At 45.7% G+C, this 69,967-nt stretch overlaps 5 protein-coding genes across 5 annotated transcripts; 3 read left to right on the top strand and 2 right to left on the bottom strand.

Annotated features, from left to right (window-relative positions):
* Positions 1–32,624: 32,624 nt before the first annotated feature.
* LOC114445867 (microfibrillar-associated protein 3-like) lies at positions 32,625–41,065 on the bottom strand. The gene is made up of 4 exons (XM_028421145.1): positions 41,047–41,065; positions 35,728–35,821; positions 34,980–35,258; positions 32,625–34,904 (listed from the first exon to the last, which is right to left on the bottom strand). The coding sequence occupies exons 3-4, from the start codon at positions 35,212–35,214 to the stop codon at positions 34,258–34,260; spliced, it is 882 nt and encodes a 293-aa protein (XP_028276946.1). The 5' UTR covers positions 35,215–35,258; positions 35,728–35,821; positions 41,047–41,065; the 3' UTR covers positions 32,625–34,257.
* On the top strand, positions 36,265–39,937 carry fam114a2 (family with sequence similarity 114 member A2). The gene is made up of 14 exons (XM_028421144.1): positions 36,265–36,524; positions 36,859–37,095; positions 37,419–37,518; positions 37,605–37,706; positions 37,810–37,928; positions 38,011–38,145; positions 38,234–38,398; positions 38,483–38,606; positions 38,679–38,764; positions 38,844–38,948; positions 39,043–39,167; positions 39,248–39,320; positions 39,395–39,448; positions 39,641–39,937. The coding sequence occupies exons 2-14, from the start codon at positions 36,883–36,885 to the stop codon at positions 39,740–39,742; spliced, it is 1,503 nt and encodes a 500-aa protein (XP_028276945.1). The 5' UTR covers positions 36,265–36,524; positions 36,859–36,882; the 3' UTR covers positions 39,743–39,937.
* cnot8 (CCR4-NOT transcription complex, subunit 8) lies at positions 40,654–43,811 on the top strand. The gene is made up of 7 exons (XM_028421146.1): positions 40,654–40,739; positions 41,644–41,857; positions 41,953–42,146; positions 42,224–42,385; positions 42,483–42,627; positions 42,709–42,819; positions 43,052–43,811. The coding sequence occupies exons 2-7, from the start codon at positions 41,741–41,743 to the stop codon at positions 43,178–43,180; spliced, it is 858 nt and encodes a 285-aa protein (XP_028276947.1). The 5' UTR covers positions 40,654–40,739; positions 41,644–41,740; the 3' UTR covers positions 43,181–43,811.
* Positions 43,812–44,649: 838 nt separating this feature from the next.
* On the bottom strand, positions 44,650–53,465 carry gemin5 (gem (nuclear organelle) associated protein 5). Its single transcript, XM_028421744.1, has 28 exons — positions 53,211–53,465; positions 52,793–52,947; positions 52,541–52,722; positions 52,313–52,464; positions 52,139–52,237; positions 51,848–51,980; positions 51,614–51,779; positions 51,245–51,457; positions 50,953–51,038; positions 50,429–50,511; positions 49,712–49,848; positions 49,207–49,280; positions 48,856–49,037; positions 48,518–48,657; positions 48,275–48,446; positions 47,973–48,197; positions 47,850–47,906; positions 47,658–47,777; positions 47,199–47,294; positions 46,990–47,127; positions 46,755–46,902; positions 46,558–46,677; positions 46,269–46,479; positions 45,935–46,198; positions 45,698–45,860; positions 45,107–45,500; positions 44,949–45,036; positions 44,650–44,880 (listed from the first exon to the last, which is right to left on the bottom strand). Exons 1-28 carry the CDS (start codon positions 53,350–53,352, stop codon positions 44,716–44,718), a joined length of 4,305 nt encoding a protein of 1,434 aa, XP_028277545.1. The 5' UTR covers positions 53,353–53,465; the 3' UTR covers positions 44,650–44,715.
* Positions 53,466–53,643: 178 nt separating this feature from the next.
* On the top strand, positions 53,644–55,353 carry mrpl22 (mitochondrial ribosomal protein L22). Its single transcript, XM_028421745.1, has 7 exons — positions 53,644–53,733; positions 53,821–53,863; positions 54,200–54,335; positions 54,421–54,486; positions 54,764–54,841; positions 54,925–54,994; positions 55,082–55,353. The coding sequence occupies exons 1-7, from the start codon at positions 53,709–53,711 to the stop codon at positions 55,288–55,290; spliced, it is 627 nt and encodes a 208-aa protein (XP_028277546.1). The 5' UTR covers positions 53,644–53,708; the 3' UTR covers positions 55,291–55,353.
* The last annotated feature ends 14,614 nt before the right edge of the window (positions 55,354–69,967 follow it).

Genomic DNA, 69,967 nt, shown 5'->3' with positions numbered 1-69,967 from the left:
TAAAGCTGTTTATATGCTGCTTTATTTAACTATGTGTCACATTTTACCTCCTTTTAGCCATTTGTTTTGGTTGTTTTTCTGGTCTTTATCACATCGTATCATTGCAGCACAACCCCAGTCTGATATCCTGCCAGTGTTTACAGCGTGCCCCAAAGTGGCCAAAAACAATTAAGCAGCTTAAACTGATTTCTATTAAGTGTCATTACCTTTAAGCATAAATCCAGAACACCGTTATAAATGAGGCCCTTATGGACTAATGCTCTTCTCTCACGCTCTCTCCCCATTCATTACACAGCACAGCAGGAAAGATTTGTCTCAAGCCAGTCAGCAATCAACTTATTGATAATACAGTAGATTATTGGACTTGATTAATGAGCTACCCTTACACAGTGTGGCCTCTGTCCCGAATTGTGCCCATTTAGCCTCTAGCTGAGCTGAGCCTGTATCGACAGGCCAGACAGTGCAGCTTTCACTGTCAGCCCACACTGTATCAATGCATCTGACCAAGACCGGGCAGAAATCAAGTAATTGGTAATAAATTAGACTGCTGGATGATTCAGTTTTGGCCCCATCCATTACACAGAGCAGCCAATGTGTCAAGACCGGAGCGCGGCGAGATTCACGAGCAGATTGATTGCAAATAGGAGCCAACGCCTGGAAGGAAATCTGTTACAAGAGGGGACGTGGATATGAGAGCAGCTCAGTGGAGACGTCCTTTAACACGCTGTCAAAAACGTACACAACAAAAGAGCATTGTTTCAATATTATCTGCAGCACACACTAAATTGACATTATTGCAAACAAACTGGATATCATTTATGTAAATAAATACATTTAAACGTGTGGTACACCCATATATCTGGTTTGTGAGGGCAGTGTATTGTTTACCTAGCTAACACTGGCACAAACACTGGAAGCTAGCTCGCCTGCCCACGTGCAAAGATTTAAATAATTAGTAACTTCCTAGACTCAGTAATAAGTAATCTTTAGTGACCTTAGCATCTCTGCTTCTGAGCAGAGCTGACTTTTAACAACTTAACGCCCACACATACAGTAAAATACAGTAAAAAGTAAGTAAAATTAACAAAAACATCCTAAACAGCAACTACACACTTTCGTGTGGCTCAACAAATACTGAGATTCAAGAAGGGGAAGCAATTAAAATCACCTCAACACTTGTGTCCGTGCTAGTAGAAGAAAAGTGTCTTCCTGCATTGCTTGCTGAACAAAACACACGCCCCTGAACCATGACACGTGTACAGAACGGTTCGGATTGTCACGTCCCATGCCTAGCTGACATGGAAACACATGGAAGCACGCTTGAAATCTGTTTCCAATTTGACTACTGGGCCTGTGACGATGGCACAAAAGGAGAAAGTGATATCTAGTCGATCAGTTACAGTTGGAGCGTAGCAAGGTTAATATTAACAAACATATAGATGCAGGGATAGGTCACAAAATATACTGTCTATGTGTGTGTGTGTGTGTGAGACAGATGTTATGGGGAGCAAGCAAAAGCATGGTGGACACCGCAGTGTGGGATTTTCCAATTTTCCTAATGTCCGTGACAAAGGCTGCGACTTCACATGAAGAGCTCTGCATCACTTTGAACGAACAATGTGGAGCTGCTCAAAGTGACAGATGGGACAAGCACTTAAACATCCAGAGCTGCAGCCTCCTCAGTGCAATGCAGAAAGGAAACTTTGTTCGAGGACAAAAGCAATGAGACGGCAGATTCTGAGCAGATGTTTGTAGCTCACATCGACTTGGAACTGGATTTCAGTTGGATCTGTTTGGTACTCTGTTTACAGATTTGTCAATAACTAATAACATACGTAGCAAAATCTGTCACCAAACAGTGCGCGCACCTCAGCCTGGACAGTGTTTACTAATTCCTTGTTGTGTACGCGGGGTGTTTGTGCCAGTTTTCTGACAGTCTGTCATGTTTGCCCTGTTCATCCTGTGTTTTTTCCTCCACGGCATGTTCGCCCTCATGTACATTTTACACTGCCTGTGTTTGCCGCACAGTGTGTAATCTGGCATGCAGGAGTACAGGTGCTGCTGCTGTCTGTACTGTATCTTTGTGTGTTATTGTGTAACCTGGCTTGGTTCTGTGCTGTGATAAAAGGCCAGCTGCCACCTCAACTCTCTGCCATATGGAGCCAGACCAAGGCTGCTCCTGGACGGAGAGATTAGAGAATAAATGACTGAAACCAAAAAAGGGACTCTGAGAGAAGAGACACAGATCACAGCCTACCACCATCGAAGACACGAGAAGTAAAAGTAATGGACAGACAGCGATTGGGTGGGTATTGCATCAGCCAAACGGCATTGTGACTAATTATGCATGGATATGGAAGCTGTAGCTAACAAGCTTCCCACCAGAGTCCTGATTTATGCAAATGTTTATTTGATATATTTAAGGTTGCAACATGCACAACAGTCAACACAATACCATCAAATGAATTTTGATAGCACACATTAAACACTGCCAAGATAATTCCAGAGTGTAGGCTGTGCATCGAATGTACGGGTTAAGTACAGTAGCAGGTTTGTAGCATGGACAGCTCACTTTGTATAGAAAGACAAATTTGTATCATTGAGTAAGTTAGAATTCAGCTCAGATTGGGTCCATTGAATTCAGCCTATTACCTATTATTATGAGCCTGACCCCAATTTGTTTTTAACAGTGCGCCATTAACTGACGCTTTGAGCTAGAGTTGTCTGAATGACCGAATTCTGTTCAGAATGATCTCAATGAATAGTGCAATCGAAAGAAATCAGCATGTTTATTCAGAAAAATGCCAACAATGCATTAAAAATAGTGAACATCAACAAGAGGGGCTTGATGAACTATCAAAACAAAAAATAATAGTGCAAATGCTCAGGTTATATAGTTGAAAAAGTTCAAAAACAATAGCAAAAAAAACATGACTGACTCCCGTCTGAGCCCGGCCTGTCTGAGTCCAAGGATAGATGGGAAATTCTGGTCCGACGCTAGAATAAATATAAAGAAGTAACTGCTACCCTGCTGCGAGAAGACAATATACTGTGCAGAAATAAATGACAAACCTAGCATGCTAGCAAGCTAGCCACAACGCTTTCTTCCTGCAACACCCCTCTGTGCCACTTGTATATAAGTGAGCTGAGGTCTAGCATCTAGTCTGCTCTCAGTTCAACCAGAGAGGGATTTTGTGTTTTGTGTCTAGTGTATAAATCCTCCAACAACCATCTGCTGATCTGCTGCGTGTGTCCATAGTATCTGTAAAACTGGTGATAAACAGGCTGAACAAATTAAAACAAGACTGCACAATATAAAATGGGATTTACTTACACAAGCACCAGTACCATAAAAGTTACTACTACTATTTTAATGTTGGCCATGATGGTTGTAATTGGAGATCCCATGATATTTCCTGAGGTGGTACTGGCTATCCTATACAGAAACCCTGCCATTGAACCACAGGTATGATCATCTCTGCAGCACTTATCATGATAGAACACTGATGTTCGGCAGAGTGAGGAATACGTTCAGACACCGATACAAATAAAAACATTACTGACAACGTGCAGTTATTTCATCACTGAAAACGGTGCACGAAAACAAGAGGAGGGCGTGACGGGTGAGGGAACAGATCAGTCCAAATGAATACAGATTGAATGTTTACGTTTTAACATTACTTTTATTTATCTTCCCACACACACAGAGGCAGAGGTACCGGGCTTACACATAATGAGTAGGACCTGCTGCAGCTTGTTTGGAGCTATTCTTGTATATGAAGGTATTTTCCTTTTAAGTCAAGAATATTGTATCTAGTTGTAATTTTAATTTAAAGGCAGCATAGGTCAAGTTTCTTTCCCCTGACAGGCCTCTGATGCCTTCAACGTGCTTCAGGAAACACAGTTTCTCAGTTATTGTTGTTCTTATAACACACAGAAGTTGGATGTAGTGGTGCACTACAAAGGGTCAACACAGTCATCTAGACTCTTGTCATATTTAGGTATCTGCGCCCTTCACTTTAATTAGCTCTCTGCAGCGTTTCTAGTTTAGCTTTCTAAGCCTTCTTCCATGATGAAGTGACTTTCCTCTTTCAGGCTTTTATCCTGCATGTTCCCAACAGATAGAAGCTGGTATAGATAGGTTATTAGTGCCCCGTTGATGGGGGATGTGATGACTCTTGTTGCTATGGATACTGCTCCCTCTTACAATCACATGTCCCCATGCAGGCCTTTGTGGCATTTCTCTTCATGCGGTGCAGGTAAAAAAAAAGATGAGGGGCCGACCGCAGGCGCATTTTGTACACTTTACATTTGATCTGTCACGTGTTGTCTGTACATCGAGCCAAAAGCTGCAAGGACGTGCATGACGCATGCATCACAGGTGTATTGATTGAAGGAGAGAGCAGGGGTGGATGGATGGATCTCTATGATTTATCTCATCATTGGCTGAGTGCACTCTCTGAGCCCATTTTTATGACATTATAAATTGGTTCTGCCTTATTTTCTGCTGCAATTATAAGAAGGATCCTTGTAATACTGTGCTGCACAAAAGCTTATGTTATTATTTGTAATTTCTTTTTTTTTTTTTAGCTAAGTAGACTTGAGTTTGAAAGTCCATCTGCTAGCTTGTCTCCTACTGTCTTCCAGTAAACACTTCAACATGTCGACACTTGCTCGTCTCTCATAATTTGAGGCTCAAGTGTTTGCTTTTACCGAGAACAAGTAAACCAAAGCGTGAGCTGTGTCTTAGCAACGGATTTTCAATTATAAAACACATCTAATTAGTTCAGGTAAAACTGGAGGGGACAATGAACGCTGGTGATCAACAAAGAAGACAAAAAAAAAAACATGATGAGGCGATGACCCAACCCTGCCCAATTAACTCTCAAAACGCCATGCTTTTCTTGTAAATTTAAATGTTTTTCCTTAACCCTTTCACTGCTAGAATTCTAACAGTTCATCTGCTTTTTTTAAATGTTCTTTGTATTTTTCCTGTTTTTCTTGACAGATGACATATAACTTTCAGAAGCTGCCACATATTTGTTATGTTCTAAATGCTCAGAACAGTGTGTAATAACAAGAAAAGTAAAAAAACAGATCTGAATTTTCATCAAATTTCTCTTTATAAACATCTATAAATGTGCAGCAACAAGACAACAAGAGATCACAAAGATTAAACTCAAACTATTTCACATCAACTCTCCTACGCTCCACAAAACTCCCGCCCCTGGCACACACACTGTGGTCATTACCGTAATGAATGTAATAGCGATCGAAAGAGCCGTTTCTCAGCTTTCAGAATCCGTTGAGATTTTTTCAATAGTGCGAACACAACCAGAGCTACGGTAGTTTGAACAGCGCATGTCCATTTCTGTCGCCAGAGACAGCTCCGTTTAAAGAAGGTTAAATATAATGTAAGACGACCTAAGTTTAGAGAATATGAACATTTTCTAGGACTCTCAGAGAATATTATTTTATCTTTGATCAAATTTCACAACAATAATAAGAGAATAGCCCATTTTTTCGAGTTTTCTCTTGTTCAATTTTAGAGACTTTACTACTTTAATTTAAAAGAATAATCTATTATTTTCTGGTACGTTTTAGAGCAGACTTGAATCTGAGAGAATATCAAAGCTATATTTTTGTCTAATAAATGTAAAACCTCTTCAATTTAATCTCACAAAACATTCACTTTTTTCATTTTTTACTACTTTACTAATCTGAGAATTATCAGTTTTTTACTCCCACCAGCAAAGCTCTGTGTTTTTTATCAAATCAAGTGAAAGAGGTCTGAAAAAGGTTCAATCCCGTCGGTGAGCTATAAGCACACGTTTAGCTTCAGTCCAGCATGCTTGCAGAGAAAAAGCTACATCTGTCTAATAATTTATTGTGCATTCATTATTTCTGGAGCCAGCAGACGGGCCTGTTAATGGTACAAGCCGGTGGGTCTGAGCGCTTCATGTTCGATGTTTACACTGGCCTTCAAGCTTCAGACTCACTGGCAGTCAACACGTACTGTACTTGGCTGAGCAGAGCCGCTTCAGAGCCAAACAAAAGATTTTGTCAGACACACACAAAAAAATAAAACATTACTTGTGTTTTATCGTTTCATTTTGTAATATAGCCATGGCAGCACGTTAGGGCAGAAAGCCTTACTTTAACTGGCCCATCATAGAGAGATGCATGAGTGGGTGTGTGTGCGTCTGCTGGTCATCGCTGTAATGGAATGGACACATCTTTTTACAGTCATCAGATTGCAGCGTTTAAGTGGCTGCAATTTTCTGGCTGCTGTTAGCCGCCATGTAAAAAGGCTTCATTTAACTGATGGACACAAAAGCAATACACTGCTGAGTATTCTGCTTCCTCATTTCCTCCAGTGCTTTGCCTCCGATTGGTCGATCCATAACAAGCTGCCAGAGTGTAGCTGTTGTTTCAGTGTGTTCTCCATGAACTGATTTTTTTTTAATATAAATTGAATTTCAGCTGTTATCACAGTAAAAAATCAGTTCTCCTGTGCTTCAGATGTCTTTTACAAACAAGTCTTCCTGATCCACCCCTCCATCCATTAGTTTATCCTATTAGAGGGTCCCCGGGAGGCCTGGAGCCCATCCAAGCTCTGAGAGGCAGGATACATGCTGGACAGGTTGCCAGCCAATTACTAATGTAATTAATCTGTCTAACTAATTAAATAACAAAATTTAGAATAGAACGCGAACGCTAAGCACTTTCTGATGTGTTTTATTTATTCAGAAAATATTGTTAAAGGTTAAAATGACTACACGGACATGATTAAGAGGCCTGGATGCCGTGCGTACAATAATAAACACTAAAAAAAAACAAACCTGAACAAAACAAATCAGGAGAAGCCAACAGTTCTTAGAAGAGGGTAATAGCTATGTCACTTCACAATAGAGTGCACAAGGGTTGACCTATTTTTATTATTTATTTAATTATTTAGGCTACTCAGAAGGTCAGAATGTTATAGTCAGTCTTTGCACATTATTTATTTTCAGTTATTTTATTTATTGTATCATGTACTGTTCTGTAAATTTGTACTTAAGTAAAAATAATCATGCATACTTTAAGGCCGGTATACACTGTGCAGCTTTGTGCAACGGATGAAAGACGACAGTCGCAGCAGAAACGTGGAGACGTCTTTGGTCGTGGATCTAAAACAGTGGTCTCAGGTTCTCAGGTTCAATACTGATGTACGTCATAACCTGCGATCGCCTGTGAATCAGTTAAATGGTCATCGTACAATCTGCACTAGGGATGTAAACAGTTCATCTCAGCGGACAGAGAGCGGACAGAGAGCGGACAGAGTGCTGTCTGTTGGACAGTTCTCAGCAGCCTAGCCATGCTGGTCTGTTGACGGTGTTTGTTTTCAGGTGCTGCGTGATCTCTGTGCGCATGTAGCAGTGCTGCGTCAGAATATAGTCCCAAAATAGATCAAACCAGGAGACTGCCGCGTGATAATCATTTTCATTTGTGCTCGCTGTGAATACGCAGCTCACATGAAGTACTTTTTCCTTTTAATCAGGATGCTATTTGAAGAGAACCCGTGTCCTCAGTAGCTGCCCTCACTGTAAACAAGCTGCACACACGCCTGACTCCTGGACATCAGTATGAGGACCGACAACACATCAGACATAAGTAATGTTTTTGTTTCAGGAGAGGTGACTGTTCTAAAGGAGGCCCTGTAAGTTTACTGCCACCTTTCTCAGATTAGAGGAGATTATACGCACTGCTAATATTTTTACTTGTAAACAACCCACTAGGTTAATAAAGCATAATATTTTGTTTAGCTTTCTATTCAGGATTTAATTTATGTCCTTTATGTGTAACATGCAACAGCCGAGCCAGTGAACAACTTATTTTCATGTCAAAACAGCTTGACATGTATTTAATTTCTATTCACATTGGTTTTCTTATTCTAGCCTACATAAATTGACATGCAGTTTATTTAGTAAACAATGTTTAGCTTTTAATCTTAGTGAAACCAAATTAATCGATAATTTGCATCCCTAATATGCACGCATCAAGTTTATTAGAGCCGTCACATAGTGCGTCATGCAATGGTCTTATAAGAGTGCTGAAAACCGCACAGTGTATACCGGCCATTCGATTTTTACCCCATTACATTTTGCAGCTATTATCTGTACTTTCTACTCCACAAAGAGGAAACACAAAAAGCTGCTGAGGGTCTTGGAAAGCTAGCAAATAGCAGTTAGCATGCTGACAAGCAATTCTTGCTCAACAACAGCAATTCAGCTCTGCGTCCTGTTTGTCAAAGGGAGAGAACATGTCCCGTTTAACACCTTTAAGTGTCATAAATGAACACCTGCACAGCATGTGGTTTCCAGCGTTTTTCAGTCTTGACAGCATCAGAATTCTGATGTAAAGCTCCGCTCTGCCCTGAGTCTACTTTCTGCGAGCTGCTGACATTAGCACAGCATATGGAACAATTCAGATTGAATTCAAATTGAAATAATCAAAGGAATGGATTCAATTCAGCCGCCAAACAGACCCAGGTCCTTGGATAAAGCACTCAATTCATTCTAACATTACAGCACATTATTATGGACCCACAGGGTGACCTTAATTCCACAGTCACTCCCATTTGCAATTCCAAGATAAAGCTCCACATCTTTTCACAGAGAAGATACCAAATGACCTTCATTACTCAGCAAACCTATTTAGAAACCACAAAATAACCTCCCGTCCACAGTAACAACCCATCAGGGCTGTGCTGATGGAACTTCATTCTTTTAAAACAGTCCAAGGCTCAGGTTTGGACCAGAGAGACGACCTTCTCTTCACATTAAAACTCTGCAAGGGGAGCTGTGCTTTAAAAAGAGCAACTAACCAATCCGAACAGAAGTCATTTCATGTGTGGGTCGTCAGCTCGTTCCAAAATGTCGTGCATGCATCTTTCATGGCGCGTTACAAAGAACAGTATGTGGCAGAGATTAGGTCTGCTGCTCTGTGTAGCTGCAGGTGGTGAATATGTATGAGAGTAAGGCACAGAGAGCATGTGTGCAACAGCACTTTAACCTCCACCTAATGACTACGCTTTTTATTAATTCTTTTTTTTTCTTTTTACAATAAATTTGGGGCTGCAAGTTACCATGGTAACTGAGTTTGTGAACATGGGTCACAGGTTTTCTTTAGTGAACCCAGAGGTTCTCTCTGTCTCCTTCCATTGTAGGGCTGTTTGAGTCCTGTTTGAGGGGGCTAGCCACACCTAGATAACTAGATAACATCACATCCACCTCTAGTCTGATTAAAACATGTGTGAAAACTGCGCGTTGTAGGAATAAAACTGCTGTACACTGAAGTTTTGTAGAACTGGACCAGAGAGATAAGGCAGCGTGATGCCAGACACAGTCTCTTTAGGTATTATCTATTTGCCGCTACTGTTAATAGAGAGATCTGTGCTGGCTCTATGTTGATGTTTGAAATCTAATATTTTGATCATGTTCATTTTTAAGCTGCTGTTCCTGGAGTAAATCATCAGAAGCTATGACAGAAACTTGTGGGGTTAGGGTTAGGGTTCATCAACAAACACTCTGTTCAGTGAAATCATTCTCACCTCTGAGTTTCTCCACCTGATGTCTTCGTCCTTCTCTCCGCCTCCTCCTCCGTGTGCTGTCACCAAGACACAAACCCAACAACCAAACTGAGAATTCAACATGTAAACAAACCGATTGATCCATATTTACATTGATTTTACTAAATTCTGGTTTACTGTGGGGACAGTAACTCCATCTTTACATTAAAAATAAGCACATATATCTATAATGACTGACTGTGTGTTTGCTCCAATAGATAATATAATGTACCTGCCACAAACAAGCGGCAAACACTGTGAATTAAAACATAAACACAGCTTTCAGCTCATTAGCCGACAGGTGACGTTAGCCGATGCTAGCTTGTTTTCTAGCAGACTACGCTAGCTAACTTTCTGTATTTACACAGGAAACAAAACAAACAAACATTAGCGACCAATTTACCCAAAACACCGTTGCCTCATTATCCAACATATATTTACTCACCAACGTTTTGCTTTACTTCTGTTTTAAATCTGCACCGTAGGGTTATCGCTTCTTCTTCTTCTTCTGTTGATCTTTTAAGGGCCGCCGCTCGGCCGCCGCGGACAACCAGCGCCACCTGCTGTACGGAGTGTGTGCAACGCGTTTACTTAATACCTGCAAAGGCCGAGGGACGGACAGGAACCCACACACAGATCTTCAAGTTAAAACAGAACAGAACCAGTTACAGCAAGTATCCAGGATGCTACTCTTTCAAACTAAATCCTACTATGTGCTAAAACATCAAATAAAACACACACACAAGTCAAGAGCAACTAATAAAGTGAGTTTAAAAAAGAAAAGCTGCATGGTCCTCACAGAAAGGATCAGGATGCTGATTTGCTTGCGAAAAAGGAGAATTTATTTTGTTTACATAATCTTTTTAGGGGCTCTGAGATTAAATTTGTAAAACTAATATTTCAGCTCCGAGTGACCTTCACTCCACCTTTGCTGTTACTTTTGATTTCCTGTCTGATTGAGGAGTCCTTGATGGTTCAGAGGACTTTTACACACGTGAATACAGTTCTTTATTTAAACACCTTTTCTGCCCTGTAAAAAAGTCATTATCTAGAGAGAAGGATCTTTTCTATAGCTTCCCACAAGGAGATATTCTTGGCTCGATTCCGATGAGAAGGTGAAGATGGGGCCATTTTTTTTGTAGGCCAGGTCTATTTTGGGTTATGGAAATGGTGAGAACAATGTTTCTCCAATTTGTCATCTGACTAACAGATGGAGAAGGGGGACATGGGGGCAGAGAGAGGGGCAGAGTGAAAGAAGAGAAATAGAGGGCACTGGAGCATATCCAGCATGTATCATACTCAACAGCAAAGGCTTGGATAACAGAGAGTCAGGACTGGACAGGGGAAGGAGTCCACTGTGTGTCCTCTCTCCTCTCACACATACACACCTACAGTGTGGAGGAGAGGTGAGAGGGAGGCGAGTCGTCCAAATACAGAGCGACCTTCACTGACGCCAGAGTCCTGAAAGAGTTAATGAAAGGAAACAATTTATTTCAGCACATTTTACTGTAAGAAAAATTATACCAGAAAAAAGTCAGAAAAGTAGTACAAAAGTGGAAAATGGATGGCGTCCTCCAAGTCATAAATATTTCAATGCGGTGATTTATTATACTGAGAGCTCCAGAGGGTATGGTGTGTGTGTCTGTGTGTGTGTGTGTTGTTTCCGTGTGTTATAAATGTGAACTCCTCAGCCAGGACTTTGGGTTTGCCTTTACACAAGTTCCTTCTATGTTTGTAATGTATTTACTGGTTTTAATTGTATCTGCACCTCAGTTCTTTATTTTTATTTATTGATTTTGATCAATCACAGATTTATGTAGTTTAATATCTGTTTTTAGCATTAATTGCTTTTTTGTGTAATTTCTCATCCATTTTGTCAAAATATGTTTCTGCCTAAATTTATGTGATTTCTGTGTGTGTTTTTCTAGGTTTGTATTTTGGTTCATTTTTACAGTTTGTTTTATTTTTATTTCATGTCACTTGTTCTTTGTCATTATGTGTCAGGCTGGATCTCCGAGCAGACACAATCAGGCACACAGTTCGTAAGCAGGGTCGTAGTCCACGAGGCAACAGTACAAACAGCGTGACCAAGGCGGTGTCGTAGTCCAGGGGTAAGGGTTCAGTTCACAAAGGAGTCAGTCCGCAGGGGCAAAGGCACAGGACAGGGCGAGGCGAGAGAGCACAGTCACAGGGAGACAACCAGGGATCAGACCAAACACCAGGAGAACAATCCACGGGGCTGAGGTACCGACAGGAAGAAGGTCAGCGATCCAAAAATAGGTCCAAACAGGGGGTAAGTAATCTGAGAAGAACGAAGGGAAACTCCGCAAGGCGATCTGGCAAAGGTGAGTGGTCCACGGGGTGCTTAGGAAGTCCTGGATTCATGAAGGATCAATGGAAAAGGAGCGGTGGCGGGAATCGCCCCGCAACGGAAACGAAACTGTGAGTCGTCCATACTTCATGTGATCAAAGTCCGGGGCGAGTCCTAACAATTGTGGGCCTGGTTTTGGCCCGTTTAGTGTGGACACATTGATGCAGTATGTGAGAGCTGGTTCTACAGCCCAGAGAGGACACAATGCCGTTTCATCATGATTTCAATATTGATCTTCCAGGCGGTGTCACATGGTTTAGTCTCAGAGCATATCTGAAGTTTAAAAGAATTCTTCTGGGTCAATGGGTAAGATGCGAGGATGAGGAGGAGAAAGTCTAAAGAAAGCCGGGAAGTGTTTGAAGAGGACAGATGGGAAGTTTGGAATGAAGCCGAGGAGGAAGGGAGGATTTCTAAAAGCATTAAAGCGAGAAACATCTGCTGAGCCGCAGCATCTGATCTGTCACATTCCTGCTTGTGTTGCTGTGAATCCATTTTTAGCCCTCGTGCTGTTTTTGGTGGAGCTCTCATCTTCTCTCAACCTGGAATCAGAGGCCAGAGAAAAGCTGGGTTCTGTGTGCAGTTCAGGTTTGTTGTCATTGGTCTTTTTTGCCCTCCACCACCTGCAATCAAATGGAATTTGATCACTTACTGTCAAAATGTAGACCAGCGGATAACTGTGCTCTAATGAGAGGGGGAAATGCCATCATTTGTCTTCTAAGGCCGCTCAGAGGATCGTTCCTCTGTCACTGTGGCTCCGTGATAAACAGCTCTGTAACCTTTTCAGCTATTCTGTGTGAAGAGCGTCAGCAGCTGGGGCACCTGCTGCACCGTCTCTGTTTCATGACATTATTCTCTGCCTGAAACAATCGACACTGACTCTTACTGCAGATACAGTATGTGTTTATTCATATAGCATATTTAACACATTTCATGTGATTAATATAGATAAATATGATATATTTGTTTTTATGTATTGTCCTTATCACATCTTTTATTTGTAATTTATCGATACTTTTTATATTTTAATACATTTTTATTGAACTTTTATTTTACCTTTTAAAGTACTATTTTAAGCCTTACTATGGTCCTCATTGGATCTGTTTCATGATTGATCTGTGAAACCCAAAAAAGTGCAATACAAATCACAAGTCTGATCGATTAAAGGATTGACATGAAGATGTTTGAGGATGAGAGGACTCAGGCGCAGGCAGAGAGTACTGTTTCCAGACACGGTGGTCCATCCAGGCAAATGAACTGAAACAGGCACAAAAAGGAAAAAAACACTAAACATAGAAAACTCAACATGAACCACAAAAAACAGCAGAAACAAACTGAGGAGCACAAGCAGAGACACAAAGAACTCACAGGTATGAACAAGACTCTCCGGCCAAGAGACAAAGGAAGACACACCTGAGGGAGAGACAATCAGACACAGGTGCGACACATGAGGGCGGGGCAGAGGAAGACACAGGAGGAAGCAAAACTCACACAGGAACACATCCTCCAAGACCCTGTTTCCACAGGTATCTGTAAAAACAAATATTTCCTTCCCTCCGCTTTCCAAAATAACATCGTGCACACATCGTTTTCAAAAAAGTTTCTGTTTACATTAACCCGCATAAATATGCTCCCAAGAGCCGTCATGACTACGCCAGACCTGTGGGTGGCAGTGTAGGCCATGCAAGCCAATCAGAAGCCGTGGTCTCAAACAGGAACATACAAAACCTGGGATCATGACAGATTTTAATACACATTTTATCTGGTCATACATTTTATATATAGACTTTTAATATATGTGCACATTTTCCATTTGTTTATGGGATATGAGTGAGAGAAGAGTTGTGAAAACTTATATAGGTCACTAATTAGCTGAGACAGAAAAGTGTGTATCATCAGCATAGTAATGACAGCCTGCTGAATGACAGATCAACTTTTGCTGAACATTTGTCTGGAGCTGAGAAGCTCTGCAGTCGTTTGATGAAACGTCACACAGACACTTTTCCTGCATTAAAACCTCTCACACATAAAAAGAAATCACACACACACACACACACACACACACACACACACTGTGTGTGTGTGTGTGTGTCTGTTTTCACTGCTATTCAGGTGATTGACAGGTTAAATTTCCCACCCACAACTAAAAGAAGGAGAAAGTATTAACAAGTTTGGTGGAATTGATCTAAAGACAGACTGCAGAATGAAAAGACAACCTGAGACTCTCTGGGGTTTAATACAGGCGCAGAGATGCTAATTGGTCCCTCTCTGTCTCCCTCACTCTGCCTCCATTAGTGAGTGGGGGAAGATAAAGTGCTCCTTCACAATGGATTTGGAGGAAGACAGTGTGATGGGGTGATGAAGATGCTGCTGCTGCTTTCAGGCCAACAGACGGATGGTTCATGAGTGAAGGAAGAAACGGGCTGAGATATGAGCAGCGTGCGGCGGTCTGTGAGTGCAGATGCTAAATATGGGACATTGTATCGGATTTTTGTGGGTGAGTAAAGATTCTTCTGAAGCTGCAGAGACACACTGCAGAGCTGGATCGATGTGTGCGACTCTTCCTGTCCATCACATCACGGAGGCTCATTTATCTGTTCCCTGTTTGCACTCAGTCTCTCTTCTTGAAGTTTCAACTTCCTGTTGGAGCCGTTCAAACTTCCCAAAGAGTGCACCTATGAAACACCTACGAAGTTCTTGTGCAAGGTGTAGCCCCGCCTCCTGCCCACAATGGGCTTTATCATAGACTGTATATGAAAATAGATGACATGGCATCTCCCCAAAAAATCGAGGCAAAAAACATCTGGATCGCCCCCTGGTGGGGGGCTGCAGTATAGTCCCAGAGATGGTTTATGGCTTGTGAAACTGATCTGTGTTCAGATGCAGTCGGTGACCTGTGGAGCAGCCAAGCAATGCAACGAGTTGAGGGAGGGGTGCCTGACGTGGAAGTGGGTGGGTGTTTGGGCAGAACCGCAATCGTGTGGTTTCACCTGTCGACCTCTGCTGCACAGACTTTGGCCCCAAGGTGGCATCTTCAACATGGCGGGGGCCATAAGGGGGATAATTTGGCCTCAGTATGTAAAAGGTTTGGAGGTGGAACCATGGCGTCCATCTTTACATACAGTCAGTGGGTTCAGTGATTCTCACAGTAAGGCTCACCTGTGTTACAGCTGAGATCACTGGCACCCTGTTAGCTGCACAGATCAGGACTGATGTTGACAGGAGATCCTCAGATATCTATAAGGGCTCAGCTGCTGCTGGTTGGATGCTGTAAAGTGGCTCGTGGTGACGTCCCTGGAGGTTATAAAATGTATATATTTTAAAGCCATAAAAGATCTAAATGGACCTATATCTACTGTATCTATTACCAAAAGAACAACAACATCTGCAAAGCAGAAGCCTCCTGTCCCCCTCTGGCCAAGTTTCTCCTCCACCCCCTCCTAGAATCCATCTGTCTCTGTGTCCTCTCATCCTCCATCTTGATGCTCTGCAGGTCATGCGAGGACGTCTTCCAACCCATTACACTCATTTCCTCGTCTCGCCTGTGGCCGTGTTTGTGTCATGGCTGCGAGTCCACCAGATCAAAGCACATCTGCATGCAGATCACTGATTGATGTGCATGTCCCAGCTTTGTGTTTCAGCAACGCCACCACCGCTAGGCAAATCTAATCAATTTCCACGCCCCTGTGAGCAAGAGGCTCTGTGAAAGTAGCAGCTCCACGCATCACGTGACCACATGTTGATTTCGCTTCCTTTCATCTTCTACATATTGCAATCAAAGTGGTTTCACAGAGCGTCTAATGAAACACAGATGGCAGACTGATCATTTAGACAGAAAGGCAGCGAAAGCAGCGACATGTTATTGATTCTGTGTGATATGAAACCAGCTTTAATCTCAGCAAAGTGAGAAATGATGCTGTTTATTGGGGCTGTGTGTTATTCCATTAGCCTTGAATAAGCATATTGTGTAAACAGCCTCCTCAGCCGTGCAGACAGAGGGGATCCATTTATATTAAAGTAAACCTTAAACCATGAGTCTCATGCTGCTGTCACCCCCCCCATCCTTCACTCTGCACTCTAATATATATATTAGATATGTATATATGTATATGTATGTATGTATATGTATGTATGTATATATATATATATATATATATATATATATATATATATATATGGGGATAATAGATAGATTACATGGCATGCAGCTGCTGGATATAGACCTAAGTTAATAACAAAAAAGACGCCATCTTGGAGCAATAAAGGTTGTTACAAAATGAACATTTGAACACAGATAACAAGCCATAAACCATCTCTCTTATACTTTTTACTTGGTCTGTGCTCCATCCTCTAACACGGAGGGGTTTATGACCCATACTGCAGCCAGCCCTATAAATGGACCTTTAATATATTCTCTAAAGTAACACACAGACTAACCCGTCTTTACACTAGTGCTAACTCTTTGTGTAGAAACTGAGTAGAGTAGAGCTTTCAGTGCTTCTGAGCAACAAAGGGCAAAAACATACAAAAATATGTTCCTAATTCACAAAGTCAGGGACAAAGCTGCTGCACACATGGTCACATGTGAACCTAAACATTCACAGTCACACAAACATCTTCACATTCTTGCAGGAAAATGATGATAATGATGCTCACGACACCATTACTCCCCCTCTGATAAAAACAAACTGTGTTTAAAACCTGCAGTCTGACGATCAGGTAGTTACAGACTTGTTTATGCTTTCTTATCTCTCTTGTTTATCTTTGTATTAGCATCAAACACCGTCTAAATCTTTCTGCAGATACGCCGCCTTGCTGTTGCTCCCGTTGAGTTCCAGCCCAGCCTGAGGCCCTCCAGTAGCACAGGGGTGATCTCTTAATCTACACAGGTACCTAAAAGCCTTCAACAGAAGGTCAAACGGGACTAAGAAGGCTTTCAGAGGAAAATCTGAGCTAATTTGCTGTGAGACGTCCGCGCTAATGTTTCATGTCTCTCTTTATTCAAATGGCGTTTGAATGACTCTCTCATGACTTCCTGAGATTCAGGCACTAATCAGTGCTGAAAACAAATTGTAATGTCAACCACTTAATATGCTGATATATTCCCAGAATGCCTTGGGATGATAGACGGAGCCTTGTGTGTGTGTTCTTGCCAAAGATTGGTTGAAGAGTCGCATTAATTAGCGAGCAGTAAATCTGCCTCGTACCTTTGATGATGACCTTGCTCGCTGTCTTTGTCTCGCAGGGATCAGTGATCTCAGTGTGTTTTCCTGATTTTCTGCTCAGGTATTTCAACAGCAGCATAATGCTAATGGCAGAGCGATGTGGCTGAGAATGTCTGATTCATTCTGTCAAAAAGGTGAGAGACAGATGAGACACATATCAACTTTATGGACAAGAGGGTGAAGTTAAGACATCCTTAAAACACCCCAGCTTGTTACAGCTGGGTCTGATGGCCGGTTTACACTGTGTGATTTTGGGCTGTCGCAGATGAAAGACGACGATCGTAGGAGAATCGTGGAGATATCTTTGGTTGTGGCTCTAAATCAGTGGTCTTACATCGCACTGTGAGGCAGGTTCCACGACGGCCGTTGTCAGCGTCTTGCGACCAAAGATAAGCTGAGATAAAATTCTAGTGGTGTCAGAAATTTAGGATGACTCACAGTGTGACAGCTGCTGCGACCTGTCACTCCACATCCTCCTCCTCGCATATTGACGCACGTCATAACCTGTGATCGCCTGCGATTCAGTGAATGGTCATCGTACGATCTGCACACATCAAACTTGACGTCGTAGCAAAGTTTCACGTCGCATAGTGTGCGACCATCATGCAATGGTCTTATAAGATGGATAAAAATCACACAGTGTAGAGAGGCCATAAGAAAGGCAGCATAAAGGGAAGTGTCAAAACTGCAGTTCCTCAGGTCGCCACTTGAGGGCTTGATCTAAAATTGAGTCAATCCCATCAGAAATCCTTATAAAACTAATGTCCAGCTTTACAGCACAAAAAAACATGCTTGAGTCCACCTTTCTCTAAAGGGGGTTGACTCACTTTTCAAGCCACCCTCAAGTGAACAGTTCTGCCAAAATCTCACACTTTGAAGTGATTAGCTGGAGCCCCGCAGCTCCACTTGAGGAACTGCACTTTGTCACACTTCTATCTTATACTGTAACCACATAATGATGTTGTGTGTGTCAATCAAAGTGGTCACACTCATAATTATGCAGAACTATAAGCTTTAAATGAGAACCAGCATGTTTGCTTCTGCAGTAAAGTTGGACATTTTAACAGGGAGGGCTGTGGGGATGGCTTGTTCTGCTAAATGTTAACTGGTCTGTACTTCACACACCAGTGGTGCAACCACTAGGAGCAATTTAGGATTAAGTGCCAAGACATGTTGGCCTGGAGCCGAGCCGGGGGATCGAACCACTGACCTTACGGTCAGTAGGCACCCAAGCCACAGCCACCCACTGCTGCCTCTATAGAACCAAACACAATAATAATTTAACTCATACAATGTTTTAAAATCAGAACAAAATTACATCATTCGCCTTATTACATCAAAGCAAAAGATTATTTTCTCTCTTGATTACCTGCTGGGCTCCAGCTAATCACTTCAAAGTGTGAGATTTTGGCAGAACTGTTCATTTGGAACACGTGTTCTCTTCCCCCCTCAGCAGGTTTCATCAGAATAATATTTCTGCTGCGAGGCTTCAGCGCTGAGCTGAACACTGAGGCTGTTCTTTTGTCCTCCGTAAGCTCAGGAATGATGTGTTTTCACACAAATAATAATAATGTTGGCACTCTGTGCAACACAATGACCTCCGTGATGGCTCAACTACGAATCAAACCACCGAGGAAGCAGAGGATTTCTGTCATTGTTTCCCTCAGGGTTCATCCTGCTTCACATATGTATGGAGTAAGCAGATTATCCTTCAGGCGTGCAGCCGTTTAAGCACCGAACACATGACACGAGGAGGCACTCTATGAAAGGTGCTCAGGCGAACCAAGATAAAAAGCACATATAAAACCAATAAAACAAAGATAGCAAAGGATGCATGAACATTACTTTAATTCCTCTGTGTGTGAAGGAACAGAGAATACAGGTGTTGTTGTGTTGTTTACAGAATCTCTCTGATTGCCAAGTGCCTCTGACAAGAGAACATTAAATCACTGCTCCATTCATCACTAATGCATAGCTGAGCTGGTTGAGGTGCCCAGAATCAATCATCTAAATGGGGCCATGAAAGCATAGAGTGTGCTATTAAATGAGTTGTATCCGCAGCTCGGCTCGCGGCTCACCTCGGAGTGTAATCAGCGTCGCTGCTGGAAGGAAGGAGAGCGCTTTAACACACAACATCTGTCTAATCACGGAACTCCAAACTAGTTTCAAACTACAAGGTGTCACGATCAATCTCTCTCTCTCTGCTTGGTTTTTATAATGATTATCAGTCGATATGAGCGCTGCTGCCAGGAGCCTCGTCTTCCGTCAGATCACTACATTAATAATCAGAACAATGGGCCAATTAAAATAATGAAGCTCGTGTGAGAAGTGCAATCAGAGCGCGACATTTTAGAATGCATGAAGGTGTGTTTGGAAACCAGGTGGTGGTGAATGAATCTGCCAACAAGGAAAGAGAGAATGGATGTATGTGGATACACTGGCTGGAGTTCTTTAACATTGGACTTTTTAATGTAAATTGTCCTCTTACAGCTTTTGTGTCAGCTGCTTAAGTCTGAGTTGTTCTTCTGTGCTGACATGACCTTGGCTAATTATTCTGAACATACTGGGCCAGTGGTGGAGGAAGTACTGAAGCTCGGTACTTAAGTAAAAGTACAACTACCCACCAAAATATATACTTGAGTAAAAGTAGAAGTGCTAGTACAGTGCTAGTGCTAGTGCTAAGTACAAATACTTAGTTACTTTCCACCACTGCACTGGGCACACGGTACATTCTGATCCAGTTTTCTCTCCTGACAAAGAGCTTTTATTGTGAAATGATTTCAAACAATGTGTCCGAGCTTCTTCTCCAGGAATGTATTTATGAATACATGGAACAGCACCACAGCAGGTCAGGTCAGGCAGTAACATGATGAGCTGCATCTACAAGATGGCTGTTCAGAAACAGCACGGTCCTATTACAAGGAGAGAGCTCATCCAACATACCAGCAGACGGTGGTGTGTGTGTGTGTGAGGCCTTCATAAAAAAGTCCTAAATGGGTGATTACACACTGTTGAATGGGACATTTATGCTGCTGCTGTGTGTGATATTCTGACAATTTTACAGTCATAAAACCCTCTTTGTGCAACACCCTGACCAAAGTGTGATTCAGTTTTTCCTCCAGATCAGCGAGGCGGCTGCAGCTTACAAGCCCCACCTCCTGTGTTAATCAATAGGCTGCTGTCAGAGTGTGATTCAGCTTTAGATCTGACTTAACAAGTTCATCAGGACCAGGTCAAACCCACCTGGCTCCTCACATGATGATCCGTTCCAGCAGTAGACGTCTCTGGTTGTCGGAAGTCTTTTTTTTTTATGATTTTTTTTAATGATATTTGGATCTAATGCTACCTCATCCCTGGGTGGATTTTTTTTTATTTACACTTGGAAGCAGTCGCTCAGGTGTCAGTATTAATGCTTCTAATTTTTGCTATTTACACCCACCTGTAAAGCACTTACACACACTAATCTGGACATATGTAGCCGCTGATGCTATTCTCACTCTGTAGACATCACCCTGGTGTGATTCACAGATAATACACAGCTCCTGCAGCATTAGGTTTGAGTGGCTGTGGTTGAGTGGTTGAGTTCTCACCTGGGTGTAAAAATGTCTGTTTATTCTGTGGTAGCTGCGGCTTTGACCCTTTATCTGTCAGGGGTTGGACACAAATGCAGACTAAAGTCGGTTAAGATGGCAAAAACAAAGTCCTTTAATGCAATCCAAGGTTGGGTACACGGGTAGTCAGTCAGGGTAGCAAAGGTAAAAAAGGACGAGGCAAAAAAACACAGGTCATTGTTACGTCCACTGGGGGGTCTGTTTTTGGTTTGTTCTCCTCTTTTGTTTCAGACACCCAATCAACGGTGACCTTATCCTGATCAGCTGCACCTGGTCATCCGCTGAGGGTATAAGGGAGCCCTTCCTCCACTCTTCTCTCTCTCAGCCAGCAGGAGCAGAGCCACACCACCTCGTTCATTTTGTTGGTTCTGTTGTAAATAAATGTTAAACTTGTTTAAAACCACTTGCTCATGCTGTCATGTTGCTACCCCTTGAGCCAAGGTCGTAACAGTCATACACTGGAATTCAAACAACAAGGCTCAAGCTTAAAAGCTACTCAACAAAATACTCAACAGGCTGTCTGGAAGGCTGGAAGGCACCGAGTGGAGGGGAGACACACATGATATACAGAGGGAAGGGAGAGACAGTGAGACACAGGTGAGACACATTAGGGCGGAGCAGGTAATCACCGGGAGGAGGAGGAGGAGGAGGAGGAGGAGGAGGGAGAACACGAGGAAGGGGAAGAGAAGACACCTGAAACAAGAGGGAGAGCAGTGACAACAAAATAAAACAGGAAATAACACAATCAAGCTAGAACTAATACAAACAACAAAACTACAAAATAAAAGAAACCCTGACATCATCCGTTTCCACATTATTGGGCCCTAACAGAGTTCAAGCTGCAGGTTTCTGTGCCAACACATTCATTCTCCAGCAATTAGACCTTAAAAGCTTAAAGGTAGCTGCTTCTTTTAACGTCCTCACACAGCTTCCACTCGTTCCTTTAATTCCTCTGTACACTCATGCTTTTACAGCCATCAATGTATTGAATAGAGATGTGTTCCCACCGTGCACTGTGATGAGGTCTGGATGAAAGCAGCACCACAACAAACATCACAGAGCATTTCATGTGTGAATCCTGGGCCACACTGTGATTGATTGCTCTTTATGTGATCGCATTTTTATCTTAAACGCCTTCAGTGAAAAAGAAGCTTTAAATGCCTGAAAACAATGCGCCCCTTATTCTGCAGGAAGTAAATCTCACTCTTATGGCTGTTGTTGGATGATAAACGGTCTCTGAGTCTATACATCCTGAACTTTATCAGACAGAAAATCTTCAACTTTTCTCTGGTGCTGTGACACGTTGCTCTGGCATCTGCCATAGGAAACTTCTGAGACTTCCTGTGTGATGCAGCTGACACGATGAATGTTTAATTAATGAGGAACGGCTCCTCTGTATACGGCAGGAGCTGTCTGTCATGGAGCATCTGGAGGAAAACAAACAGTGATGGAGGAACCTGCAGCCGCCTCGTGGTGCTCATCTCTGGAGTGTCTCTGCCTCTGTGCACATCCATCACTGCTCTTAGCGCCGTGTGTTCGCCCGGCTTTGTTTTCCTCTCCTGTTTATGTGGCTGATGAAAACATAACAGTCCCTTCTTTGCTAATGTGGTGAAGCCTGTGTGCTGATGCATGTGATCGTGTCGGAGTGAATGTGTGTGCATCGGGGGGAGAGGTTGAGAATGATTAAAGCATTTCTCCACATATGGAGCCGAAGCGTACAGAAGCTAAGCAGGCCCTGCGACATCCTGCAGGTGGAGCTCGGCCTGAGATCCTCCAGATCAGGTCAGCACAGGTCTGCAGATATTCATCCTTGAAGGTGAAAATGAAAATGAAGGTAAGCACACCACACAGAAGAACTAAAGAACCTGTCAGAGTGAAGCATGCTCACCCGTGCGAACAGCAGAGAGCATTAATCCAGCCGGACAGAGCAGTTCCTGCCCTCCTGCTGCTCGCACTTTTATTTTCCACATGACGGAACCACATGGACTCTCAGAATTAATTTAGTAAAAAACTGTATTATTTTAGAATATATGTAATAATAATAATAATAATAATAATAATAATAATAATAATAATAATAATAATAATAATAATAATAATAATAATAATTTAAAGATGCTATTTACACCCAGGTGTCAGCAGCTAGATATATTCCTGGAATAACTTGCTTCCAGAATGACATGTGTCTAGTCCGCATACCTGTATGTGTGGCATAGCAGAGACAATTTTAACAGTGCTATTTACACCCAGGTGTAAATAGCACACTAAAAGCAGCCAGACACAGGAGCTTTCTGTCAGTCTGTTTTAAACCAAAACTGATTTTTGGGTGACTGTTACATTCATTGTCGCTCCAAATCTTACTACTACTGGGGCAGATGCTATTTACACCCAGATGTAAGCAGCCACCAATGCTATTTGCTGCTGGAACGGCATAAGCAACATGGCTATCTACACCCAGATAGGTGTGTATAGATGTTCAGACCGCAGGTCTTAATGCCCAATTCAGATTTTTTTGGTCACATTACAAAATAATATGCGACTGCTACCACTCTCCTGTGTGACCCGACTGCTGCCCTGCAGTGACCCACATGCACAGAAGAGGACACGACATCCACGTCCGCTTTGTTTGTTGGCATCTTTAGCCTCCTTACATTTAGCTTTTAGACTTTTTATCTTCCTTTGACATTCACAGCCAGGAGTGTCTACACCCTCGCTCCATTTCTCTTGACTAGAATTGTCCCCCCAAATATTTATTAATTCTAAAACCTTGCTTTCTTTCCACTGACTGCCATGGTTGGTGTTTGTCTTCCCGCTCCTGTGGGAATCAAAAAATTGGAATTGAGCTGTTCAGACTGTCATGAAAGTATCTGATACAGGTCACATATGGGCAAAAAAACAATAGATTTGGGTCACTTTGGTCTGCAGTCTGAACATAGCCTAATATAGCATGTCATCTAAGTTCCTATAGCCAGCGATGCAACTTGTTTTTTTCAGTCACCACAATACATGGAGCTTAGTTTTACAGATCTCTTTGTTTTTTTAAATCACAGGGCTCCATTTAAACCATTACACACCCACTTCCTGTCTGTCTGCGAGGCGTCTGCGGCTCATGTACAACAAATCACTCGTGTGTGAGGATAATGGCTGCATTGAGAACACCTTTTAAAGAAGAGGCACAACCTGTCAGAGGGCCCGTCAGAGGGAATTTTCCCCGTGTTGACCGTGAACAAAGCAAAACGCCACATCAAAAAGACGCCGTCGCCGTTCAGGGCGCGCCTCTGTTCACCGCTGTTTAAACTGACACATCCGGCGCGGATCTGAGAGGAAACGCCACATGCTCAGATCAAAGGAGAACCAGATCTCTTTGATTAAGTCATGGCAGACCGGCGGTGCTTTCATCAGCCTTCTGAAGCACGAGCTCTGCTGGGGACTTCATTCAGTTTACACATCTGCAATTAAGAAAAACCCACGAAGGGCACAGAGCACGTTTAATCGACCTGACGTCGAAGCAACAGCAAACATGTTAAAGGTTTTAAGAAACATGATCGTGGATTGATCCACTTTCATGAAGAGGGAATCTTCTTATGATTATTCAAACAGAAACATCAGACTGTGTGATGGAACAAACGGACAATATTGTGTCTTTCTGCAAGTCTGAAACAAAGTATTGAGCTGATATCCAAATTTTGGGTCAACTTCAAAATGACATGTTGTCACTCATGAAGAGTACAGTGTCGTTGCCATGGTAGCACCTAAAACCTGGATAATCCACATACGGGCAAAGAAGTCTGGCTTTCCTGAAGCTGAGGTGATTCCTGGACAGACAGTGAGGCACAGGCCACGCCCCTTATTCTGACATCATTTTAATCTGTTAAAGTGAAAGAGGTGTTGTTTTTAAACATGGGGGTCACATGGAGGACTCACTTTTGGAACCAGCCCTCAAGTGGCCACTAGAGGAACTGCATCATTTGGAGGCATCTGTCTTCTTGTTCTTGTCTTGTTTTGTCACCACACTACTCAAAGAAAGGAAACCTTTAGACGTTGTTCATTGCTGCACAATCTTTAAACTATAGCGTCCGGACAGCGGCTGTAAACATGTGCAGCCAAACTTGCCAGATCTAGCAGGATCTGCACGAGCACAGCATGTTTAAAGTGATCCTAATACAGCAACCCCCCCCCCCCTCAGTCAGTCTTACTGACTCACATACTGATGCGTCTCATATTGATTTCCTGACCGTCCGGGTTTCCTTCCCTTTGCGCTCTGCGAGCATCCTGAGGAGTCAGTTAATGGTGCGTTTCTAACTCCAGCCCAGTCATCCTTTACATGCTGCTCTCACAAGAACCCCTTCACCCTGAATATCCATCACTGCCAGGGCTGTACGGTAGCGGTGGGCTGCTGCTCATAACATATTTATGAATGCGGCCTGAGGGAGTCGTGTGCTCTGAATACTGAAACCATCAGCTCAGATGTCACAGTTTTATCAGTTTATCACTCCTTTCCTGTTTTTTTAGCAGTGATATGTGGGATTCAGATATAACCATAAAGATCATGTGGACAGGTGCAAACACATGATTCGCTGTGGTGACCGCTGACAGGAACAGCTGGAAGATGAAGCATGGTGGTGGAAGTATCATGGTATGTGGATCTGGACCAGGACCAGCTTGATACCAGTGAAGTTTAAAGGAAGCATGTTGTTCATGTGTTGGACCTTAATCCACCTGAACTGTTGTGAAAGGACCTGAACCAAGCAGAGCATGTGAGGAAACCCACCAACATGTCAGAACTTACTGGAACATGTTGATGAAGATTCTCAGTCATCCAGGTCATCATATGTAGAAAAGATTGAAGCTGCTTGGATGAGCAGCGAAACGTCTTCAAGAAAACTCTACAAGTCCAGACGCCTTGCTTCAAGAAAACTTCAAGAAAACTCTACAATGTCTTCAAGAAAACTCTACAAGTCCAGACGCCTTGCTTCAATCTTCTCAACTTACTGGAAATGTTTAGTTCAGACTTCACAGGTTCTAAGGGCCACTGCACCATGCCCCACATCAGGGATTTTAGCCCACAACATATGATGTAACAGAAGCCATTAGCTCGCCTTGGAGCATGTTTAAGATGATTTCCTGAGTTAAACACAGAGTCACACGGAGTATGATGAGGGCGTGTGGCAGACTGGCTGGAGGATCCGCGGAGACAGAGGTAGGTTCCTGGAGACAAGAGACACAGGTAAGTCCAAAACATGGACATGGTCATGGTCAACAAGTCCAACATGAAACAGCGGCAAGAATGTACCACATGGGGAGATGATCCAGCGTCAAAGGTAAGACATGCTGCCGCCTAAGAAGGGCAGCCCCCAGGAGGGTGGTGCAGGTGAATCTGCCTCCTGCCAGTCCAGACCACGCCTCCACCCTGAAAACACAAAGACATCCTCCTCCAAGGAGGACAGTAAAACACAACATCTGATCCACAAACATTTGTTTTGTTTGTTTGTTGTCACACGCCTGCTGTTCATGAATTACCCAACACAAACATGACAGTAAGTACAGTGTAGCTGGCGAAGCTTAGTTTGCTGGACATTACCCTGACATCTTACTTTGCTAGCTAACATGATCCATGCTACAAACTGCCTACAACTGGAGGGCCTTTAGCCATCAATACCTGATGTAAAGTAGTTTGCCAGCTAGTTTCTTAATGAATGAATGACTGCATCTAGGCTAATCAATCAAATCTAAACTGCCAATCAGGCCAATACATTGACTAGCTTGCTGTATGAGAATGAACCGACTTCAATAGATCCATGCAGTTAATCCCTCTGACCTACCCAGCCACTCTGAGGGCTAGCTTAGCATGCTTTCTTGTCAGTATTAGCAGAGTTAGCAGTGATTTAAGTACTTTATGTGGTGTTATAATGTCAATATAACAGGTGGCTGTGACAGACCTCCGCGGCCTGACCCGCCTCCCGTCCTTATTGGTTGATTATCTCTCAGCCCTCTGATTGGTTGCATTATCTCTGTGGCTCAGCTGTGGTGTGAAGACAGCAGAGCTCTGCTGGCAGAGGTCTATCTAATGAAGAGAAGTGCTTTTCTTCTGAGGCAGCACACAGGAGGTGCAGGGCAGAGGAATCATGTTTTGAGAAGTGTGTGTGGTGTGGAAGAGTGTGTGTGTGTGTGTGAGGCTGTTTACGGGTGGGTGGTTTTACTTAAGATTTTGTTTACACAAGCTGTTGCTCCCATGTGGCGTTTCTTCTTCTATAAAAGCTTCTTCCTGAAAAACTGTGTTAAAAGTGCTGCCAAATGAGCGAACACACACACACACACACACACACACAGCGTTTGTCTGTGGGGCCGTAAAATAAAGCCATTACCACAGACAAGGATGGTCGCTTCATCCTCGCCAAGATCCATCAGAGTTTTGAGTCACCAGAGCTCAGACGAAAACCTGGAATAACAGTAACGTCCTCACAGACAGACGTGTGGGAGAAGAACGGACCGATGTTTTTCCGCCCTGCCGAACACTTCGGGTCTTTTACAACATGACTCCTGTAAATGGGTTCAAGCCTAATTGACACTAACAGCGAGAAGCCTCCCAGGTTCTCCGTGCAGTTTGACATGAAATAAGACATTACATAAATTGTCAATGTCATACAAGAGCAGCCACTCAGGGGAGCTTAATGAGAACATCAGAGAAATGGATCCAGGCCTGTAGATGGTGGAGAAATGAGGCATTAAAATGATCGGACGTCTGGCGGGTGTGAAGAGACAGCGTTCCTCCAGCTCTCTGAGTAACACAAGGACGCTCCTTTAATCCAAAAACTCAGCCTTCACACACACTTTTCATCTGCAGCCATCGTCTCTGTGTGAGTCCACTTGAATAAGAACAGCCGCGTTGTAAAAAGCATCCTTTTAGAAGCTTAGCCTGTCCTCGCCGGGGGAATGTTAACTAGGGTCAACGTGTTGTTTGGGTTACCATGGTAACTGGAGAATCTAATTCCTAATTCAGCCAAATTCCAGGACTAATCCGGCTGGTTATTGATGGTATCAGCCCACCAGTCTTTAGGTAAACAATGCACCTGCTAGCTGGCTAAGATTAGTTTGCTTCTTTATTTAATGTTATCACTAACAAAATACCCTTGATGTGGGACCAGTTGACAGATCCATGAAAGAAACGTCCAACAGTGGAGCTTTATCTGACAATAAATAATGTAACAGTAGCAATTAGCTTACTCAGAGCTGCCAACTCACACGCGATTTCGCCTGTCTTCACACGCACTCACGCCGCACATCCATTTTCTTTTTCCTTTGCAAAGTCCGCGACGGTAGATGGCGCTGAGAAGCGCCACTGTAACCCACTCTAGTATTCACTGCATATCCAATCAATCTCATTGGATCAGTCCCGAGACAGAGAAGAAGAAGAGCTACCAGGAGATACAGCGGCGGAAAGTTTCCTCCATGAAGGCCACGGGCCACGGGCCAGCACAACATCGCACACAAATCTGAAGATCTGTCATGTTTAGTTCTGTTGTTCATGTGTTTATGATCCACTGTAAAGGCTGATGTTTAAGCTCTGAAATATTAAGTATAGAGTTTAGCTAAAATAAAGGAAATATCGATTACTATCGATTACTATTAGCCAGGTAGCTGTTCTGCTAGGTCACATGTTTAGAAGCAGTGTTAAACCTCAGAGAATGAGCTTATTTGCAAAGAGACAAAAATACATTATTTACTGCTCCTTCCCTGAACACAGTTTAACTTGTATATGAATGTAATGCCAACACACAATAATTCATAATAAACATGTCTGCAGTGCGTAGTGTGTGTGAAGATTGAGTGCAGCCTGTGTAATTGACTTGCCAGTTACCATGACCTAAATATGACAGCAGGGTGTTTCCATGCATCCAGCCTGGGACCGACTGCAGCACACAGCCCTTCACGGTGAAGTCCTCCAGCAGTCCTATTTCACGATCCCACCTGTCTGAGGACAAGATGGAGGCAGGAGATAGTCAATAAATATTTCATATGTTTCATTATTGCATATTTATAGTGTGTCTGCCACTCAGTAAATCTGTCTGGGAAACAGTCTTTAACCCAGCAGCCGCACAGAGAGGAGGCGTGCCGCGCGGGAGCTCATCTAATTTAACTGTCCTGCCAAGTGGAGCCCGCGCGGCCGTTATACTGCCGCCGTAATGACTGCAAGGGCAGAGCGCCGGCATGAAGCTCAGTCACAACACAAAGGAGGCGAAGAGTCCAAATCAGGTTTGGAAGTGGCCGGGAGCGTGGTGGTTATTTTCATGTAGTAATTAGCTGGGAAACAAGACATGATCGTGGAATCTGTAGCAGTAAACTGGGCTCAAAGACTGCAGACGGCCCAGATGCAGGAAGACAGGTCCAGGTCCTGGTTGGAACATGCTGAATCCAATAAGACAGCATGGCCAGAGCTCTTCAGAGCAGAACCATTCTGCATCGTGTTGTCATCTCATCAGTACCTCCCACGTCCAGCCGATCTGCACAGTTGGGGCTTGGCCGAGACCTCCAGCATGTCAACTGGGCCTGAAGAGGGGCACCTTGGAGCTCATCCTCCCTGAGGTGCTAGGGAAGGCAGACCAGAATCCACAATCTGCACAGCAATCAAAGGCACCAGGAACCAGAAACCCCCAAATAACTCCATCACTTTGGTCAAAGCTGGGGAGAAGATTCAACCACAACCTCCGCAGGAGGACCTCCTACCACGGCACAGGACTGGCAGCTCATGGTTGACCTCAGAAATGTGGTGAGAAGTTCAGAATCAACAAAGCAAGTGGCTCTACTGGAACTTATTGTCCCTTGGGAAGACCAGACTGAAGAGGCCAACAAGCGCAACAGGGCAAGACGTGCAGAGCTGGTTCCCGAACGCCAGAGCAGGGGCTGGAGAGCCTGCTGTGAACCAGTAGAGTGTCAGAGTCAGTCACTGCTGTGAGCAGCAGCTGCAAAGAGCCTCCAAGGACATCCTACAGGCCGCTGAGAAGGCCTCACAGAGGTGGATCAGAGGAGGGGATTCATGGTGCAGTGGGCCACCTGGTTCCTCAGCTGGACCTCAGGTCGTCTCTTCCTGGTCGACCTGCAGGAGAACAGTAGTTTCTATCAGAAGAGTCTGGATCTCCACTGCTGCCTCTTTTTAAATTATAATAACCACAGAAACAGGAAGAAATGTGAATCATTCTTACAATAACTCTGACGTCAGGAGGCAGGAAGTGAGCTCGACGTGAAGCCTGTGGATTTTCAAACCGGATGATTGATGGGCAGGAACTCAGCCTTTAAACCTTTAAACTGCAGCGTGCAGACAGCTCAGAAATCATTACACCTGCCTCTGCTGATCTGAAGAATGGTAACAGAAGAGAGAGGGCCGCAGTGGGGCCTCATTTCTCCACAGACCAGAACCTTCATTTGAGCTCCGTAAGTACTGTTTCACATAATGCAGCAGATTACAGCACTCGACAGGCGACAGGCTCTGTTTTTAGGAATCAAACCGCTGGATGAATGGAGGAAACTTCCTGCTCCGGCTCTGCAGTTTCTTTGTGTTCCTCTTTTAAAAAGAAAAGATGGGTTTTAATAAGACCTTAAAGTCCTGACGGTGACTCCAGCAAAACATGTTCAGGTCTGTGTGAGTAATGAGGAAGGAAGAACTGACCTACAGCTCCCTGAGCTACATCATCAGCACTGACTTCCCCTCACTGCGACCTTCTCAGTGTGGTCTGCATCTGTCAGAAGGATGTGAGGAGCTGACCCCCGCGACACCTTCACACCCCCAGAGAGCCGTTATTTCCCATTAGTCCTTGACAGCGGGGTCGTCTGTAACGGCGGGACCCTGCAGAGAAGCAGGTCGGGCGCAGCGTCCTGTCACAGTGTTAGCACATGCTCCACAGGGTCATCTGAAGATAAGCACAGACCTGCTGCAACGAGGTGAAGCTCTCTAAGGCATCTCTCAGAGAGTCATCAGTTTACTGCCTCCACTAGAGACACAGTGAGCATTAGCCTAGCATTAGTATTAGCATATTTTATGCCCAGTATCAGCCAATAGAGATGCCTTAGAGATAATACTGTCCATCAGTTTTATGAGCAAACGCTCACTATCTGCCTCCACCACAGGAGGGCGCCAGATATCCACTCTCTGCATCTGTAGCTCGGTAGCTAAAGGCTAGCTTTGTCTGCAGAATATGAGGCTCATGTGATAAACTGAAGAAGTCTCTGTTTGTCCTTCGGTGGAGCTCGGTCTCCCGTCTTAACGAGCAGATCCGAAGTCCGATCCATCATCCGGCCTCCTCGGCCAGTTTTCTGTCTGATTGGAAATAAAACAACAGGAGTAACCTGGTTTTTATGAGCAATTTAAATTCACAACAGCCAAATCCGCAGCACACACGGGCTTCATTCATTATGTCATAATCAGTGTGTGGATGGTTTACCTCCTACACACACACACACACACACACACACGTACACACACACACACACACACACACACACACACACACACGTACACACACACACACACACACACACACACACACACACACACACACACACAGAGCGTTCCTCCTTTTTAACCCAATCAATTCATGCAGTTCACCCTGCTGGAAACATCCTATCCTTAAACCCCCCCCCCCCCTCCTTAAACGTCTGCTCTGACTCGGCATGATGAATGATCGCTCGGCCCAATCAATTCTATTTAGATAAGCTCGCCTCCAGAGAGGACGGGAAGAGGAAGAGGGATGGATTTTTTCGAGTTGTTCAACACAAAGGCCCAAGGTTATTGTTATGTGGGACGCTCGCCAAACTGATGCTTCACAGGTAGCTGCATTCCAGCAGAGCAGCCTCAAGGAAAGATGGAAAATTACACTGTTACATAAAAACAAAGTCACGGTTTAAACAACAACAGCAGCAGTTCTGTGAAAAACAAACATATTTAGCAGCACAGGATGCAGCGTGCTGTTAACCTGCAGTGTTTCCTCTCTCCTGCTGGATTAGGGCATCACTGGCTCTGACTCTTGAGGTCCAGGTCTCAGAACTCATCGTCCAGGAGGCAACAAAGAAATCCAAAAACTTTTTCTGCCACTTTTTTTGTGTTACTTTAATAAAACAGTTGTTAGAGTGACCTGCAGTTTCTTCATCAGACGTCCCAGTCTTGCTGGAAATGTGCAGCTGTGGTTCAGTCCTAAAAAAAACCCTCAGATATGGAACCACACAAATGTCGTACATACTGTCAAAAATATGGACAATATCTATATCCTGATAAATCTTGTCACGGGGTGCCCCAGGGCTCCATCATGGGTCCCCCTCTCATTGCCATATACACCACCTGACTGCGTGTCATGACATCATATCTAAAGCAGTCCTAGTTTCCTTCTGCCCCTCTGACGCAGCCTGTACTCCACATGTGTACTCATATTTCACAGCTACATGTGTAATCCATATTTTTAATTTTAATTCTTTGGAATTAAACGTCTTGTAAAGTGAAACTGTGGCCGTGTGACTGTGAGTGAGCATCACGCTAAATAAACATCAATAATTCTGCACATTCATTTTTAATTCTATCCCACAAGTTATGAATATTTCAAACTAAGGTTGAACTAAGCGCCGCATCTGAAATGTAAAGGAAACTTTACACTTTAAGGACTAAAGCTGAGCAGCAGCAGCTTCCTGAGCTGCTGACAGATGAGCCTCACTGTGGGCCTGAGGTGTGACGCCAGCGTCTCTCTGCCGGGTTTCACACTGACTGCAGACATGTTTAAGCCAACAGCGCCTCTGTGTGGCGGCGGGAGCAGAGTCAGACCCACATGTTTGTGTTCTATTAGATTTATTTTCATTTCAAACTCATCAGAAGGAGAATAATCCTAAAACATTTCAAGTACAGGTTCACAGTTTACATCAGGACACAGGAAGACTTTTCCTCCGGACCTCAGAACATTTCATTCCTCAGCATCCTGAGTAGGTTTTTCTTGTCTTTTTAATCCCAGGAGCTCCACTCACCCTAATCTCACTTTGACCACCACATTTGACTCAATGTCAGTATCTACTGCACCAAAATATGAAAATCTGTGCTTCTCTTCTGCAGAAACTGTCAAACATGCTTCAGTTTTTATCAAAATATCACAAAAATATGAGTGTTTAGTAACTGTAAACAATAAACACCAGACGTCCTTCACTGCTGTGTTTACCTTCCATGATTCATCTAATTAACAGTGACACGTGTGACAATGCTGAGCCTGATAAATACACAGAGCCACTCATCATACAGAGTCCCTGACTGGATCACATCTGCATATTCAGGAGCACTAACTCCATCGCTTTGTCACGTTCTGTTTCTTCAGTCGAACTTTTTCAAACTTCCCTTTGATATTTCCCTGTTTGTGCATTTTTCATGAAAACATGTTTACTCCCTGTGACGAATCAGTCACTTCAAAGCGAAACCTAACCTGTAATTAGCTGCTGGCAGGACTCAGAGACCTGTGTGAGACGCGTGAGATGCTAATCACAGGTGTTATTCCCGCTGTTTGTACCGTGACTGACAGCTAAACAATCCACACAATGAAGTCCCGGCGCATCATTTTTGCTCTGTGGAAGCTGACGAAAGTGAAAAAAATGACATCTGAGGGAGGATAATGAGCTCTGAGACATGCTGCATGCAGGGAATATAAGCCGAGCTCACGGTGGCTCATTTGTGCTTTGAAATAATGAAGTTATAGCAGAAAACACCTGAAATCAAACATGTCCAAGATGGACAGGAACTCAGGGGCTGCATGCTTCTAAGGTTTCTGCCTTCATAGGCACGGCCTGTGGAGACCACAGATGTTTAAGCTACCAGAAAAGTCCTGAAAAGTGTGATGACCTCATTGTGCCGCTGTGGCACAATCAGGCCTTCAAAGGATCTGGCCTCTGTGCAGGACTTTCCTACTGTCACAATGCACCTCTGCTGTGTCCTCGACTTTACGTTTTCATAGTGTTCTGTGTCGTTTGTTGTCAGGAAAACAAAGGCTGCCTTCGAAGGAGCCTTCAGAATTGGACGAGGTTGTGGCCCTGATGCAACCACTGAAGGACACGGTGGTCGTAAGGATGGTGTTTGTAGACTGTGCAGCGGTCCCTGTGAGGAGGCCTACGTGGGTCTCGTGTAAATTTGAACTCAAATCAAATCTTTTTGAAACAAGAGGGTGTGGCCTACGCATCATTTTCTACTTTCATCAGTCGCTGTCATGATGCTGTGCCCCTCTGTTGCCTAGCAACCTAGCAGCAGCTAACCTAGCTCTTACATGTGTATTTTGTGATCAAGTTGAAGGTCTATTGAATCCTTTTAACAGATGCCGTCGGCCTTTGAAGGCACAGACCCTGAATTGAGAGACGACTCTGGTCATATTTACTCAAAAAAATTAAACACGCTATTTGAAATAAAGATCATCAGAGACAGGTTATCACAGGTTAAATGTTACTGACTCTCTCAGAACCTGTGTGGACTGAAACTGTGACGCTGCCTCCATCGTTCCCTCGACTCTTACTTGACACCAGCTTCTGACACACCTCCACCTCCTCCTCCTCTCTGCTGGAGCATGGCGGGCCTATCGCCTGCAGGCTACCTGGGTCTGCAGCCTCAGGGTTCGCAGCTTCCTCCGCGACCGTGCGACAGTTCAGGATGAGCGGCGGTAAAGGGATGCTGCGCGCAAGCTCCTCGATATGACGGGCGAACTCCATGGTCTTGAACTGCGTCACCTTTGCAAACTCCAGCGTTTTAGCCGACGTGACGATGGGGATGTGCTTGGCAACCTCAAACGCCTTCTGCAGTTTCTCGGCGCCCTCCATTCGGAAGAACTCGTTGATGGCCCTCTCCGTCTTCTTCAGGTGGCTGCTGACCATGCACAGCCGCGCCACGTTCAGGATCATGGTGATGGTGAAGGCCACCAGGCACACGATGACATAGTATATCCCCAGGCCGCTGTCTGTGTGAGCCACACGCAGGGTCACAGTGTAGTTTGTAGCACTGCTGGAGGCGACGCAGGTGTAGCGACCACGATCCTGGAAGGAGACCACGGTGATGTTCAGGACGCCATCTTGAATCTGATACTTCCCACCTGCAGTGAAAAACACATATTATCTTCTAAAGTTGCGTCAGAACATGTTGGTCATTCACTTTCTGGAGCACTAACCTTCGTTTACACCCAGCAGGGGCCCAGCAGAGTTGAACCACTTCACGTCATCACGGCTGCCAGTCACGTTGCACTCAATGAGCACGCTGGACCCCTCCTTCGCCACGATGTCCCTGCTGGAGGAGGGGCCGCTGGCTGCTTCTGACCTGCTGTGAGCGCCATCTGCTGCCCGGCTGCCGAGCAGCAGGGCCGTGACGAGCAGGTGTGACAGGAGGTGATTCTGAGGCAATGACATGCTGACAGGACTCAGAGCCTCAGACCAGACCAGACCAGACTAACCTGCAAAACAGGAAGAGAGACGACAGCTACAGCTCAGACAGTTTATACACTGTTCCATACTTTTCAATTAATAATTCGGTTTGTTTTGCAATACTGTTCAGGAGTACTATTTGGAGTTTGATGATGAGGAAGTCAGCAACACCACTCAGCTGATGTTATGAGTTATTTTAAAAGTAATGGAAGTAGTGGAAGTGTTTGTCTTATGACGTCATGTCCACACAACAGTGTACATATTGTTACATTACACTTTTAAAGCGACATTAACCCACAAATTCCCCCCATCAGTCCTCATTCTGCCGCTCCACCATGACACACTGTAATAATCACGGTAAGGGTTAAATCAAATTTAGCGCTTTGTGGCAAACAAACGCTTTATTCAACTTCTTCCGACAGTTAACGATACAAGTCCTCGACAGATGTAAACATGAAGCACTTTTTACAATAATAAAGTAAAGTTTTAGTTATTTACCCTCAAGAGTTTCAGAAAGAGCGAAATCCGTGCGATCCATTCACTTCCTGGTTCAGGTAGGAATGAGTGGGCGTGGCCTCATGTCAGCTCTGCACTACAGGTGAAAGGAAACAACAACAATAATATAAAGAGCAGAAGAAGAAACAGTTTATATCTAAACGTGTTATTTTATCTAATTTATTAATATTTATTTAATTAGGGATCTTTTTAAATATAACTTTTTAAATATTCATGAAAAGTAAAAATTTAGTAAAAAAACCTTTTTATTTTATTTTATTCGTACAAATCAGAAAGTTTCCTTCCGAGACAAACCGGAAGAGGGGCCGCCACATTTCAAAATAAAACCACAAGATCTGAAATGCAGTGTAAATTATGATCATATAAAACTTTATCCTTGCTTTTGGTTTTTTTTTATAACTATTATGCAGAATAAATCATTTTTTGTCCTTTCCACATATCGCTGCATCAGTTTGTGAGTGTCGTGTTTGAGCTCTGTGTTTATTTTGAAGGCAGCCACCGGAAACACTTCTGAGCTTGGCTAGCTGTTGGAGCTGCTGCTCTTTGAAAACAAACTGTGACGTGGCTGAACCCTGCTGGACCCAAAAACACAGCAAGAAAGCCCGAATGAGTCAATAATTTACTGTAAAACTAAGAAACCTTTAAAGTGTGAATGCTGACGGGCAAACGTTAGTAAAACACACAGACCTGTTTTAGTATCTTTTGTGAAAGAACCTGCTAGCATACAGAGACACCGTTAACTGCTAGCATCAAGACTGACAGCTGGAGAGGACGAAAAGGTGAGTTTAGAAGAATGGAGGTAGATTTATATGTTTATATATCAATAAATAATGTGTTAATAGTGTGCAAAACATCGGTCAGTACAAGAACAATGTTACATTAAACGTTACGGACAAGTTTCAGAACATTGCAGTCGCTAGCACCCTCTTATAAAACCTATTTAACATATCAAGCTCTGTTGAATTCTATTATATAATTATTTATCCCGATATAGATAATATTTTGTATATCACTGATATCTAATGTGTAGCTAAACCCTTAAACATCCAGCTTTCTCCGTATTAAAAGTTTAAAAAGCTAACTGTGGTGTGTTCTGCTCCTCTCATCTCACAGGCATGCACTGAGGCATCTGACAGGATGTCCGACAGCGAGGCTTCTCATACGGCGGCTGATGGGTCACCTGAGGCGCTGCCAGAGACCCACGATGCCTCTCCGGCTGAGTCTGACAGCTCGTCGCCAACCACGCCTGACAACTCAACCGATGTGGCCCCGACGAGGAAAGCTAGGAGGAGGCCGGAAGCCAAACCTGAAGCTGAAGAGACGCCAAAAGCTGAGGAGCAGCCAGCAAAGGTAGATGTTCTCCTCTTTAAGTGTTGCCAACAACTCCTCAGAGGACACCTCACAGAGCCTGGGTTTCATCCTGGCTTTGGCCAGAACACTTTGGTATTTTCTGCTGCATTTGATCAACCAAACATTCCTCCTCTCAGCTCATCAAAGGAAATCACAGTTCAGCCACTTCAAAGAGCCACAATAACCCAAAGTACAGCAAAGACATGAAGAATTATTTCTGATTTCTCACCCTGAACAAGCTGCGGTTTCTTCTAATACTAAATGTCTTATTTGTCATCCATTCATGTTTTCTGCTCTGTCTCGTCTGTCCTCTTTTCTCACAGACTTCCAGTGAGACGACCGTGTCTCAGGGCAGTTGGGGATACTGGGGCAGCTGGGGCAAGTCCATCCTATCCACAGCCTCAGCTACTGTGGCCACTGTGGGTGAGTATCCGTCACATTCATTCTGTCTTCTTGCCAGAGGGGTCAGTTCTGTGTCTAAGCTGTCTTTTTCTGTCCCCTCTGTCCAGGTCAAGGGCTCACCCAGGTGATAGAGAAGGCTGAGACATCGCTGGGAATCCCCAGTCCGACCGAACTGTCAGCTCAGGTGGAGGAAGAGCAGCAGCAGCAAGGTGAGACGCTCTATGATGTGCTGTGTGTGTAGGTTTGATGAACATGAACCATGAACAGGTGTCAGGAGGAAAATAAATCACATTTTCCGGTGTCTGTGTTTAGACTCGTCTCCTGTACATGATGGCGGCAGTGAGACAGACAAAGCGGCGGCAGACGGGCCGTCAGCGGTTGGAAGTGCGATGGGAATGTTGTCGTCGCTTACGAGCGTTGTTCAGAGCACGGTGAGTGGACGTTAAAGACACCCGTGCATCAGTGGATCTGCTTGTGCTGCAGCTTTTTATCTGAAATTAAACCTTCTCTCAGGGTAAGACGGTGATAACGGGCGGGCTGGATGCTCTGGAGTTCATTGGGAAGAAGACCATGGATGTGATAGCTGAAGGGGATCCAGGCTTTAAGAAGACCAAAGGACTCATGATCAGGAACGCCACTCTGTCTCAGGTGGGGACAAAATAAGTCAACTGATCTTAATGAAGGCCAGTTTCACTTGGTGACTTTTTCATTTCAAGTGCCTCTGTTTGTCCGTCAGGTGTTGAGGGAGGCGAAGGAGCGGGAGGAGCTGCAGACGGCGGAGACAGAGTCGTCAGACTCGGAGAAAAAGGTGGTCGCTCACTATGGGATGCTGTTTGATGAATTTCAGGGTCTGTCGCACCTCGAAGCTCTGGAGATTCTGTCTCGAGAGAGCGAGTCAAAGGTTGAGTGGACATTTCTCTTCAACTCTTTGACCTTTCCTGAGGTGTTGCTTCCACAGAGGCTTGACTTGTTACGTGTGCTGCAGGTGAAGTCGGTGCTGACCACTCTGTCCGGAGACGAGCTGGTTCAGCTCAGAGGAGAGCTGGACCACATCAAGGACTCCTTCTCCTTGGTGGAGTTTGATGACGAGGAAGTTGACGAGAAGAAAGGTAATGCCTTCAGAACACCTTCAGAAACGTCATTGTGTCAACCAGACTGAACATTGGCTGAAATATTTTCAGATGAAGACGGCTCAGAGTTTGAGAGGGAGCTGATGGAAGCTATGGAAGGTCTCAGTGTCTCTGCAACAGCTGACAAACTCACAAAGGTAAGACCGACCCTTAGAGTGGTTAACCCATCTGCTCTGTTGTAATAAGCATGATCATGTGACCCATAACTTCCAACAGGCCTGTAAGAGCACCTGCAGCCAGATCACTGACATGAACAAACCTCAGAAGGAGGAGGAAGAGGAGGAAGAGGAGGAGGACGGAAAGAAATCCCTCTCTGTAGAGGTATGTCCACTGTATTCAACTGATATGTAGTCTGTAGTCTTTGCACTTTGTGTCCTCGTCAGTTGAGCAGTGTGTGTGTGTTGAATCCTCTCAGGAGGTTCATGCTGCAGCTATCCGAAGTCTGGCCGAGCTGACGGCGCGATCCATCGAGCTGTTCCACAAACTGGCCGAGATGATCCTCTTCTCCAACGGCAGCGCCGAGCCCAGCGTCCTGTCACAGTGAGACAACCCGCAGAGAGTCAGAGTAACAGCACAGTTCGATCTGTCTGACTGCATTGTATTTTACCGTCTGTCCTCAGGTTGACCGTTGTCCTGTGTAAAGAAATCTCACTGCTGTCCAAGAAGTTCACGTCCTGCCTGACATCAGCAGGGGTGAGTGTGGACACGGTGACGCAGTGACACTCCATCAGTGCTTCTGATTTGACCTGAATGTTCTGTTTTTACAGTCCAATGAGAAGAGAGACGTCCTCAACCCGCTGATTACAGGAGTCTTTTTAGAGGTGTGTGTCAGATCGCTTCATCCCCACAAACACACACACTCTTTACTTCAGAAGAGGAAATTTATGAATGTGTAGCTGTTCATTAAGGAGGTCGACACATATCACAGAGTCCCTCAGGGCTCTATTCTTTAGATCATTCTTCTTCTAAGTTACACGGGCTGTATAATAACTGGCCTTCTGAATCCCACACAGGCTTCCAACAGTGCGTCTTATATCCAGGATGCTTTCCAGCTCCTCATGCCGATTCTGGAGATCTCTCACATCCAGAGGAGATCCGAGTCCTCCGAGCAGTGACCAGCTGACGCCTGCGCTGCCAGAAAACACAAGGACTCTGTCTGAATTTCACTCGGCTCTCAGAGGAGGAAGAGCGTGTGGTCGTAGTAACAGTGTTAACTCTTTGTGGTCTAAAGTGGACGGTGTGGATCCACTAGCTCCAATCTCAGAGGAACAGAATGAATTTATAAAGAACAATAACAAGTACACTACCTGTTTTACACAGAAAAAGCTTAAATATGCCTCAAAGAACACCCAGTAATTATCTAATAATTATAGCTGGCTAGATATAACTGAATAATAACTGTACATTTAGAGCTAAATTGTTGTCTTTGTTCTCCACACATCAGTTTTTACATGAGCTTTCTGGGGTTTTTATATTTCAGAACACTTCCTGTCTATTTTTCTGCCTCAGAAGTGAAAACTTGGAACCATATTTGAGTAAAAAAAAAAGGTTGGACAGCTCCTATGTTTAAGTGTACGCACATGCAGAGTGTAAATGTCTGTATTTTAGGCTGACTTATCGAAATGCTAACAGCTGTGTGTTGTGAGCATGCAAACATATCTTTTTGGAGCAATATACTGTATGTATTTCAGATGGTATTCAAATAAATATGCTTTCTTACAAGTTTGTATGATTGGTGAGTGTGTAATTGTTTAATTTGTGCATTAAAAAACTTGTTTTCTTTCATTTGGGGTAAGTAAAAACAAAACAACAAAATTAAAAAAGCCACAATTTGAACATATTATTAACAAAATTTGCTTTATGCATATGAGTACCTAACTATAAAAAGCTATGTTTGTAAAAGAAAATGGGTTTTAAATGTCCAAAAAATCTTTTAAAAACAACTAAACCTGGTGTCGTAGCAGACTCCAGAACAGCAGGTGGCGTTGTGCACATTACAAGATCCGCCAATCAACACAAAGCGAGAGGCGGAAGCAGAAGCAAGAGGACCAACGAAGAAGAAGTCAGAGGAGCGATCAGCTAGCTTGGTAGCATCATCGAGGAAATTCTCAGGTAAACATGAATTATATACTTTCCAAAGTAACACTGTGGTTTATTTGCAATAAATGCCGCAGTACTGAGCTGTGGAGACGTGAATAAGCTGAGCTGGTTTTATTCTTCTCTTCTAACACGTTAGCTTGCCCGATAACGCGAGGGTTAGCTTCTAAACGTTAGCCTTTCGTGCTAAGCGCTGCGCAAGTGCTTTATAACCTCGTTGTAGCTTCGTTCATTGATATTATTTCAAACTGCGCAGTTACCAAAAAGTCCTTATTTTCGAAATATTATCTTTTAGTCCTAAAACACTGAAGATAAAACTTACCTTTTTGTCTTTAGTGCTGCTGCGTTGGTTATCCTCTTGGCTAGCTTGACATAATAAACAATCACTTGCTGCAGTAGTTCACTGTGATGTTTGTTAATATGATGAGAAAAACATTTTTTTACCAACCGCTGAGTTTATTTTTCAATTGTTTATTATTTATTGTTGTAAAAAGCGAAAATAAATAAATAAAATCACTTTAATATTTGTTACTTTAAACGTTGTACAAGTCCGTAGTAGATAAAAACTACAATCTCAGGCACTTATCGTTGAATCAAAAGCTTCAAAACATAAAAATATTTCTCAACTCTAACAGTTTGTAAAGATGCAGGGATGCACCATGCATGTGTTGACTTCAGGTGCCATGAAAAGCTTTTACTGGCAGTCAAAATAATGTAGACAATATTAAACCCTGGCTTAGTGAGACTTTCTCCTGTTGGAGAAATCATAATGTTTGAGATCTATATCTATAACTTTGAACTGCTAAGTTGAGCTCTCGCTGGAAGCAGAAGTAGTGGTGATATTATTTTGTAATGTCATTGTGATACCTGTGTGGCAGTGAGATTGAAATCTGTTGTTTTTCTTGTTGTTTTCTTGCAGAACTGTTGTGTGTTTTCGTCACAGTGCATCCCATTGCCCTTCGTTCACGAGTGCTGCAGGATTGTTGGGGCTTTAGCTCTTCACCTGACCTGCCACCATGCCAGCTGCACTTACAGACTCCAGTCACATAATCTGTGAGGTCTGGGCGAGCAATGTGGAGGAGGAAATGCGGACGATCCGGCAAATTATTCAAAGCTATAATTACGTTGCTATGGTAAGACGAGTGTTGTTTTTAGAAGCACTGGATGTTTGTGTTGTGTTAATTCTTTCAGAATTAAGTGTGTTTTTCTTTGAACAAATGTTTAACAGGACACAGAATTCCCTGGCGTGGTCGTCCGACCGATCGGCGAGTTTCGCAGCACTGTGGACTACCAGTACCAGCTGCTAAGGTGTAACGTCGACCTCCTGAAGATCATCCAGCTCGGGCTTACGTTCATGAACGAGGACGGAGACTATCCACCCGGCACGACGACGTGGCAGTTCAACTTTAAATTCAATCTCACGTAGGTGGACTCTCCGGTCTTCTTTGTGTTCCGGCCTTACAGGTGTGTCACTGAACTGTCTGTTATCCTCCTCACAGAGAAGACATGTACTCACAGGACTCCATAGACCTGCTCCAGAACTCCGGCCTCCAGTTTAAAAAGCATGAGGAAGAGGGGATCGACACGCTCTACTTTGCCGAGCTTCTCATGACGTCTGGTCTGGTGCTGTGTGAAAACGTCAAGTGGCTCTCCTTCCACAGGTCAGTTTGTAATCTGAAGGGACTCTTGGAAGTTTTTGTGACGGATCCTTTGTACTGAAGGACGTCGCTAACATAAAGTCATCGGCTGCTTTTTCAGTGGCTACGACTTTGGCTACCTGGTGAAGCTTCTGACGGACGCCAGGCTTCCCGAGGAGGAGCCAGACTTCTTTCAGATCCTCAACCTATTTTTCCCAGCAATCTACGATGTCAAGTACTTGATGAAGAGCTGCAAGAACCTAAAGGTACAAGTAGCTTCTGATGTGCACCGAATTAGAGGTGCTGCTTCAGCTCTGGAGGTGACTGACCGCCTTGTGTCTGTGCAGGGAGGACTACAGGAAGTGGCGGACCAGTTGGAGCTGAAGAGAATTGGGCGGCAACATCAGGCTGGATCAGACTCGCTGCTCACGGGCATGGCTTTCTTCAGGATGAAAGAGGTACACTGACACTTCTCGTCTGTGCTTTGCATCTTTTTAAAGTTCACTGTAGGAGCTGCAGCATCAACATCTGTGTTTTTAGTCCTTTTCTTTTCTGCTGTTGTCCTCCATACTGTCCACACTTTAACTATAGCTTACACTTCATCACAGAGATCCATGCTGCTGGTCTGAACTGTTGACATAGTTTAACATAGAACCTGCATCACAGCGAAGCCTTTTCTTGTGTGTTCAGCTTTTCTTTGAAGACAACATCGACGATGCAAAGTATTGTGGGAGATTGTACGGCCTGGGCTCAGGCTCCAGCCAACCCCAGAACGGCATCTCCAGCTCGGGTCAGGAGGAGACGAACAACAAGCACTGATGGACCGAACGACTCTTCAAGTGGAAACACGCACTTGTTTTAAAACCCAACCAGCAGACCCCCAATCATCCATCCACCTACTCACCCCTCTGACGTCCCTCAACAGGACTTTGTTTAAGGCCCCCACCTGAGTGACTGCAACACGGACTCACAGTGACAGCGGACCCCTCGCTGCTTCACTTGTTTCTTTTTAGTCGCTTTTTACCGGCCGTTTATTCACCACCCTTTTTTTTAAAAAAGCATTTCTTTGTACAGCATCAGTGACGCCCTTCTTTACAGCATGGGACCAGCTCCTGTTATCATACTGTGACTTTTTTAGGCCAGTTCATCCTCCTCCTCCTCTCATCTTCATCGGCGGGACACACCTCTTTGTTGCAGGGATTTCATTTTTTTAAGTTAATGCTGGAAGGGGCCTGTAAATTAAAATGTATAATTTTGAAGAAAATAAAAATGTTTTAGCTCTTTTCCACGTTCAGAAGCTTTTAACAGTGGGCGCATGTGTTCTGTACATCCACCCACCCAACCAAACTGTCCACAGTCAGGTTTACACATGTTGTGCTTACTGTTGTTTTTACATTCGACGTTGTTTTAAACAGTTGTATATTAAATTGTTTTGTATTTTCAATGTTAACATTAAGCAGTGGATCTTTTCTTTAAAAATAGCCGACGCACCTGTGTTTGTGTCGGGGACAGCAGTCAGTCAGGTGGTGCGCCCTCACATCTTTAAAGGGTCAGTTCACCTCAGAATCCAGCATTTGAATGGAGGAGAAGAAGAAGAGGCAGAGAGGACAGAGGAGGAAACGTGCAGCAGTCATACAGGCTGAAGAGTGGGACTGAAGGTGACTGGAGATCCTCACGTATTTGAAAGTGGAGGATGCAGTAACGTCACTAATAGTTTTAAAACACCTTAAAAAGTAGAACAACATGTGGCTTTAACTCCTTTGATTTAAAAAATGAAACATTTCCAGGCTTATTGTTGAAATACAGGACATTTTGTGGATCCATTTATTTTTGGCTGTCCCCAGAGCGCCACCTCATTTGGAACAGGAGGTTCAGGTGCTGCTGACAGTAACAGTGAAATTGCCCACAGGTGTGTGACCTAATCATCAGGATACCTTCAGCCAAGTCAGGTGAGAAGTGTGTGTGTTGAAAATGAGCTTTTTCTTCTTTATTATTATTTAATTTTAGGCCGAGTGTCGTCTCACTCTGCAACAGAATAACTTGATTTTAAAATGACACCCTGAACTTGGACGCTCTGCTCCAGAGTTCTCCATGTGGGAGCTTTGAGAAACTGAATTCAGAAGTCTGCTCGAACCCAGACCAGAAGCAGCAGCAGTCCCTTTAAAGCTGCTTTCTGCACACGCTTTATAACATGTAGGCTCAATATGGCTGAAATATCATCATCATCATCATCGACCTAAATATTTGTGATGAGCAGCTTTTATCTTTTAGACTCAAACTTCCATCACTTTGTAAGAATTCTCTTTATTCAACAAATATCTGTACAGCTTCTCTAAGTGCTTCAGTCATAAGGATCAGCTGAGGAATCGCCGTGAAGCTTTCAGGAATGAGGGACTGGTCCCGTGTTTCTGGAGCAGATCTTTGGCCCGCTGTTGGAGGGAGTCTGAGGGAGACGGCGAGGACCGGCCGAGATGAAGGAGGACCAGGCAGCATTCCAGAACATCTGGATGAGGATACATCTGGAAGAGAGAAGTGATGGTGAGTGCAGGAGGCGGCAGGCGTGGCAGCGAGCTGCTCTGAGTTCTACCTTGATGGTGTTGGGAAGGTCTGACAGTGTTTTCTGGAAGTTGGACATCTTGGTGGACAAAGAGAGGAAGGTGTCCTTGTCCTCAGAGCTGCGGAGAAGAGACATGTTTAAACAGCAGCTAACAGCAGCATGCTAAACCTGGCGGTGACGGCCCTCACCCTGGCCCGACATCAGCTGGTGACCCTGTGGCGGCGTCCGGCTGACCTCCCTGAGCGCGGCTGTGCCACATCACCATGACGGCCAGCCGCTCCTGGATGTCCTTCACCGACCTCTGCGTGGCCTGAGCGGCGGCGTGAGGCTCCGACAGAAGCGGTGACGCATCAAAGTCCAGTTTATCAAACCTGCTGGGAGGCGCAGAGAGCTTCTCAGCGGACAGCTCTCCGTTCACCTCGTCAGCCACTGAGAGGGAAAGTCTGCCAGCGTTCCTCCACCAGTGTGCGTACAGGCGGTGGTAAGAGATGAAAGCCTGCAGACTGCTGGCTGCAGCTTCGGCTTCTTCTTCTGTTACATGAAGGGTTTTTGGATACTTTCCTGAAAACACCCTGACGTCACCTGACAGGAAGAGAAATTTATTTTAGTGTTATAAAAACAGAAAAGCAGCAGAACTGTCAAGAGAAGAAGAATCAAACGAAGCTGCAGCTCCACCCATCACCACAAGGTGCCGCCAGATCAACCCTAGCATAAATCTTCAGGGATGAAGTAGCTTTTCATTCAGTGTCTGATGTGTCTGATGAGACGGCTGGACGTACCGTCAGGGAACAGCTGCCTGCAGAGCTCCGCTGAGACGCTGCAGTGTCCGGCGTCCCTCAGCCAGGCCGCCGCCTGCCACAGCTCCTTCACCAGCAGCCCGTCATCATCCAGCAGCCAGCCGAGCACGGCGCGGGTCAGGTGGAGCGACGAGTACAGCAGTACCTGAAGACACCGAGTGACATGTGTGACATTTAACCCTTTAGGCATCATTTCATCCCCTTGTGTGCGGGCTGTACCTGTCTGAGGGGAATGTTGGCGCTGGGCGTCGGACTCTCCACAGACCGCAGCTCCTGCAGCAGGACTGTGGCGCTGCGATGTCTGTCTGACGTTTGTGAAACAGCGAACTGCTCCTCCCACACGTCCCTCACTCTGTCCTGGATGTGAAGTTCACCCGGTGACGCCCATGGGTGACTGGAGACGCAGGACGCCGGGGAGATGACGTCAGAGTGGCCCAGCGTGGAGGCCAGCAGCTCAGCGACACAGAGGTGCAGTCTGTGGACCTGCAGAGGGCGCCGATCAGGTTTAACTGTTCAATAGATTCATTGATTTAATGTAAAACCTGATACTGACCAGCAGGCCGTCCTGCCAGCTCAGCACCTCCTGCGCCTCCACCCAGTCCTGAGCAGCAGCCAGGTCTTTAGCGCACCGCAGCGCCAGCGACTGAGCCAGATCCGCCTCTCCGGAGACTCTCGCCAAGGTGGCCGCCGTCCTCAGCGAGGGGACGTCGTTCTTCCTGGCGATGACTTTGGCTGCGTCAAAACTGGCTCCAGCAGCGAGGTAGCTGGGAGACGAAGATAAAAACTGGATATAAAAAACTGTTTTACCTCAGCAGAAAGATGAGAACCTGTCCGGCTCTGACCATTTAGCAGCTGCAGAGAAATGTCCGTCTTTCTCCAGCACGGCGGCCCAACACGTGTACAGCTCCTTCAGGACCGGCTCATCCGCCGGCAGCCTGGCTTTGACCAGAGCGATGGCCTCCCTGACGTCAAACACAGACAGGTCTGTTAGTCACCTGCAGACAGACAGCACTGAAAACCAGGACCAAGCATCAGGAACCTGTAGAGCCTGTGGGAGCGCAGCAGCTCCGCGGCCTCGTAGACTCTGTTGAGTGACAGCAGGTGGGACGCCGCCTTCAGGTACTGCTCCTGGAGACACAGCTGTTTGACGTAGGCCTCCACGGTCCGGCTCCACACCTCGAACCCAGCTGGAGGAAGAGACGACACCCAGAAGGAAACACTGTGGAACTGTAACCTCCACCATTCATCAACATGAGCAGTGAAGAGGTCTCTACCTGAGGGAGTGAGGGAGAGCAGGTGGTCGTTCAGCTCTCCTCTCTCTGTGGCGAGCTGCAGCGCCCCCGCCAGGTCCCCGCTCCACAGCCGCAGGTACACAACAGACTCGTAGTGACCCGCCTCCACATGAGCCTCCTCTGGACAAAAAAAGGAACGTATTATTTATGAAGCACACTGCTCCTCTCAGCCGAGAAAACAACAAACACACCTTCTTCCTCGAACATGTGGTGCAGAGCCGATCTGTCGGCGAACAGGCCCAGGTGGACGTGCTCTCCCCGGCCTGGGACACAGCCTGCAGGGGGCGCTGCAATCCAAAGACACAAACCATGTGACATCTGCTTCTAAGTCTTGTTTTACTCATGTAGCAGCCTCAGTGTTCATGTGTCAAAAAGTGCAGTTCCTTGAGCAGCCACTGGAGGGCTGCATCCCCATAGACCTTTAAAATGTCCAACTATAAGCAGGAAAAGCATGTGTACAGCTGGTTTGTTGAGGGAACTTCACATCATGAGGACTCTGTTGTTATGGCTGAACGTATACAGACTGAAATGTGCTGATACACGGCAGCCAATCACAGACAACCTGAAGGTAAACAAGTAGCTGCACCTGTGCTTTTCTGCGTTATCAGGGAGGCAGAGCTGTTGCTATGGTGATGATGCTGATGTCTCACCGTGCTTGTGTGTGACGGAGGCCAGGGTGATGCAGTCCTGCAGCAGCTCCTCCTTGGGCCGGTGGTCCATGGACGTGCTGATGGGCAGCATGGAGCGAGGTTTCTTCTTCTTCAGCAGGTCTGAAGACAAACTCCAACATTTCCATCCAGAAACATGCTTGTGATGAGTTTCAAAGGTTCTGACACACGTACCTGGTTTGTCTTTGGGCTTGGCAGCTGCAGCAGCTTTTCTTTGCGTCTCCAAAGTGGCTGAAAGAAAATTCACTCTGACATAAAACGCAGCAGAAACCTTTGATGCGTTTTGGACGTCGCTACCTGCTGGAGGCACCGAGCTGCTCGTTGAGCTGACTTCATCCTCCTCATCTTCAGCGGACAGCTCTGGTCCCGGCGCCGCCTTCTCTCCTCCTGTAGCGGCCTCTCCGTTGGTCTCTGGCGGTGGTGTCGGTGCAGCCGCTCCAGCTCCAGACACCTTCTTGTTCTTCTTCTTCTGCTGCTTCGGATTGGCCTTCATCTTCTCCTTCAGCTCCACCGACTTCTTCCCTGAGGATAAATGTGCAGACGCCACGGTGAACGTAACGGTAACACCGGATTCTGCCTGATCCAGCACAGATCCTCACCTTTAGGCGGCTTTGTGAACTCCTGCTTGGAGAGGTTCCACTCCTGCACGGTGAAGTCTTTCCCTCCGGTCCAAATCACATCTGGATCAACCGGGGACCAGTCAACGGACAGGAGGTAACCGTGGTGACCGCGGTAGTTGGAGATGGCCGCCTCCTCCAGGACGTCCCACACCTGAAGGACAGCGGCGCATTTAGACGACGCTTTCTGTGGTTTCGCTCATGTGAGGCGGGCCTGGTACTGACCTGAGCGGTGCCGTCATACGAGGTGGTGACCAGCCGGGCCTGGTGGTGTGGGCTCCAGGCCATGCCAGTGATTTTAGCTGTGTGACCACACAGCCTGCGGTGCGGCTCCGTCAGCACCACGGGGCTCTCTGGAGGATTCTCTGCACGAAAGCAGGTGTTAACACAGCCACTCTGTTCCCAGCATGCTCTGCTCTGTCTGACTTCTGTTTAGCTGCTAACAAACTAGCTTCACTTCGAACCAATCAGATGCTCACTTCCTGGTTAGCTTACACAAACACCTCATCCCTGCTGGAAAAAAAGTCCAAATAATCAGGAGAAATTCTTCCTTTGCCTCCCACCTATCACAGAGCGCAGGTCGTGCACGTAGACGATGGCGTTGCTGGAGCCCGAGGCCAGCAGGCCGTGCAGCTCAGGAGGAGAGCTGAGGTCGGGATGCCACCGCAGCGTGTTGATGATCTTGTGGTGCTGCTGGATGCTGCACAGCAGCTTCAGAGTGGGAGCCTGATACACGTCAATGCACCTGGAGGAGGGCAACAAAGAACCTCAGAAAGTCATGAAGTCAGAAGACAACACATTCTAATTCATTATTCAAACGACGCCACACTGTCAGTGGACAGTTGGTCCCTCCCTGGACTCCCACAGGGCGCCAGCATGCTATTAGACGGGTTGCGCCCGGGCCGTTCACTCACCCGTCCTCGTTGCCAATGGCGACGACTTTCCCATCTGGCTTCCAGCTGAGGTCGGTGTGCGGGGACAGCTTGTGCTGTTGGGAAGCAGAGCTCACCTTCACTCAAATCACCTCCAGTTACATTCAAACAGAAAGCTGCGCTGCGGATAACATGGTGTGACTGTCGGGTTCGATTGTGGCAGACATGGTTCCTGGTTCCGTTACCAAGGAAACACATGTTGTTTTTTGTAAATGTGTTATTTGAGAAATGCTGAAATGTGACTTCAAAGTAACATTTGGTTCAGTTTCAGCCTGCAGATCAGAGAGAGAGACTCACAGGTGAGTCCATCATGGCTTCCTGGTTGTTGCTGCGGAGGGCAGAACTTTTTGTTTTTACTGAATCTTTAAAGTGCAGGGTGATGAATGCTGTCATTCGGCGTGCATGTGGAGGATCTCATATAAATCTTGTGGTTAAAACTCATCCAGGTGTGACTGGATTATTCTGGATTATTCTATCCCTGGCCCACCTTGATGTTGTTGGTGTCTCTGATGAGCCTGTCGATGTCCGTGGCGTCGCCGCTCAGCCTGGCCGGGTCGTGCTGCAGAATGACGCCCTCGCCGGCGCAGCTGTACAGGCTGTAGCACGGCTTTCCTCCCGCTGCACCTGCACATGCAAACACAAACCGCATCACACTGCTGCCTCTGCAGGAGGTGCTTTAATCTCAATCTGAAGAGTGAGGCTGTGTGGAGATAAGCTGAGGAAGAGGAGGCAGCTTCTGCCGATTTGCTCTGCACACCTTTTGTAACTCATCCCGACCATCAGAGCCAATCAGAGCTCCGCAAACTGAGCTGAAATGGTGCCAATGCTGCGGGTAAACAAATTAGCAGCTCCTTTTGTTGGTTTAGGAGCCATCAGCAGATTGTTGGCACGGCAACAATTACATTTACAGCTTCAAAGCTGAGCGAGTGATACGCTAATCAAAATGTCATCAGCCGACAGCTGGTGAAATTAACTTCCTACGTCTTGATTTCCCCACAAGCGGCTGGAGCGGAGGGAGGTGAGGAGTAAGTGTTTTCTCAGCTCATTCAATTACAGAGTCGATTACAAAAGGCCGTGCCGAGATGTTTGGCCTCTCTTTTTCCGCTGACTTGCTGCTTTTTGGCATCCTGCTGCCGGAGTTTTTGCTGGGTCAGAGCGTTCAGAGCAAACAGCAGCAGTTGCTAAGAGTTCATTAGGAACTTACCAAATGACATCGGGGGGACCGGGGGTCCCCAGGCCAATGTGTACACGGTTTTTCTGTGATAGGAGCTCGATATCTGCGGAGGCCTGGGAGGAGATGAAGCAGAACAAATGCCCAGTCAGGGACGCATGATGTGGAGAGCAGCAGGAAAATAGGACTCGGGCGTCTCAGGGGGGACTGTGGGGGGGATCCACACAGCTCCAGCAACCGAGGAAACACAAGCAGACCGAGTTTTTAGAAAAGTCTGCAAGGTCAAAATCAGGTCGTCTGTTTTTACAAAGGAAAATCACATCAAAGTTGTCGTAAGGCTCCAAAGGTGTTCACTGCACTTCGCTGTGTGTCCACACGAGTTCAGTCTGTGTCCGCTGGTTCTGAACCCTGGAAATCCAACTCCGACCCACAGAGAGCAGACGAGGTACCTCTCCACAGGAGGTGATGTCACACATGCAACCACAAACAGTGAGGAGTACCCCGTGGCCTCCGCCTGTGACTTTCTGTGCAGCGTTTGAAGAAGACACAGATCTTACTTGTTGGAGAAGACGTCGTAGATCCCAACTTTACCGTCATCTGTTCCAAACGACAGGGATCCTTCTTTCTGTGGGTGCCACGCCAGCTGCACAGAACAAAGACAAGACTTTTATGCAGCTTATCTCGAGTGCTTCTGCTCTCATCATCATCATCATCATCATCTTCAGACATGGTGGAAGTTTAAAGGATGCTGTCGCAGGTTTACTGATGCCTGAGGCTGTTTCTCTGTTTATTTTCCCTCACTGCTCTCAGACTTTAAATGAAACATCGGCTCTTTCAGACGTTTCTCACCGCTGTCACTTTGGACTTGATGCCCTGCCAGAAGGACCGGATGTCGTACTGGTTCTGAGTGGTCAGCGTGTTCCATGCGCGGATCATGTTGTCGCCGATGCCCAGCGCCAAGCAGCCTGTTCCCACAGGGGAGAAGGTCAGCGCGTAGACGAAGCCGCCAAGCGTGGGCAGAGTCCGGCAGCAGTCCAGGGAGGCCAGGTCCCAGCATTTAATCTGGGAGAACACAGAAACATACATTTACCAAAACACAAAAAACAACAACTCTACATCCTTACAAGAACCTAGGAAGCCATGATTGATTCACATGTGACCAGCAGTCACGTGACACAAACTCAGGAAACATCCACAGCATGTGGGGAAGCTTCCCACCTCTCTGTCCATGGAGGTGCTGACGAGCAGCTCTCTGCCGTCCTGCAGCTGAACCGAGCTCATGTTGAAGACGATCCTGCTGTGATTCTGACCCTCGGCAGCCGAGCCGAACAGAGTCCACCTCTGCTTCCCCGCCTTGGTCAGGTCCCACATCAGCAGCTCGCCGCTGCGGATGCACACGCGTCATTAGCACTTGCACGCTAATAGCCTCATTGTGTTGTTCTGCATGTGTACCTAAAGCAGCTGGACACCAGTTGAGTCGGCCGTCCCTTCGGCCAGTGGACGTTAAGCCACAGTCTTTCTTTGACCGAAGGGTCGACAGCTGAGCCTCTCTTCTTCAGATATGGCAGCTTCAGAGTCATCACGCCTGCGAGAAGGGAGGAGCGAAGACTTTCAAACATTTTAATCAACTCTTTATGCTACTGTGCAATGAAACATCAACAAGAGACACAAAGTGCTCCAATTTACATGTTTTCTAGTATCACATCACACAGATGATCCATAAACCTGCTGGTCTGAGCTCACCTTTCCCCTTCGACGTGCTCCAGATCCTCACCGTCTGGTCTTTGCTTCCTGATGCAAGATAGCAGCCGCTCTCCTCCCCTGCAGACACCCCATTGGTCGCTGTAGAATAGAATAAGACATCCTCTCAAAATGTTTGTCTCTGCGACACAATCGTGCATCATGACCCGCTGCTACCTTCGCCGTCCTCCGGTCGGGGGTTGAGGGAGCCCTCGGTGGCCAGCGGCGCCCACACCAGCGAGTGGATTTCATCGTCGTGTCCACGGAGCCGGTGCAGCACCTCGCCCTTCTTGCTCACGTCGATCAGTACGATCATGCCATCTTTGTACCTGCAGCAGTTACAGATTCAGACCCTGCAGTGTGAAAGCAGAGTCTGGTTTTTGTTCTTTGTGGTGGCGTTCTTACCCGATAGCCACGTAGTTCCAGGTGTGAGGGGAGCAGGTGAGGCAGAAGACCGTCCTGGGCTCGGGGAAGAAGCTGGCCGTGTCCCCGGTGTGGTACCAGTGACAGACCACAATCCCTTTCTCGTCCCCGGACACCACCAGGTTCTTATCCGCAGGGGACCAGTGCACCGCTGAGACCGGGTTCTGTGAGGACACACACCTTCACTGACCTCCTGCTCACGTTGTGTGTCTGCTTGTGAACGCCGACACTCACCTGATGAGCCGCATGCTCCTTTACCAGAGTCCTGCTGTCCGAGTCCCACAAACGGATGCTGCCGTCGTTGGAGGAGCTGACGCAGAGGTGACTCTGGTCCGCATGCTGACAGAAGGAGAAGCCCGACACCAAGTCCTGATGGCCCACCAGCTCCCCTGGAAGCAGACAGAGACCAGGGGATCAGGGGATTTCATGAGGAAAGACCCGAATTCAGGCCTCAGAGACAGAACTTTTATTGATTACCTCTGATAATGTGTGGATAAAGAGTGAGAGAGACAGAGGGAGAGAGAGAGAGAGAGAGAGATTCTAAGATTTTCTGAGGGGAAATTTAAATTTGTCTGAATTTCCAAAAAGTCTTCATTAGCCTCCAGGGACTTTACCCTGAACCTGCTCTGTCTGTGATGTCCCGCAGACTCACCTGCGACCCTGCAGGAGGATGCAGACACGTCAATCAAATAGATGATGTTTTTGGCTCCAACGCCCAATAAACCGCTGCTGCTGACGTCACTGCAGCGCGAGCAGTACCAGTTGGGAGAGGCGGGAAGCGACCTCTCCCGCATCGCTTCTTTTCCGCTTCGATTCTTCTCTAATAAAGTCTGGAAAACACACCGAGACCCGAGAACTGCTCACATGGATCTGAACTGTCGTAGCTACAACATAAAGGGGCCGTACAGAGCAACGTGCTGTCGTAAATCACGCCGGTGTCCTGTACGGAATCAGAGCTTGGACAAACCATTTCGAATTTGCGTTTTTTTTTCAGTGCGCGAAATACGTAAATAACACAACGTATGTAATCGAATTACTGTTAATATTACACACACAATACGCAGTTAAGCAAATAATAGCTTAAAACGACACATACGCTGTAAACACAACTGCCGTAAAGCGAATCCGTAAAGCGTCGTAAAAATCCATCATGGCGACTGCAATGACAGGACGTGGTGAGCAAAATGCAGCCTGATCATCCTAAAATCTGCTCGTTATTTACCGTATTTAACACTGTTTGAACGTCTCCACCCTGTTTTCAGGTGTCGCCTTTATTAGGAATGTATCTGCGGTTTTACATTCAAGGTACGTGCACCGATATTAGTCGTTCTTTAGCTGCACAGCTAATGCTAACTGTGAAGAAGGACACACTGAGAACAGCTGATAGTGAAACTGAAGGATGTCTTACTGCATGTTTAGGACAATACTCAAATGTAAAGCAGTTTGAAGCGATGACTTCACCTAGTGTGGACTAAATTACACACAGTTGAGGCAAGATGGAGGCTCAGTAAACTGGTTGTGCTAATCAGCTAGAGGCTAAGGCCACTAATGTGTGTGTTTAAACCTGTGCCAGCTGTACTACTGCAGGAAACAACATGCCTCCTGTCCAGCAGTGCACTCAAGTTTCTTTGATTCTTCCAGGTTCCAGGTTCTTGGCGGCGGCCCTCAGCAGCTCTCATGTCTCCACACCAGCACGTCCCTGCAGTCTAAACAGTGGGAGAAGAAGAACCTGGTCATGTTTCCACCTCAGCAGCCAGACGAGCCCCGCAGACCAGCGGTGAGGCTCTCTGTTTGGAGTGTCCTGCAGGACACAAAGCTCTCTGCTGTCTGTTCTAATGACTCAACACTTCATATTTCCTCAGGAGGTCCACCACAGCAGGAGGCAGATCAAATACAGCAAAGACAAGATGTGGTACCTCGCCAAACTGGTAGGATTTTTAGGATGTTTTCTTGAGCAGTATAAGTTTAAAAGTCACAAGTAAACTGTTGTAACATGAGGTTTGTTGTCATGTCTGCTTGTGTTTGGATGCTACTTCAACCTGTTTCGCCCTGATGCAGTGAAGCTCGGAGACCTTTGTGCTGCTCGTCATTGTTTGAGTCTTGCAGTTTTCCTGTTGTTGGTTCAGGAATCACTTTGCTCACTCAGGCAGTACAAAGCCAGCCGCTGTGCAGCAGCCATTGTCAGCTTCTTTCTTCTCCTCACAGATCAGAGGGATGAGCATCGACCAGGCCATCGCACAGATGGAGTTCAACGACAAGAAAGGGGCAAAAGTCATCAGAGAGGTTTGTATCTGTGTGTTCAGCCATCTTGAAAATGTATTTAATGTCACCTTACATCCAGCCTGTCTGACTGCTGCTTGTTTCAGGTCCTTCGTGAAGCTCAGGAGATGGCGGTCAAGAATCACAACGTGGAGTACAAATCCAACCTGTATGTAGGTGAGTGTTTACACTGTGGGCAGCAGGGCCGACACACATCTCTTACACCTGAACTGGTCTCATCTCGGTCTGTTTCTCCTCCTGCAGCCGAGTCCTTCTCCAGCAAAGGGAGGTACCTGAAGCGGATCCGTTACCACGGCAGAGGCATGTTTGGCATCATGGACAAAGTTTACTGTCATTACTTTGTGAAGCTGGTGGAGGGCTCCCCGCCCAGTGTGGAGAAGAAGACGAGCTTGGACCAGGCCAAAGAGTACGTCCAGGGGCTCAAGAACCGGACCGTCATCCACAGTCTGTAATATTTCTCTCCGACCCGTGTATGTGTGTGTCATTTGATATTTGTAAATAAATACATGAGTGAATGAGTAAAAAAGCTCTGCTGCTATTTGTTTTTTGGGAAGTTCAGTCAGACAGACGTAATTTTACATTTAATAATGATGATACAAAAAAAATCTCCTGCTCTGTAATTCCAGTAAGTGCGCGGCTGTTTTATGGAAATGAGAGGAGATTATTGTATGAAACGTGCCGTGGTGGCGAATCATACAGGATGCTTCAGATTATCGGTAACACTACGCTGTGAAGAAGTAAAACACGTTTATTATTTTTACCTGAATTATTCCTTAATGTACAGATTATAGCTGTAAAGTCAGACGTTCAGTCATTTTTCAGTTGTGTCACTGCTGCTCCTCTCCTCCCCAGCAGCAAATGGGCCGTGTAGGTGTAGAAAAAACACCTCCCTCTGCTTCTCAGGAGAATCTTCAGCTCACACACGCATGAAAATGCAGCTCTTAGTGTGTGTGTGTGTGTGTGTGTGTCAGTCACGCTGCCTCACTGTGATGATGACTGTTGTCGGTTGTGTAAAGGAGACAGCAGTCACCACAACTCCTCCCCCGAGTACAAACCTGTCAGCTTCACTCTTCCTCATCTCACTGCGAACACGCTGCTGCTCGCCGACTGCCTCGGAGCGCCTTCATGAAGCCAGCCGACGTGTCTGAGCGGCGTCAGTGGGAGGAGCAGAGGGAGGTTGTTATTATGATAATCATGTGTTTTTGTTTATTTGCTTCATTTGTTGCGTTCACCCTGAAAACAGAGACAAAGAAAAACTCTTCTTCCTCTCTGCTGTTCCCACATTTGCCTTCGCTTTCCTGTTGCTGTGTGTGTCTGTGTGTGTGTGTGTGTGTGTGAGTGTGTGTGTGTGTCCCTCCCCTGTCAGCTCTGAGTGCATTTCCTGATAAAATGCCATCTGCTGGCCCCAATTTCAGCAGACAAGCAGCCTCAGTCTCAGGTTGCCGGCCGCCTCAGTCCCAACAGCAAAAGAGCAGAAAGCTTCATCATCGTGTTTTTCTTTTCTTCTTCGTCTCCGTCTGCTGATTCACAGAACGATGAAGCAACACATTCAGCTGGATGCTAATTATCTACACGTCGGAACAAATCCGTGGAGCTGTGCAGGATTTTTACATTAATGTTGAACATAAAAAAACTTGAATCATTAATGTTTACGTCTTACTTGAAGTATTATCATAAATTTGTGTTCATGAAAAATATATATTGAAATTTAAAAGAAAAACTAAATGTTTTTTGGCAGTGATGTCAGATTTATTTATGTTTTTATGAGAAAAAACGTATGAAAAAAGACATTTCTGACATATTTACAGAAAAACATTTAAATATATACAAGCAAAAAAGAGGTCTTGGTCTTGGTCCTAGTTTTGGTCTTGGCCTTGGTTTTGGTCTTGGACTTTGTCTTGGTCTTTGTCTTGGTCTTGGTCTTGGTCTTGGTCTTGGTCTTGGTTTTGGTCTTGGACTTTGTCTTGGTTTTGGTCTTGGACTTTGTCTTGGTCTCGGTCTTGGTCTCGGTCTCGGTCTCGGTCTTGGTTTTGGTCTTGGTCTTGGTTTTGGACTTGGACTTGGACTTTGTCTTGGTCTCGGTCTTGGTTTTGGTCTTGGTCTTGGTCTTGGTCTTGGTCTTGGACTTTGTCTTGGTCTTGGTCTCGGTCTTGGTCTTGGTCTTGGTCTTGGACTTTGTCTTGGTCTCGGTCTTGGTTTTGGTCTTGGTCTTGGTCTTGGTTTTGGTCTTGGTCTTGGACTTTGTCTTGGTCTCGGTCTTGGTCTTGGTCTTGGTCTTGGTCTTGGACTTTGTCTTGGTCTTGGTCTTGGTTTTGGTCTTGGTCTTGGACTTGGACTTTGTCTTGGTCTCGGTCTTGGTCTTGGTCTTGGTCTTGGACTTTGTCTTGGTCTCGGTCTTGGTCTTGGTCTTGGTCTTGGTCTTGGTCTTGGACTTTGTCTTGGTCTCGGTCTTGGTTTTGGTCTTGGTTTTGGTCTTGGTCTTGGCTCACCCCTTTTAAAGACTCAACAACAGCTTCCTGAATACGACCGACTTCAGTTCAAAGTGACGACTGAAGGTAAATAAATGATCCAGAGCTCCTGACAGTCCACGTCGTCCTCACCGTCCCTCCATGGGGGGGGGGACTTCAGTTCAATGGGTACAGGAAGTGAATTATGTATCGTCCCTCCGAGCTCGAGCTCATCCTGCAACAAGAGGACCAGAGCTGGGAATTAACTCGAAGAAGGATTCAGATAGTCCCGACTTTATTATTCATGACGGGAGAAATTGTGCATTGAAAACACTCCGTACACACACACACACACACACACACACCCTCACACACACACACACACACACACACACACACACACACACCCTCACACACACCTTGATGAGGGAACAGGAGGTCATGATGCTGCCTTTCATTTGTTTTTAATGTGGGTTGTCGGTCAGCGTGCCAGCTGGGCCCAGCGGAGCCACGGATTGAGAAACAAATAAGAAGGCAGTTGTGTGGCGAGCGCCTCGGGGTGTTATTCATTTCCTTTTCCATTTTATGTTCTTTTTCCTCTGTGTGTGTGTGTGTGTGTGTGTGTGTGTTAGCTCCCAAATGAACCAGCTCAGAGTGGACGCTGGACACTGCGCCCTTGAGAAACAATCCAAACACTGGATGGACTCCACGTAGAGTCTCTTTGTCTCTGTGACAGGGACGCATCTGTTTTAACCGAGGGGACAGTGGAGGTGCTTAAGTGCTCGTCCAAAGCTTATTTGTTTTTGGAATTAGCAGCGAGGAGACTTTTTAATACTGTTCAACATAAAGGATGCCCCACTTAACAGCCTCTGAGCGTGAAATATTACCCACAGGCGGAATAAAGACACCGTTAAGGTGCCAGAATCCACTTCAGTTCAGCCTCTTACTCAGCCGGCTGCAGCTGCTCCTTGATTCAGGTGACCCCACCCAAACAAGAGACCACAGGCAGATGTTCAGACATCCACATCTGGAAGAAAGTCACCTGACTCTGACACAGTGGTGCTGTGTATCCACCACAACCTCCGAATGACCAAGCAGAGTCAAGGTCAGCACACACCAGGAGACCGATTTGGGATCCTCAGATGAGACTTTGGGTCCACCGAGGTCTGCAAATCTGTGAGCTCTGCACCAAGGCCTCTGTTTTCCAGAGGGAACGCCGAGGAACAGGTGTCCCACAAGGTGCAGCCTTGAGTCCTTCATTCAGTGTCTTTGCAAGGATGTCTGTGAGGACATTTAGAGTGCTGCACCTCCTGACCCATAGGGGGCGCTCTGCAGACAGTCTAGAATGAATTCTGACAAACCTAGTTCTGGCGAGTTCTCTTTACACGAGTAGAGTACACTACTAAACAAAACTAAAAATATAAGAAATAAATTTACTTACTTCCCACAGCGTCTAAGATTAAGATTAAGATTAAGATTAAGAAAACCTTTATTAGTCCCACAATGGGGAAATTGCATTTTTGCAACAGCAGATACAGACAGCAAAGGATAATGTGTGTGTGTGTGTGTGTGTGTGTGTCACATTGTCTATAGTCCACATTCTTCCTGTGAGTGTAGCTCATGTGTGGCTTTGGTTTTACACCTAATGACCGCGTGTTCAGCACCGTAACGTGACTGAGTGATGATCAGGCTCTGTTGATCGCTGCTGGGAAGTTAGAGCAGCAGCTGTCAGAGGAGGCCTGATGGTGTTTGAAGTGAAACTTCATGTCACTGTTTAATGTGAACCCTCTTCATGCTCCTTCATATAGCACATGGACACATGGGATGCTTTTCTCCCGGCCTCCTCTGGGTGTCACTGTTGCATCATGTCTGAATGCTGCTGCAGCCACAGAGTCACGGACGGCTTCCTTCAAACACGCCTGCAGAATCCTCACATGAAACCCAGAGACACAGAAAGCAATCTGACTCAGTCCTGCCGGGCGTGTGCGCCGCATGTCTTTCAATTCATCAAGATGGATTTCAATATTTCAATCCGTCACGCAGGCTGCAGCTCAGAGCGGCGCAGGGAAAAAAGGTTACAGTGAAATGGACTGTTACTACACATCCGCATGCCGATATTTCATTACAGCTGTACAATAGTTAATCAAACGGTGAGACACACACTCCACCGCCTTCACTCCCACAGTGACTCCTCTCCACACAAATCCACCTGGATCACAGCGAAGTCAGAACATGACACCAGGAACTGTTTGAAGCACAGAAGCTGGTGCTTTCAAAGAAAAATCTTCATTCTTCTTCTTCTAAAAGGATGCACTCAAAGTCCTGATAGAACTTCTACATGTAGAAACCCTCCTGCTCCATAGGGGGCGCTCTGGAGACAGTCCAGAATGAAACCTCCAAACTTTGCACCACCTCTTTCTCCAACATGTGGGGAAGAGAACGGCACCAAAAGCTGCAGTTCCTCTAGTGGCCACTTAATGGCGCTACCCAGAGCATCGATCGATAACTGGCTAGTTTAAATTAGGCTTACAGTCATTCATGGTTTCGGGGTGAGACCAGAGATGGGGGGAGTCCAGACAGGCCAGAATAAATTGGGTCCCTTTGAGCTCCTCCATCCATCCATTTATCCAGCAGCAGAGGACTCCGGCTGTCACCATCAGTCCTAATTTAAACGGACCAATCAGCAGCCATTAGCAGGATGCTAGCATGTTGTGGTCAAAATTAGCTCTGCTGGCGAATCCTGCTTCTCACAGCGCCCTCTAGATAAACTGCAGCTAGTTTCAAAGCTCTTTCTGCAGGTGAAGTCTGCTGCTTCCGCTCCTCCCTCAGATTCAGTTGGACACCGCCTGACAATAATTACAGCACTCCCAGAAATGTGTACATCTTCCACATATTTAGAGTCAAAGCTGCTCTGTCAGAATGTGACGGTGCATTAAAAATCAGTCGGTGATGAAATGAATCTGGTTTTGGATGATGGGACGCCTCGACCCCTGACTCCTCCTGCGTGCACTCTCTTCTGCACTGTGTAATGAACAAAACACAAGTTCTTTCTTTGTCAGCTCGGCATTTATTAATAACAGATGTCTGGAAAACAGGAAGATAACATCTCACAGCCAGAGTGGTGATAATAAGCTCCGCCGCGAAAAGCACACGGACATATAAAAGCATGATTACCAGCTGTCACACAGGCTCCAGAGAAGCTATGCATCTGATAAATTATGCTAAAAATAATGGTGACAAGTGGAAACACAATAAAGAAAGGAGTTATTACACTAACATGGCCTCACACACAGACTCCAAACTGCTCCTCAGACACCACCTGTGATGTTCATCCACAGCTGCACACAGACTGTAGCGGCCTCCTGGATGTAGAGCGTGGAGCTGAGGCTCTCCTCCTTCTATTGAAAGTATTTACAGCATGTGAGCTCAGGTTTGTTTCTGTGGAGGTCACCTGATGCTGAAGATCAGACACGCCGCGCTCATAAACACATCAGTGTGTGGGTGTGGGTGGGTGTGGGTGTACCAGCCCACCTCCCTTGATGAAAATTCTCCACATCTAAACTCGGAGCCAAAACTTCTTTATTAACAAGGAACATTGCACCTTCTATCCAGTTAATGAAATATTGATTTGGAAATTGTATTGTAAGATGACGGAAAGCTTTTAAAGCGCTTAGTGCCTTTGCTCAGAGCCAACTTCATCAATTATTATTTTTTAATGGTATTATTTGAAAGTGCTCCTGAAGCGGGGCGCTGTTTTTCTCCGGGCCTGCCGCGCGCCATGTCCGTGATTAGCGTCATATTTCCGCACCCGGGGAACGCGGGGCCTCGAACGGCTGCATGTTTCTTTAATGAAAGATGTTGGCATCAAACTGAGTTTCATAATGACGGCGACAGTGGGACATGGCTGATTTAATGATGTATTTGTTGCTATTCCAGTCGGCTGTTAAAAGAAAAAACACAAAATAAAAGGAAAAGGAAGAGGGGTGGGGGAGGGGCATTAGTCACATTTCCAAATGTAGTTCACAATCAGCAGCTCAGTATAATGGGATTGTGTGTCCTCCGGTGTCCAAGCTGGGCCAATTTTATGTACCTCATGAATCCAGAATAACAAAAAACCATGTCTGCACGCTGGAATCCATCTGTACAGTACAGATAACAAACTAATCCACGCCGAACGGAAGCCTGAATTTGGTTACTTCTGGTATCTGTGTTGAACAGCAGGCTTTGGTGAAACCTCACGACTCAAACTGGGAGATAAACCTAACCATCACTGCAGAGAATAAACACATACAAAACATCCACTGTACGGACAGTATGAATAAATAAAAACACTCACATGGATCAACAGGAATGTTTGGGAACAGGTGCTTCCTCCAACAAACCTGCCGCTCTGGTGATCCTTCCAGGTGACCCGTGTGGATCTGCTGCCCCCTTTTGGTCACATACATCTAGAAGAATATGGCCTTCAATAAGAAATGAAGCCAACAAAGAAGTGTCAAAAACTGCAGTTCCTCAAGTGGCCACATGGGGGCTAGAGTCCTTTTTTTAAACATATAAATTATGTCAAGGTTTAAAGTTACATAGTTTCACCTCTTTGTTTTTGGATGAGCCAGGAGAAGACTCCAAGATGGCCGCCAAGATGACCACCTCAGGGAACCTGAGACTGTCATTAAAAAATAATGTTAGCTAGCTAGCTTCCTCGCTAACTGTGCTACATTAGTATAGCTTCCTTTCTAGCTAGCAACACCAGAGACAGCTAGCTACCAATCTTGCTAACTCAGGTCAACATCAGTGTGTCCGATGTTGTAAACTTCATTAACGTTCATCCAAATATGGGCAAAGAGGTGGAGCTTGGGTGGAGCTGCCACTGTACAGTCCACAGAGACAGAAACCGTTTGGAACCAGGCTCTAAACATGTGAGGTGGAACGTTTGAACATGGAGCTCTATGGGACCGGACTCATGTTTGGAGGTAGCCCTCTACAGGCGGTGACGTGAACTGCAGCTCACTCAGATCAGGTGGTTCTACTGCAGACAGTCCCACAGAGACACACACCTCCGCCCTCTGCTTCAGGGTCCGTTGGGGCCCTTTGACAGCTCGCTAGTAGCATTTAGCATGTGCATTGTTCGATCGATTGGATCTTCATGTTAAACTTGAGTCACAGGATGTCAGCAAAACGTCAACACAAAGATATAGACGGCACACAAACGCTGCTGAGGAGTCAGGTAGCTACCTTCCTTAATGAACACCTTCCAGCATGGATTAAGTATTTATGTTCTAATCCAGTCAGATATTTGGTAGATTAAAGCTGCCTCGCGGCCTGGATTTATGTGAGAACTGATGATGAACCCTCTCCACAAACGAACGCTTCTGAAAATCAACATCTACGCACACAGTGTAACAGGATGGTCAACAAACATGTGCAGTCAGCAGGTGTGAACCACACAGAGGACGGGCTCAGCAAGAAAACAGACATTTGTATTTATTCATATTTTTAGAGATGTATTGTTTCGACGCACTATCCTTACCTCACCAGTACACAGCAGCAGTGAATGCATGCTGATCTCTGTCTGCACAGCTTCTGAGGTCTAAATATCTTTTTATTCTTTTACTAACATTGAACGTTTTGGATCTTGTCTGGTCTGGTCATCTGCAGCAGACAGTAACACTGAAGCACAAAGACAAATAACAGACCTCATGGGATCCATAAGCTCGACTAATGGCTGAGTAAAAAAGCTTCGGCTGTGTTCCAGTGTTTAAAGTGAATGGTACAATTAAAGACCATTTTTATAGAGAGATGCTAGCGTCCAGAGCATTACTCTGTGTAATTAAGAGAAGACAATGCAGGAGGACGCTGAGGAACAACGTGAGTGCAGCTTTTGATCGACTGTTTATTCTGCAAACCCAGAGAGTCAGATGATGTGATCCCTGTTGGAACTGACAAGGCAAAGGTACCAACGAGGGAAAGGCGGGTAATCCAAAAACTAGAGGTGTCATACAGAACACTGGAACTTTAGGGAAATCCACAAGACGATCTGGCAACGCAGCATAGTGATGAAGTCTGAATAGGCCACAGTTCCCAGGGGGTCACAGAAAGCCCTCGAAAGTCCACAAGCGGTCGCTGAATCAGGATTCCTGACACTTAATTATGGACATGTGCTGCACCTCTGTGGTGGACTGTGACGCTGCATGGTGGAGGTGGAGGTGGTCAGGACCACAGATGGATTTGTAATGTGTCTGACATGTTGGAAATAACACTGGATTTGTGGAAGCAGAAAGAAGGAGGCAGAACATAACCAAACCTCCTCTGAGTGAGGGTGTTGACTCTGAATCATGAAAGAGTTCTGGCAGAGTCAGAGACTGACACCATATTCCCATGAATCTTCTTCTTCCGTGTTTGCTTCCTGATTGGATTTTCCACCCATCCAGCTGATAACAGTGTTACTCAGCAGCAACAAAAGTAAAGACTGACGACTTTCACCGCTTCTTTCATCCACTTCCTGTCTCTCTGCAGGCTGTGTGTGTGTGTGTGTGTGTGTGTGTTTACCGCTGCATGTACACAAGGGCCTGATGCAGGACCAGATGTTGTTTTGTAGCTGCTCACATTTCCATCCATCATTATCCCAACACCTCTCCTCCTCTCCTCTTAAACAATCCAGCATATGGGCCGCGCCCTGTCGGCGGCGTGCCCGCAGATCACCGGGGTCCCACGTGATGAAACAGATCTCCCTCTAATTTAATGATAACTATCACCTGCTCCGTGAGCGCGGCGCCACACTCTAGATGGTTTGTGAGTAATTGGTCTGTGCCTTTTGCCTGATTAATTTGATTGCTACATTTTTCACCGTCCCCTCTCTGGTGAGCGCTGTGGCACTACAGGTGCTGGGTTTCATTAATTACCTCCTTAATTGGTTTGAAAATGTTGCATGCAAGTTTGTTTTTTGGGGGGAAGGTTGTGGTTTGTTGTGAGTCGTGGAAAATTGGACTTTGTTTGTCCGACTCTGGGAAGATAAATGAACCTCATCTTTTTAGCAGATTGTGGCAGAGATTCCAGGCGGCGCCGAGACTCAAGGACGACGAGCTGCCGGGACTGCTGGAGGAGTCTGGAGGGTCACACACACTCGTATACGCCGCCTAAGGACTGAAACATGACATTTGATTTGAGAATCTCAGAACATGACTGCCCAAGATAAGTTTGAAGGGACCGTACCTTCACCCGTCAAGCTCACTGAAGGCCGCCCGCATCCACCCAGGAAAACATCAACGGCCTCCACACCTCGAGCTGGAACATGCAGTATGGGAGGTGATTGATCCCTCAAATATGAAGATATTTGTCCGAGGTGTTCCTGAGCGTCCGATCGTGTTCTGGAAGGAAGTGTTTGTGCCAAATTTAAAGAAGTTTGATGAGTTCGGTCGCCAACATCACTGCAGTTCCTTGTTGAGCCCCGGTGAATATTGACCGTCGGGTCCTTTGAGTTCTTATCGTGTCATCATCCTTGACCGCCAAATTGAGCATTTGTACCAATTTTAAAGAGATTCTCTCAGTGTTCCTGGACCTAGACCTTCTTTTTATCAGATCAGCAGAGATATGATGTGTTGCCATAGTAACCATCTATTCTGTTTTCCATCAACACGTTAAAATTGTGTGTGTTCGACCTTTGATCACTGAATTCTAATCACTTTAATCGCTGAGCTTTAACAAATATGTGTTGAACATTGATGCTGGAGGTGTTGTGTTTAAAGTTCAGGTCACAGTAACCTTTGACCTCTGACTTAAATCCAGGGAGAATGTGAGTCAAGGTGAAACAGGAGAATGATCCATATTATATGTCCTGGTGATTTGTGTGTACTGTGCCTTTAAGAAATCCCTTCTGTCATCATCGCAATAAAGGAGTGTGAATGACAAACCCCGATGAAGACGAAGGCGTCGGACAGATGACGGTCTGTCAGCCACCAGGTGACCCGGACTCTGCTGCTGGTTGTTAAAAGCGCACCGACGGGCTCATAAACACTGAGCTGTGCTTATGATGGCTGTGATGGTGGTGGTGGGGGGGGGTGTTTACTCAAAGCTTGAGAGTCATAAAGGTTTATATGTGACTTCATGGGCGGGGCGGTATTCTCGCTCTGTCATGTGGAACATCCAGATCTGTCCACAGGTGTCTGCAGGCCGTCCTCTCCTCCAAGTTTGCCCTAAATGTCCTCATTTCACATTAAAAGGTGACACCAGTGGCCATGAAGTGAACTGCAGATATCTCGGTGACAGCTAGCGGCTAAATGTAGCATTCAAATAAGGAGTTAGCTTGTGTGTTTGTGGACATCAGCTGCTAAATCTGAGTAGATGTCCTCCTGACAAATACAATGTTGGTTTTAGATTTTAAAGATGTGCATCATGTGACAAATGGGTCCAATCAGGCAAGAGCTTTGCTCAGAAAAGAAATCTTATTTACTTAACAACAAGCTCATCTGCTGGTCGGCTTCAGGAGCAGCATGTGACACAGAAACAGGAAGTGACTACTCAGTAAGCCGTCGTTTGTCAGCTGGCTTCACTAAATATCAGACGAACTAAGCTAGGTCTGTTGGTTACTTCCTGTTGTTAGCTGATCAGTTAGCCGCCCCGGGAGTTGGGTTGACAAAAGTTTGTGTTGCTGGGTGTGAAGTGTGCTGCAGGGCTGTTTTTTCTGTCCTTCTGGAATCTACCAGCATGTGTGGAACCCCTCGGATCGATGCGCCCTTTCCCCACAGTCTAAATTGGATGGCCAGGGATTGATTCATCTGAGAGCCCAAAGAGAGCAGCTGCAGAAAGCTTTACCCCTCACACACACACACACACACACACAACCTGCACGACATCTTAACTCCCCTTAATCATGTAATGCGCTGCGTGTCTAGACACCTGGATCCTCACACACAGGCTGATCTCGATAATGGATCTGCAGCTCTCCCAACACTTGACCCTCGGTGTAAGTCTGTGTGTATGCGCAAACGGCCATTTGTCTGGCCTGGCTCACACTGTCAACTCACCCATTCTCAGGGGGGAGGAGTGCAAGCAATTTGCTCACACACACACACACAGTTACTGTACAGGTGCAGCCATTGTTGGAGCCTCTGCTGCTCCAGGGCTGTATCAGCAGTCCACAAAGTTTTCAGTCTCTGGGAGGGAGTGGCTGCAGAAGCATGAATATGAAGATATGTGGCGTGGCAGTCCGGTTACTTTAAACTATTAAACTATTTCACTAGTTGTTTCTTGAAAGCTGAAAAGCCTCACTGTATTTTGAAAGGTATCTGCTCCCTTATCAGTTCCACCTGTGTCTTGTTTCCTCACCGGCTGCTCTGGTGTGTAGCCCTGCATCTTTCCTCCGTCCCTGTTCCTTTTATCCACGTCTTTTGTTCTGCACCTTGTTGGCTTGTTAGCAGCCTTGGATTTCTTTGTTTTTCCTGTAGCGGTTTCAAAGCTTGTTGTTTTGTTCTTGTTTGTCCTGCCTGTTGGCTCTCCCTGTCTTTACTCAATTGTGACAAACATCTGCTTCAAAGTTCTGTCTGCAGTTTCCTTGCTGTGTACTCGGGCTGTTGTATCAAAGGCTAATTAAACCCGTCACTCCACCAATAAGAAGTAACTGAAAACCAGCGCTGACTGCATTTAAACTTCCAGAACTCTGCCGCTGAAAGCCCACTTTGTACAGCAGCTAGCTGCCTTGTTGAGGCTCGGTGGGAGGCTCCGGGACGCTTCGCCATGTTGGCAGCGCCACATCCGCCAAAACTCCAAATACGGATAAAGAGGTCGAGCACAAGTGGAGTTTAGGGGGGCGGGCGATCATGGAAGCAGGAAACCTGTGGTGTGATACGGCAACCGCCTGTCACTCAAAGCGGCAACGCCTATAATTCTGCGTTATTTTAAGTCTGAATATAATTAAAATGAGTGAGTACAAAAAATTCACCCCCCGTACAATTGACACTAGAAGAGAACCTATCATCTGAGACCAGAATGTTTTTGTACCAGGCTGTAAACATGTTTATTTCTGCTGTGAGATCGGACATTTTGGGAGTCTATGGGAAATGACTCGCTGCTGGAGCCAGCCCCCAGTGGGCTTCAGGTCTGAGCCCCGGAGGCTGCCGCTTGGTGATCTCTATATGACTGCTAACTCTAATTGGGGGGCAGACTAAATGCTACATTTGCTCACCAGCTCCTCTAGTGGTTTAAAGTGGTATTTACATGCTGGTTTAATGGATATCTCTGCTAAACAATGCAAGATGTTAAACAGGTCTCTTCAAGGAGTGGATCCATTGCTTTGTTCCAAACTTTTAAAACCAGACAGCAGTATAAACATCAATGAGGCCCGTGTATGATGCCATAACTAAGAGAAGAATGATAACGTCATTTTCTGTCTGTGACTGAAAAGTTTAAATACTGTGTTCTGTCTTGAATTTCAATAAAAGCGAGCAAAGCAAACGGCCTGCAGCTCAGAGAGGCGTGGGTTCTATGGGAGCACCTGATACTTTTCCTTCTATATATCTTCAGCAGCCATCATGTTGTTTGTGTTGGAGACGGCTGAACCATTATGCCGCCGTCCTGCTCTGTGTTCACTGTTGCATGCAGCTGTTAAGGAGGCTGATTGTGTGCCTGCCTTTCAAAAACACAGAGAGTCCTCAGCGCTTGAAAAGGACGTTCTGGGGAGCTGCTTCTCTCTTTCTGACTCCACAACTGACAAACAATCAGATCAGCTTTTCAGGCCGCCGCAGAACCAGCGCCGATTGATTTCTGTGTGTGTGTTTTTTTTCCAAAGCTGCTCCTGTCACAGCATCTTAAGCAGCGATGGCACCTCCAGCCTCCGCCTGCTGCAGCAGAAGCCTCCGTGGAGCCTGCTGGACTCCAGCCTGTCACAAGCTGTTTAGGAGGCGGCGGATGGCGCCGGGCTCTAATCAGCTTCAGGGTCTCCATCGCGTGGCTCTCAGTTGCCGACACACTGATACAGACAATCCAATCAGCCACAATGCCCGTCAAAAGACGGAGCGCTGGTGCCTTTTCTGGTTGCTGTCCTCATCAGACGCTCCTGGGAATGAAACCACGGAGAGTCAGAGGAAATTAAAAGTAAAGGAAACGGACGACCTGAGAGCCGAGCGTTTATAAATCTGTCCATTAATCTGTGGGAATGTTTTCTTTGAACACTGTAATCCATCTTTTTCATGTTTTAATTCAGAACCATTAGACATGCCTGGAGCACAGCGTTACAGAAAGGCTGTGGGGTTGACATTATCAGTCCATCCTGAACAGGAAAACAACAGCAGGGTCAGAGCTGTAGAGCAGAAGTGGCAGAGGAGGTAACCTCTGCTGGTGCAGCCGTGTGCCCTCTTGTGCACTTATGCATGTTTAATCTGCTGGTTTGTGACAAGATTATTTTGATGTCTTTTCATCCGACGCTGCTGTTACCGATCCAGGTTACATTCTGCCTGAGACGGAAGCGACACCGACGAGCACCAAAAGTTTTTTCTTTAGCCGCATGAGCAGAAACAACAACCTGCCAACACAGGGAGCAGCTGCACAGACACACCTTGAATCGGGGTTGCCAGGTTTCACTGACTTATGGATGATCTGGCAACTTGTGTAACATCAGATTAATAAAACTACAATCCTCCTTGTGTTCTACTTCCTCTCGTGTTCCCTCCACGATGACAACTTGGTCTTAAAGTTCAGGAACAGCCGCATGGTTGGCAGGTATTCCAAGAAAACAACACAGAAGCTTCAGAGTCAAAATGTTTGCTTGTGACGTGATCTTTACTGAAACCTACGTGACAGGCAGTCAACACAGAACACTGGCCAGAGCACAGATTACAGATGTGAGCCGCTCTAGCTGTTGGATGGACGGGATGGAGTGTCTGACTGGAACTTGTGTTGGGGTGAGAACAGGCCACGTTCAGACCTATTTTCAAATCACACACACACGTGTGTCCGCGCTCAATCCAGCTTCTTTGTTGTCCCCCAAACCACTAGGTGGCGCCTCGTAAAATTCTGATTCCATTCAGGCTGCGGTAGGACAGAGTGCAGGCATGTGTCGTGCGTTTTTTTTTTTGTGCTGTGTCGTGCGTTCTTTTGTTTTTCGGTTCAAAAAGCAGTTTATTCCTTTGTAGCCCTGTGGAAAATAAACTCGGGGCAAAGCTGTCGTAGTTCGATGGTTGTTTACATACGGCTTTTGTACACAACTGTCCCCGTGAACCTGGAAGCATCACGTCGCTAGCGGGATCCACTAGCAGCATTTGTGTTCAGACCTGAGCCAGATGTAAGCCAATCTGTCTAGATCCACCTCTGAGGCCCAATTCACACTGGAGAAAGTCAGTCCAACTAGTGAATCCGGATAACCTTTAAGCTGGATACGTTCAGACCTATTTTCAAATCTGGCTATCACACACGCGTGTGGATTGAAATCAAGCTGGATATAGTCGGATTCACGGTGTTCACACTCAGAAAAAAAACTATCCGGATATATCCAGATAGGACCCGAATCCCGCTCTAGCCAGATAGATTTCAACAGTGTGAACGAGGTCCTACGTGCACACTGTTACACAGCTGTTGATCAGTCCTATTTAGACAATGAATACAACTTAAGAAGCCACAATGGTTGTAAGGCCCTGTTCACACTGGAGAAAGTCATTCCAGCTAGAGTAGGATTGAGCCCAGACAGCCTTTAAGC

The sequence above is a fragment of the Parambassis ranga genome, chromosome 14, assembly GCF_900634625.1.
Source record: "Parambassis ranga chromosome 14, fParRan2.1, whole genome shotgun sequence".
NCBI classification, from domain to species: domain Eukaryota; kingdom Metazoa; phylum Chordata; class Actinopteri; family Ambassidae; genus Parambassis; species Parambassis ranga.
The sequence above is the reverse complement of the archived record's forward strand: the minus strand, read 5'-3'. Positions and strand labels throughout refer to the sequence as shown.

Coding starts and splice junctions, on each gene's coding strand:
- fam114a2 (XM_028421144.1), top strand. CDS start 36,883: ATGTCCGACAGCGAGGCTTCTCATACGGCGGCTGATGGGTCACCTGAG. Junction 38,146..38,233: donor GGAACGCCACTCTGTCTCAG/GTGGGGACAAAA, acceptor TTTGTCCGTCAG/GTGTTGAGGGAGGCGAAGGA. Junction 39,168..39,247: donor GAGCCCAGCGTCCTGTCACA/GTGAGACAACCC, acceptor GTCTGTCCTCAG/GTTGACCGTTGTCCTGTGTA.
- cnot8 (XM_028421146.1), top strand. CDS start 41,741: ATGCCAGCTGCACTTACAGACTCCAGTCACATAATCTGTGAGGTCTGG. Junction 42,147..42,223: donor AACTTTAAATTCAATCTCAC/GTAGGTGGACTC, acceptor TCCTCCTCACAG/AGAAGACATGTACTCACAGG. Junction 42,628..42,708: donor AGAGCTGCAAGAACCTAAAG/GTACAAGTAGCT, acceptor GTGTCTGTGCAG/GGAGGACTACAGGAAGTGGC.
- LOC114445867 (XM_028421145.1), bottom strand. CDS start 35,214: ATGTCATTGCCTCAGAATCACCTCCTGTCACACCTGCTCGTCACGGCC. Junction 34,905..34,979: donor CCTGCTGGGTGTAAACGAAG/GTTAGTGCTCCA, acceptor TTTTCACTGCAG/GTGGGAAGTATCAGATTCAA.
- mrpl22 (XM_028421745.1), top strand. CDS start 53,709: ATGGCGACTGCAATGACAGGACGTG. Junction 53,864..54,199: donor TCTGCGGTTTTACATTCAAG/GTACGTGCACCG, acceptor TGATTCTTCCAG/GTTCCAGGTTCTTGGCGGCG. Junction 54,487..54,763: donor TGTGGTACCTCGCCAAACTG/GTAGGATTTTTA, acceptor TTCTCCTCACAG/ATCAGAGGGATGAGCATCGA.
- gemin5 (XM_028421744.1), bottom strand. CDS start 53,352: ATGCGGGAGAGGTCGCTTCCCGCCTCTCCCAACTGGTACTGCTCGCGC. Junction 52,465..52,540: donor TGGAACTACGTGGCTATCGG/GTAAGAACGCCA, acceptor TAACTGCTGCAG/GTACAAAGATGGCATGATCG. Junction 51,780..51,847: donor CTGGTGTCCAGCTGCTTTAG/GTACACATGCAG, acceptor GTGCATCCGCAG/CGGCGAGCTGCTGATGTGGG.